Genomic DNA, 65,201 nt, shown 5'->3' with positions numbered 1-65,201 from the left:
TGAGCGGGCGGTCTCTGTTGTAATGACTCAACTATCCTGTCGTAGCTCAAGAGAGGCCATCGACAGTATGTAAACAATTGAGTGTGTCTCTGTGCCAGTAAAGCTGTATTTATAAGCACCGGCGGTGGGCCGGGTTTGGCCGGTAGGCCATAGCTTACCTACCTTTGACCTAACCCAACATTTTCATTGAACTAGGAAGGGTTTGCCCAGGATCACGTGGGAAGTTAGGAGCAAAACCAGAACTCACTGTCGGGCCTGCCAACCTCCTATCTTTACGCCTTCGCTTTGACCTCTTGCCTGGCTGCTGTGGGCTCAGTTCAACTCTCGTTTCCTCCACTAATTGAGCTGGGAATTTTTCCCAGATGCCTCTGGGCAGGTACCAACCAGAAACGGCAGTGGGAAAGTGCTTATGGGCACCTGTGTCTGTGGTAACTGGATGATTGCCTTTCCTTCTGAGAGTCAGAGACTCTGCCACACTCCTCCCACGCAGGCTTCCCTGAGGAGACTCAGAGAGGTGAAGTGTAAAGGGAAAAATGTAGGATTGGGAATGAGATAGACCTGGATCCTGATTCTGCCCCACCATGAGCCCTGTGTGAGGGCTGGCAGGTCCCCTTGCCACAGAGCCTAAAAGTTTTCCTAGAAAATGGGAGGAACAACCCACCTCAAAGACAGATCGGCTCATAAAATACCTACTTTTGTGCTTGGCATGTTGTGAGCACTTAACAGGAATTCCTGGATGCAGTTGTGGCCTGGATTTGCTTACGGAGGAGTGGGCAGTTTCTTGGGTGGTTCCCGTGGATCCCCTGCTGCTGGTACTCGTGCTTTTGTATAAGCACGATATATAAGCTCTGCCCTTGAGTGTAGAAGACTTGAGGTTTGCTTTTAATGGACAGAATATGGAAAAGGGATAAAAAATGGCTCCTCAGACTATTAAATATACAATCATCCCATACCATCCAGAAATTCCCACTTCGTGGTATATACCTCAGTATATATCCAAAAGAATCACATGGAAACCTCTTTAGATGATAGCAATGTTCCCTCTCTTGATGATGGCGGTGGTTACATGGGTGTCTACACTTGTCAAGACTGGATAAATGGCTCAGGGTGTGGGGTCACGAGGGGAGAGTGATGGAATGTTACTTCCAAGATTAGGTTATAGAAATCTATGACCCAGAAATTTTACTCCGAGATGTATCACCTGAAGAACTGAAAAGAGGCGTTCAAACAAATGTTTATAACAATGCCATCTGCAATGACCTAAAAGTAGAAATAACCCAAATATCCCAACAATGAACAAAAGGATAAACAACATGTCAGATATGCATATCATGGAATATTACTCAGCCATGGGAAGGAATGGAGCTCCGGCCCACAAGAAATGTGGAGGGAGCTCAAAATCACTATGCCGAGTGAAAGAAGCCAGACACCGAAGCTCATATGGTGTGTGATTTCAGGTATGTGAACTGTGCACAACATGTAACATCCAGAGACACAGAAAGCAGATTTTTGGTTGCCAGGGGCTGGTGGTGGGGGATGAGGGGTGACTGCTATGGGCACGGCATTGCTTTTGGGGTGATGGGAATGTCTTGGAACCAAGTAGAAGTGATAGTTATTCAACACTGTGGACACACTAAATGCCATTGAATTGTCCACTTCAAAACAGTTTGTTCTGTGTTACGGAAATTTCACCCTAATTAAACAAAACAAAAAACCAAAACAAAACCTCTATGATTTCTGTTTTGCAAAAAGGAACGACACTTCTTGCTGGCTTTGTATAAGGAAGTTGCCAGGTTGGAGAGGTCCCCATGGCAGGGAACTGAGGGCAGCTTCCTGCCAACAGCCGGTGGAAAACTGAGGCTCGCAGTGCAACACGCCACAAGAAACAAAACTCTGCCAACAATCACGTGAACTCAGGAAACAGATCTTTCCCGGGGGGAGACCCTGCCCCTCTTAGATGATCCTCACGACGGCCCAGTGTAGAGATGATGCTTGAATTTCAAGAGTCACCCGCTCAAGTCATCTGCTCCAGGTCATGCTTTTAATGGGTTTACCCAAGCCTAAGTTCCTGCTCATACCCTCAGCTTTGTGACTTCTTGTGGCTACGTCTGTAAGAGGCGTGAACAGCCAAAGTACAGTTGTTTGCGTGATAAATTGTATTTTGATTTCCCCTTCCCTTTCTTTGGTGGGGAATGCGGAGGGACATCACTTAATGGTTAAAAGAAGACCCTGCAGATTTCTCCCTATGGGGGAAGACTACAATATACCCCGCATTGTTGAGCTGGAATTGGAGGTTCTGGGCACATTCGTGGTTGATGATATATGTAACTGAATACAGATACGTGTGTATCATATTTGTACATATATTTCAAAGCTCTGACCTCTGGGACCCAGAGGCTCTGCTTCCTCCCCATCTTTCCTGCTTCAGCAACCTTCCTCCCAATGGAAAGCAGGGTCTTCAAGAAATAGTTAGTTGCACACCCATGGTCACGCAGCATTTTTCATAATAACGAAAAAGTGGAAACAACCCAAGTGTCTATCGATGAATGGATAAGCAAAAATGTACCATAGCTATACAATGGAATAATATTTACCCTTACGAAGGAAGGAAATCCTGACCCAGGCTCCACCATGGATGAACCTGGAAGACATTATGTTGAGTGGAGATAAGCCAGTCACAAAAAGACAATGCTAAATGATCCCACTTACATGAGGCACCAAGAGTAGTCAAATCCATAGAGACAGAAAATGGAATGGCAGGGGCTGGGGGAGGGTGTGGGGAGTCAGTGTTCAATGGGGTCAAGAGTTACAGTGTGGGAAGATGAGAAAGTTCTGGAGATGGTTGGTGGTGGTCGAACACTGTTGTACAACAGTGCAACTTAATGCATAAAAAATGGTGAAGACGGAAGATTTTGTGTTGTGTCTTTTACCATAATTATAGCAATAATGATGATGATGATGGTGATGATGTTAAAAGAACATTTCTTTCAATCCAAGACAGAGAAAGCTACTGCAGCTACAATTAGGCTGGAATGGAGAGCCTTCTCTTCAGAGTTCTTACACCTACAGGGGCGACAGGGTCAGCCTGCCCCGCCAATCATCCCCCAAGTCAGACGGTGGCCTACCCACCCCCTTCCCAGAATAGGCTGGGAGGCTATTTCGGTACAATCTGTTCTTTCATAAAATGAGATCCCGGAACATCCTTTGGTGCTCCCGGGCGGAGAGCCGGCTTCTCACCCACACCCACCAGGTGCTAGATGAGTCCGAGCAGAGGTGCTCCGGAGAACTACAGTGCTGGCCTTTGGAATCGGCCTCCAGACCCTCCCGCTGGTCATGCTGAGAAGAAACTGAGATTCAGAGAAGGGGAGTTACTCCCCCAAAGCCACGACCCTCGCAGGCAAAACGCCAGGATGTGAACAGGTCCGAGAAGCTTCGCAGCATAGTCTGCATTTCCTCTTCTTGTTAGATGAAGTTGGAATTCTCAGCATCCATTTCTGGAAGTTTTGACAAAGACACGCAGTTGTGGATTTCCCCACCACAATCAAGACACAGAACGGTTTCGTCCCCCACCCCCTTCCCCTGGCTCCTTTGGAGCCTACTCCCACTCTCCAGCCCTGGCAACCGCGGATCTGTTTTCTGTCCCTATAATTTTGCTATTCCTAAAATATCCTCTAATGAGAGCACATGGGATGCGCCTAAGTCTGGCGGCATTCGCTGCGGAGACGCATGCGCGATGCGGTGCGTATCCGCAGCGCGTGCTTTTTCATCGCTGAGTACTATTCTGTAGTGTGGTGGGACCGTTGCGCGAGTTTCATCCGCACACCAGCCGCTGGACATCTGGGATACCTCCATTTTTTGGTGATTCCCCAAAACAGCTGCTTTGAACATATTTGCATGAACAGGAGTCTGTGTTTCACTTAGGGATGGGATTGCTGCGTTACACAGGAAACGGTGTTTGGTTTGGTGAGAGACGGCCCGGCTGTTTTCTTGCAGCCCTCTGTGAACCCTGCGGTTGCTCTGAGTCCTTACCAGCACCCGGCATCCTGAACTATTACTTTAAACATTCAAGGCAGTATCCTTTTAACTTGCTATGGTGGCCAAAGCGACAGACTGAGTGGCTTTTTGGCAGAAATTCAGCGTCTTACAGCTCTGGCAGCTAGGAGTCCAAGACGAAGGCGTTGGGGGCAGGAGTGTTTTCTTCTGAGACTTCATTGCTCTTAAATGGCCATCTTCTTCCTGGGTCTTCATAGGGTCTTTGCGCTGCTCATGTCTGTGTCCTAATCTCTCTGTCTCTCTCTCTCTCTTTTTTAGATTTTATCTATTTGAGAGAGAGAGAGGGATTGACAGAGATAGTGACAGAGAGCACAAGCTGGGAGGAGAGGGAGAAGCAGGTTTCCCACTCTGTAGGGAGCCCTACCCCGGGGCTCCATCCCAGGATGCGGGGATCATGACATGAGTGGTAGGCACACACCCAACTGACTAAGCCACCCATGTGCCCCTCTAATCTCTTCTTATAAGGACCCCAGTCACACTGCAGTGGGGCCCACCCAAAGAGCTCATTTTGACTTAATCGCCTTTTTAAAGACCCTATCTCCATATATGGTTACCTTCTGAGGTGTTGGTGATTGGGTCTTCAACCTATGGATTTGGTGGGTGGGGGACACAATTCAGCCCCTAACAGATATGCAGGGGCATTTTGTTATAGTTTTCATGTGTTTATTGCATGGGATTACTTGCTGTCCATATATTCTCCATGGTGAACTGTTCAAATCTTTTTTCTTAAGTTTTTTTTTTTTTTTAAATTTGAGTAGGGAGAAAGAGAGCATGAGCAGGGGGAGGGGCAAAGGGAGAGGGGAAAAAAAGCAGGCTCCCCACTGAGCAGAGAGCTCCCACTAAGGACTCGATCTCAGGACCCTAGGATCAGTTCAGAACTGAGCAGAAGGCAGATGCTTAACCGACGGAGCCACCCAGGCACCCCTGACTGTTCAAATATTCTGCCCAATTTTTTATGGAATTCTTTTCTTTTTTAAGTGAACATTTTTTTACATCTTTATTGAGATATAATTGACATACAATAAACTTCACATTTTTTTTAAAAGTAGGCTTCAAACCCAACGTGGGGCTTGAACTTACAACCCTGAGATTACCAGTTGTGCGTTCTACCGATTGAGCCAGGCAGGTGCTCCTAAACAGCGCACATTTAAATCATAGGATTCGGGGCACCTGGATGGCTCAGTGGGTTAAGCCTGCCTTCGGCTCAGATCATAATTTCAGGGTCCTGGGATCGAGCCCTGCATTGGGCTTTCTGGTCAGCAGGGAGCCTGCTTCCCCCTCTCTCTCTGCCTGCTTCTCTGCCTACTTGTGATCTCTCTCCTTCTGTCAAAAAAAAAAAAAAAATCCTTTAAACCACAGGATTTGGTAGGTTGTGATGTGCATATAGACCCATGAAATCACCACTACAGTCAGGATAGTTAAGATTTCCACCACTCAGTTTCTTTCTTTCTTTCTTTTTTTTTTTTAAGATTTTGTTTATTTTTTGATAGAGATCACTGATATGGAGCTTGATCCCAGGACCCTGGGATCATGACCTGAGCTGAAGGCAGAGGCTTTAACCCACTGAGCCACTCAGGCGCCCCCACCACTCAGTTTTTATGTGCTTCTTCGCCATCCCTCCCTCCCCCTCTCCCCTCCTCATCCCTCTCTCCCCAAGCATCCACTGATCAGCCTGTTACTATAAATTAATTTGCCTTTTCCAGAATTTTATATACATGGGCTTGTAGAGTATGTATTCTTCTTTATATGGTTTCCCCCACCCATTGTAATGCATTGGAAGCTCGCTCATGTTGTCCCATGCTGGTTCCTTTTGCTAATGGAATTGCTGAGCACGATTCCACTGGGATGGAGCAGTTATCCATCCCCTCACCTTTTGATGGACATTTGTTGTTTCCAGTTTGGGGCTATTACAAAGCGCCTATTCAGATCGGTGTACATGTCTTTGCACGGACACATATTTTCATTGCTCTCAGGCAGGCACCCGAATAGCTGGGTTATATGGTAAATGAACATTTAGTTTTTAAAAAGATTTTATTTATTTATTTGTCAGAGACAAAGAGCAGAAGCAGGGAGAGCTGCAGGCAGAGGGAGAAGCAGGCTCCCTGCTGAGCAGGGAGCCCAATATGGAACTTGATCCCGGGATCCTGGGGTTATGACCCAAGTCAAAGGCAGATGCTTAACCGACTGAGCCACCCAGGCACCCCGGAAAATTAAATTTTTAAGAAAGTGCCACTGTCTTCTGGAGAAGCTGCACCATTTTATATTCCTGCCCACAGAATGAAGAGAGTTCCCATTGCTCCACATCCTTGCCAGCACTCAGTATGGTCAGTCTTTTTTTTTTAAATTTTTATTTATTCATTTGACAGATAGAGATCACAAGTAGGCAGAGGGGCAGGCAGCGAGAGAGGAGGAAGCAGGCTCCCCGCTGAGCAGAGAGCCCGATGCGGGGCTCGATCCCAGGACCCTGGGACCATGACCTAAGCCGAAGGCAGAGGCTTTAACCCACTGAGCCACCCAGGCGCCCCTGGTCAGTCTTTTTAATTTAACCATCCTAGACAGTGTAATGGGTACCTTCCCACCCGTTTCCCTGATGGCTAAGGATGCTGGGCATCTTTTCATGTGCTTTTTAAAATGTCATCTATATATTCTCCATGGCCAAGTGTCCTTTCAAATCCTTTACGCATTTTTAATTGGGCTGTTTTATTATTGAGTTTTGGGACTTCTTTATATATTCTGGATACAATCCCTTTATCAGATGTGTGATTGCCAAGTGGTTCTCTTAACAGGGTCCTGTACGGACTCTTAGCTGCAAACCCCAATCACCCTGTTAATTCTCCCATCTGTCCATAAAGGACAGTGATAATCATTACCCGCATTCCCCAAGAAGCAAACAGGCTTGGAGAAGGGAGGCCCCATGATCTGTCGGTGGCACAGTAAATATGTGAACTCCAGACTCCAAACTCTACCCACAGGCTCCATCTCCTCTTGGCCATTGGGGGCTGCCATGAGCCTCGTCTCCCTGGAAACTCTGAGCGTCTCTAAGGACACAGAACCCTGCCGTGTCCTGAGGCCGAAAGAGCAGGAATAAATCAGCCAGGCCAATGTGCTTCGTCCACAACAGATTTATTTGCTGTACCTTCATGCCGAGCCTTGATAAACATGCAAGAGGAGATGCATTGGGAGTCTCAGGACCCAACCGGCTCCCAGGTGTCACCAGATCAAGGCACTTTCCCAACAGCTCGGCAATACCCGGGACCCCACGCACTGATCTTGCTGCCGTCGTAGGCTGCTGCTCTGATCCCCCCCTGGTGCAGAGGACAGCTCTAAACTGGCCCCATCCGTGCCCAAACCCCACCTGAGACTAGCCACACCTAATCTACCCGGCCCTCCTGGCTGTCCTGGTGATGCAGGCTGAGATGAAGGCGGCCCGTGGGGTCGGGGCAAGGGGCCTCAGCTACTGTTCCCCTCACTCACCCTGGAGCACGTTCTGGGACCGCCCAGCAGCAGCACAAGGCTCGGCACAGAGCAAGCCGAGTCCTCTGAATGACTGAGCAGTGGAGGACGCCAGCATGGGGAGGCCCGAAGCTTCTAGGGCCCGACAGCAAGTGTCCAGGGGCACTTGATGGAGCTGGATCTTGGCACCCCGGCCCAGCTTGCTGCATTTCTTTGGTTTCGGGACTGCCTGAAGCCAAAGATCACAGCATGCCTTCCCCACGCCCCAAGCTCTTAAGACTGGCCCAAATGTGTCTACTGAAGGCCCCCCCTCTGTGCCAGGTAACTTGCGGGGGTTCTCCGATCCACGAACACAAATAATCTAAAATGCAAAGCCGTTCTCAAGCATGAGGAACACCCCTTAAGGCCTCCCCTCCCGCCTGCACAGTGCTTTAGAGAGTTGGTAAGGCTGGTTCATGTCCAGGTGCACACCAGCACTTCCACACGGAGGGGCTGGGGGGGAGGGTCTCCACTACACAGATGGGGAATGCGAGGCTCGGAGGAGGCAGCTTGTCCAGTGCCGTCCGGGAGGAGCGGGCACGAGGAGACAGAAGTCGCAGCAGCTGCCTCATAGCAGACACTTAGGAATTGCCCATCAATTTCACGAGTCTCAACCTGACTTGAAGTTCTTCCGGAGTCCAGATGTAGTTTTAAAGAGGGAATAGTGGAACCAAGAATATAACTGTTAGGGTTTCTGGCTGGGGCCACTGCCAGGATGCTGTGGGTCTCCCGCCAAATAAAGCTATGTCGCTATGGTGGCCTGGCAGAAAGAGAGAGGGACCCCTCTACCCTCTCCTCACCCCCATATCTCATTTAACACCCCCCCCACATGGCCCCAGTTTGCAGACTGGGAAGTTGAGGCCTGGAGAGGGGAGAGCAGAGCCCACAATGCTCCTGCACCGGCTCTGAGGGTCCTGGGTCCAGGTCTTCTCCCTGGCACCCCTCAAGGCCTCTGGGCCATCCACTAATCTGCCTTCTTGGTCTTCTTCTTCCTGGAGCCCTCACTCAGCTCCTCCTTGGACCTAGCAGGTAGGGCTGAGTGTGGCGAGCCGGGTCCGCCTCCGCCATGGGACCCACCATGGGACCCACCATGGTTGTCGTGGTGATGGTTGCCCCCCCAGGCGGTCCCAAACAGCACAGGGCAGATGTAGCCCTCCAGAACATCAAAAGGGGAGCTGTGGGAGTGAGTGGCCGTCAGGAACACCTGAGGTAGGGTAACAGAGGGACAGGGAGACAGCAAAAGAGATAGAGACCGAGGCAGAAAGCAAGATGTGGGGGGTAAGAGGAGGAAAGAGGGGAGAAAAAGTCAGCCAGGTCAAGGTCAGAGGTAGTCAAGATCCATCCCTCTGGCTTTACGCACCCCCAGGAGGATGACTAACTATTGTAGGATTCCTGGATATAGGACTTCTGGTGCTGAAACCCCAGACAGCAATGGGGACAGTTGATCTCTCCCCTCAATGTCAGGGGCCCCCCAACACCTGGGCCTAGAGAGAAACAGTGCTTGGGGTAGGGGGGACTCATTCCCTTCTCCCTTTCAGTGACCAATGGGTCCCCTCCCAGGCAGCCAGCAGCAGAGCTCCCCAGATCTATGGGATAGGACAGTGTGGTTCCCGAAGACCCCTCCTGGGTGAGCTGACCCCAGCTCAAGGCCTCAAGATGAAACCAGCACCATTCCTCGTCCAGCCTGAGTCCCTGGGGTCCTGAGTGTGCCTTCCTGGGTCTTGACCCTCAGCTCTCCATCACCAAGCACAAGGCCCCGATTCTCCAAACAGACTCCATGAGCTTCTGCCCCTCTTTTTGGCCTTTGCCCAGGCTGGGCCCTGTGCCCAGAAGGCCTTAATTGTCCTTACCCTTCCCCACGTGCTGGACCCTCCTCTTATCAGACCTTCTTCCGATGCACAGACCTATAGGGACCCCCTTCCCCAGCTCTCTGCCTTAGGGCTGTCCATTCTGGGACACAAGAGCACAAGTCTGAGCTCCCAGCCTGCAAGGTGTGGGCTGGCATGAGGTAGGGCAGGACGGCTTACCTTACAGGATACCATGAACATGGTGAAGATGAAGATGAGGCTGGCTTTGGACACCGGGAGCCAGCGGGTCTGCTGGAGGGTGAAGAGTATGGCTCCGTAGAGGCTGGCTTTCGTGGGGCTGGAGGGGGCAGCCTCTGTTACTATGAGGCACCACGCAGCCCAGGCCTTTTTCCCTCTGGCCCAGCCCCCCTTCTCCACCTGCCCACTACCGGCCCCAGTTTTCATCCCAGCTTCTCCTGAGTGGGAGGTGGGAAGCTGCCTGCATGGCATAGATAAGGGGGGGGGGGAGTCTCCCTGCACAGTAAAGGGTTAACTTGGCCCAAAGAGAGGTGTGGCTTTCCCCTCTGGCTCCTGGGAGGTCTCCTTTCAGCCCTGGAAATGTCCCGCCTGAAAGGAGTGTTTCTGTTCACTTGGGGACTTTGGGTCATACCAGTTAGGAACGATGTGATTTAAGGTGGGGTCTTGGGCCACGTGGTATCAGATCGACCTCTGGAGGGGCTGAAGACAGGTCAGGCGTGCAGGCAGTCAGCTATGTCTGTGTAACCAAACCCCAGTAAAACGTCCCCCAGAAGGTAGGATTACAACACATGGTTTCTCTTAACTTTCCTTTCCTTTCCTATGGGATAGGTTTGCAATATTTTAACTTGTTGCAGAAGAGAGACCTGTGACTTCTGCTCCCGATGTCCGTGGTTCACTGCTGTCCTTAATGATGATAATTCTGCCTGATATTTCCAAAGCGCTCACCAGATACCAGGGCCAGGGAGTTTATGAGCGTGAATCCATGGAGCCCTCACCCTCCGCTCATGAGGCCGAAACAGAATGCAGGATGGGAAAGCACTTGCCCACTCAGTAGCAGGCAACATAACATTCTGGGTCCCCATTTCCTTGTTGGTGAACTGAGGGTGGGAATAGGCCTCCAGTAGGGATGAAATGAGATAAGTGTGAAATGGGAATTTTCTTTGGCATATGGGTGAGCCTTTTAAAAAAGTGTCATATTTTAATGGCTATCACTTTCTTTATTATAGATTGGGAGAAAATTTAACGAGCCCAAACCAATGAGGTCTTTTAGAAATGTATAGGCTAAATGTAGCACGGGACCCTAGGTTGGGTCCGGGATACTGCCCTGTGGTCCTGCCCATCTAGTTCCAGCTACACTCCCCACCCGCACTCTGTGCCCTGCATTCTCCACCAATGCTCCGTACTCCTCCCTACCCGCGCTCTGTACCGTGACCCTGCAGAACTGGGCAGAATCATTGTACTTTTCTCACTTGACAGTTGGCAGAGGTGCTGGCCTCTGTCCGGAGGCTTGCCCTTTGCCAGTAAACTCCTACTCACTCTTCAAAACCCAAATCAAGTATCTCATCACCCTGCAGCTCTGCCTGCTCCTCCCCCCAAGGCAGAGTTACAGTTCCCTTTCAGCTCCAAGGATGCTCCACGACCTCTGGAAGCTTCTGGAAGACAGAATTAGTGGCTGGGGCTTCTAAGTTACTAGGAACATCCAACCCAGGGTCAGGCCCAGGAGGCACCTGTACATACAGGAGGGATGGTAGGGGGGTGGAATGGATACTCACAAGGACATGTGCAGGATCTCATTGGTCTCTGGCTTCCAGACCCCTCGGAGCAGCTGCTCAACGTTAGACATGAGGGCAACGCCAGAGCCTAGGAGACAGGGTGCTTCTGAATGAGCCGGCCACCTCCAGCTCCCCACTCTTCTCAGCTGAGTTCCCAAGGAAGCAGCTTCACTGCTCCTAGAGTCTTCTCCAGAGAGATAATGAGCCTGGGTGTATGATAACCAGCTGCAGTAGGGAAACTGAGGCTCAGGAGGGTCACACGACATATTTGGAGCAAAAGCAGCATGAAGGAATTGAGCTCATATCTCATCTGCAAGGCATATCTTGGACAAATCTGGGTTGTCTGCCCTGATATCCCTAGCCCAGGACCCTGAACTGTGCATAAGGCTTCTAGAAGGCTCCCCATCTCAGTCTTCCTCCTCCTCAGGGTTCTAAATTTTCAGTGTTTCTTAAGCCATGTGCCCTCTGGGAGGCAAGCTGTACTCCTGGGGCATTTATTCTATAGCACAGGCTTCCTGGAGAGCAAATAAGGAGACCCACGTGGGACATAATGGTTGAAATTCTAGAAAAATCTTCCCATTTACCCCAAATGTATTGGCTAAAGAGAGCTGAACACCCACTCCAGAAATGGCTGTGCCGAGGTACCTGGTATGTACCACTGGACATATCTGGAGTGATTTTGCCCCCAAGGAGGCATTTGGAAATATCTGGAAACATTTTTGGTTGTTGCAACTGGGACAGGGCTGCTACTGGTGGGTTAAGGTCGGGAATGCTGCTCAACATCCTACAGTGCACAAGACAGTCTCCACCACAGAGCATGATCCAGCCCCACGTGTCAATGGAGCTGAGTACACTATGGCTCAGTTGAGTGTGCTTGTAGGCCCCGGCATGTTGGCAGTACCCACTTTGGTATCAGGGAGCAGGGATAAGGAGGCCCGTGGTGTTAGCAAAAAGAAAGTTGAGCCTTCTTTCCTTGTCTTCTTGTTACTCCTGGGTCCACCTCTACAACTATTATTGCTGGACTATCTATTTCTCCTTTAGCTTCTCTCAGTTTTTGCTTTATATATTTTGGTGCTATTTTTAGGTGCATATATGTTTATTATTGTTGTATCTTCCTAGTGGATTGAACTATCATTATAAAGGGTCCTTCTTTAATTTTTAGTAACATTTTCTGCTTTATTTATTTATTTATTTATTTTTAAAAAGATTTTATTTATTTATTTGCCAGAGAGAGAGAGAACAGGCAGGCAGAGTGGCAGCAGAGGCAGAGGGAGAAGCAGGCTCCCTGCCGAGCAAGGAGCCCGATGTGGGACTCGATCCCAGGATGCTGGGATCATGACCTGAGCCGAAGGCAGCGGCTTAACCAACTGAGCCACCCAGGCGTCCCACATTTTCTGCTTTAAAGTCTATCTTGGCCTGCCTCTTAGCATAGCCAAAGGAGAAGGGAAAAGGAGGACTTCAAAGTCGTTAAGAATGTGGATGTTGAATTCTGAGGATCTGGAGTCAAACGTAGCTACACCCCCTTAGCCGTGTGACCATGAGCAAGTCATTTCATTTCCCTTCTCAGTAAATAGGGGATGATGTTAGATTTTTTCCTAAAGCAGAGTCTTAAGAATCAAATGAGATAAGACATTTCTGGTTGTCACACAGGTGGGCACTACTGACATCTGGTGGGAGAAGGCCAGGGATGCTGTTCAACATGTTACCCCACACAGGACAGCACCCACCACAAAGGATGACCAGGCACCAAACATCAGTAGTGTCACAGCTGAGGACCCCTGCTTGAGAGACAGCCATCATTGTCTTGTGGGCATGTTTATCTTTGACAGTTAAATTCTGGAAGAATCTTCCCATTTACTCGAAAGTTGTCAGCTAATGAGGCTGGACTCCCACAACAGTCCTCGTAGCCTGGAGCGATGTCTGTGCCAACCTGGGTGCCAGACATGTACCACTGAGCAGGGGTTCTCAGCGGAGGTGATTTCCCAATGTCATCATGGTCCTGTTTACCTTTGACCCAGCCAGTGGCAATCATGACAAACCACCCGTGGTGGTAGTGGTGGTGGGCGTGATGGATCCCCACAGCGATCTTGCGGACTCTCACTACCTCCTTCATGGCCACGAATATAAGTTTCACAGGCAGGAAGCAGACACACTTGTAAAAGAGGTCCAGGGGGCAGAAGAAAATCAAGTACCTTTGGGGAGAGAATGCAGAGTGTCAGGGGGAGACAGACCATTGGGGGTCCCTGGGGGGATGAGGTTGTGTCCAGATCCCCCTCCCTGGCTTGCTGGGCTTGGGATAGAGCTGTGGACAGCAGTGCACTCAGGTCTGCTGTGAATGTTGTGCAGATGGGTCCCATTTCCTCCAACCCCATTTACTCCAACCCCACCTCCCACCTTCCAGGTGGCTGGGTCACCCCTGCCCCCAACTCTGCTCTCCCATACCCCACCAGCTGGACAGTGCTTACCAGACAGCTGTGGCCAGCAGGATGCTGGAATTGTTGCTGAAGTAGTCGATTAGGGGCTCCCCAAGGAGCAGATCAGCCAGGATGTAACTCCCGAAGCAATGTAGCATTGCACACAGCCAGGATGCCATGGGATGGCGCCGGGACAGCTCGACTGCTCCTGAGGGGCACAGGGGTGTTCCCCACTGTCAGCAGAGTGCCAAGGGCATGCTTTGTCCCCATACCCTCTGGTCAGCCCATCCTAATTCAGCTGCCTTGCAGCTTGCCCATTTCAGAGGAAGAACCCAGGCTCAGACAGGCTGGACAGGTGCCTGAGGTCACATGGAGAAAAGGCAGAGCTGGGCCAGGGCTCCTTCTTCCGTGCTCAGAGACGTGGCAATGACGGTAACGCCAGGTCCCACTTAGCAAGCCCCTCTAGGTCTCAGACACTGGGTTTACATTTATATGAAGGACTTGCTAAATCCTCATTGATAACCACAGCCAAGCGGTCACTCTCATCCCTACAAGAGAGGGCGGCGTGGAGAGGGAGCGATGTACAGATGGGAACGCTTCCATGCGGCTGCTCCTGCCTTGGGGTGACGCCAAGATCCCTACAAGCTCATGCCTGTCCTCTTGGTCTCTCTTTCTTTTTACCTTTTTTTTTTATTGTGGTAAAATATACATAAAATGTGCTACTTTAACCATTTCTAAGTGAACAGCTTGGCGGCATGAAGCACATTCACACTGTCATGTAACCATCACCACCATCCATCTCCAGGACTTTTTCATTGTCTCCAGCTGAAACTCTGTCCCCATTAAACACTAACTCTCTGTTGCCTCCTTCAGCCCCTGGCTCCCACCATCTACTTCCTGTCTCTGTGAATTCCACTCCTCTAGGGACCTCATGTAAGTGGAATCACACATATTTGTCCCCTTGTGTCTGGCTTCTTTCACTCAGCATAATAACCTGATGTTGTAGCATGCATCAGAATTCCTTCTTCTCTGAGACTGAATAATCTTCCATTGTATGGATATACCATATTTTGTTTACCCACTCACCCATTGATGGACATTGGAGTTATTTCTACCTTTTGGCGATGACGAATAATGCTGCTAAGAACATAAGTGAACCAGTATCAATTTGAGTTCCTGCTTTCAACTCTTCTGGGGATACACCCAGAATGGAACTGATGGGTCAAATGGTAATTCTATGTTATAACTTGTTTGAGGAACTGCCATATTGTTTTCCATGGCAGCTGCACCAGGTTATATTCCTATCAGCTGTTCACACGGGTTCCAACTTCTCCACCTCCTCCCCAACACTTGTTGTCTTCTGTTACAAGTTAGTGGCATAGAAGGAGCAAAGACACAAAAGCAAAAATGGCCAAGCACAAATGCCACCTCCTCTAGGAAGGCTTCCTTGCTCTGCTGGGTCAGTCACTCCTGCCTCTGGGCTCCCATGACCCTGTGGACTTTATCCTATTATGGGTCTTGGTATTTTATTAAATTTTTAACACTAAGAGAAAGTAGATTAGAGGTTGCTTAGGGCTGGAGGGAATGGGGGATATGGAAGGGTGACAGCTAAAGGCTACAGATTTCTTTTGGACGTGCTGGTTGTACAATTCTGCAAATACACTGAAAACCAATGAATGGGATGCTGTAAATGGGTGGTATGTGAATTATGGCTTAATGAAGCTGTTATAAAATAAAATGGATGACAGAAAAAAATATAACTTATTTCCATTTCTGTAACTGAGGATACACACTCATAAATGATAGTCAACTGAGTCTTTCTATAAACCCAAGGCAACAAAATAAAAAAAAAGAATGATCTTGCTTAGCAAACAGAAACAGGAATCCCAGGGCACCTGGGTGGCTCAGTGGGTTGAGTCTCTGCCTTCAGCTCAGGTCATGATCTCAGGGTCCTGAGATTGAGCCCTGCATCGGGCTCTCTGCTCAGCAGGGAGCCTGCTCCCCACCCCCCCGCCTGCTGCCCTGCCTACTTGTGATCTCTCTCTCTCTCTCTCTGTCAAATAAGTAAATAAATAAAATCTTAAAAAAAAAAAAAAAAGAAACAGGAATCCCATTTGTCAAGAAAAGGGCTCAGTGCACTGACCTTCCATTTGTTTGTATATCAGCATTGCTGGGGGACTTTACAAACCAGATACCTGAACCCCACCCCTAAGCATCTCAGTCAGCCAGTCTGGAGTCTGCTTAAGACTCTGTCTCGGGGCGCCTGGGAGGCTCAGTGGGTTAAAGCCTCTGCCTTCGGCTCAGGTCATGATCCCAGAGTCCTGAGATTGAGCCCCACATCAGGCTCTCTGCTCAGCAGGGAGCCTGTTTCCCTTCCCCTCTCTCTGCCTGCCTCTCTGTCTACTTGTGATCTCTGTCTGTCAAATAAATAAATAAAATAAAAAAAAAAGACTCTCTGTCCCTCTCCCTCTGTCCCTCCCTCACTCCTGCTCTCTCTCTCAAATAAATCTTTAAAAAGAAAAGAGAAGGTTACATACTATATGATATAATTTCTATGACTTTCTCCAAGTAAAAAAAACATAGCGATACGTGACAAAGAGTAGATCAGTGGTTACCAGGCGTTAGGGCATGGAGGAGGATATAACTATAAAGGAACATCGCGAGGGAGTTCCTTTGGGGTGCCAGAACCATTCTGTACCCCAACTGTGGTGGTGAATATTAGAATCTATACACAAGGTGCCCCTCCTTTTTTTTTTTTTAAGCTGTGTTTATGTATTTGAGAGAGAAAGAGCGTGCACGCGAGAGAGCACAAGTGGAGGAAGGGGCAGAGGGAGAGAGAGAATCTCAAGCAGATTCCCTGCTGAGTGTGGAGCCCAATGCAGGGCTCAACCTGAGCCAAAATCAAAAGTTGGGTGCTGAACTGACTGAGCCACCCAGGCACCCTGTTTTTTGTCACTTTGGGGGCACCTTGGTGGCTCAGTTGATTGGGTGTCTGCCTTTGGCTCAGATCTTGACCCCGGGGTCCTGCGATCTGGTGCCACATTGGGCTCCCTGCTCAGCAGGAATTCTGCTTCTCCCATTGCCCCTCCCCCTGCTCGTGTGCCCTCTCTCTCAAAAAAAAAAAAAAACTTAAACGAAAAATCACGTTGTTTCTAGAAATTGAATGCCTTTAGTCTCTAAACTGAGTCTGAATGCTTGGTCTCTCCATGACCTGCACCACGGACAAAGACACTGACATGAATACGGATCCATACTGTTGATACACTCAATGGACTGGTTTGGTCTTAATCCTTTGGTGAGTACGGGGACCTCCTCAGTTTTACCTGCTGCTGTACCCCCAGTGCACGGTGCTAGGCCTGCCAAATAGCAGCCACCCAATAAACAGCTGGGAGTGAATGAACTCCTGCCCTCATGGAGCTCCCCTTCTTGTAAATGTGGAGGGAACACCCCCAGGCATTGAGGCTGTGTTGGGCACTCTAGGTCGCACTATAAGAAAACCTCCCCGCTTCATTGATTCAGGGAGTTACTATTTTGTCCCAGGAAACTATACCCCTTCGCTCCATCCTTGAGAGCTGTTAGCCGCACATGATATATGGATCATTATCCCCACTTGCAGCGAGTTATATGGGGGACCAGGGTCCTCCTGCCCAGCAGTCATGCTCACCGGAACCTCAGCATGCGACCTTACTTGGAACAGGGGTCATTGTAGGATCTTTCACTCTAAGAACCATGAAGTTGGCTCTGTGCGCCACTCAGAGTCTGCTTGAGATTCTCTTCCTCTCCCTCTGCCCCTTCCCCAACTTGCACTCATTCTCTCTCTTTTTCAAATAAATAAATAAATAAATAAATAAATAAAGTCTTTAAGAAAACCATCTGAAGCAAATCTATGTTCACATCTGTTAAATCTGTTTGGAGGTGAGAGAGGTGTCCGTGATATTTATTCTGTGTGTCTGAAATACTTAATCATCAAAACTAGTAAAAACAAGAGTCCCCCCGGAAAACCAATAGGCAAGAGGGACATGGGATGTTCATCACACGGGGTTCCACAGCCTCCTATCAGATCCTGACCATCTGCTCCCTCTCTGATGGCCATGATCAGAGGTCCAGGAGCAGGAGGTGGGCAGTGGGGAACCGTGCTATATCCTACCAGAGAACCTAGCAAAAGGTTCTGGAAGGCTCTTAAAAAATCATGTTCACGGGGCGCCTGGGTGGCTCAGTGGGGTAAAGCCTCTGCCTTCAGCTCAGGTCATGATCTCGGGGTCCTGGGATCAAGCCCCACGTGGGGCTCTCTGCTCAGTAGGGAGCCTTCTACCCCCCACCCACCGCCCCTGCCCGCCTCTCTGCCTACTTGTGATCTCTCTGTCAAATAAATATATAAAATCTTAAAAAAAAAAAATCGTGTTCATGGCAGCACTATTTACAATTTGCCAAAAGGTGGAAACAACCCAAGTGTCCACCAATAGATGAATGGTTAAACAAGATGTGGTAGATCCACACAATGGAATATCATTCCGCCTTAAAGGGGAATGAAGTCCTACAACATGAAAACAAATCTTGTACAAACATGCTAAGTGAAAGAAGTCAGACACAAAGGGTCCCACAGTGTGTAAGGTCATCTGTATGAAATGTCCAGAACAGGCAAATCCACAAAAACAGAAAGTAGACTGGTGACTTCGGGGGGCTGGGGAGGGGAGGATGGGGACTGACTGCTCGTCGGGCTGGCGTTTCCTTTTGGAGGAAGGAAAATGTTCTGAACTTACATACTTCATTTGGTGGAATCATATAACATAGTCTTTTACCTCTCGCTCTTTGACGGAGCACAATATTTTCAAGGGCCGTATTTAGTTTTCTCTGCTGTAAGGTATGCTAACATAGGAATAGAACCCAAGTTATCTATCCATTCTCTTGCACAAACTACATTTTATAATCAGGAAACATGCTTAATAAAAGTCTGAAAAAAAGTTGTAAACACACTCCCCTTTCTCTTTGCCACCCCCAACTAACCATGAGACCTTGGACAAACCATTTTTCCTCTGTGTCCCACTCCTTCTGCCAGGTGCGAACCCCAGTCCCTTCTTTGCCCAGCTCCTGACAAGGGCTGGAATTGAAATTTCCCTCCTCGATCTCACCCTGGAGTTACAAGCCCACAGCACATCTTCTCCCTGCCCTCGAGGGTGTCCTAAGTCTCAGCATTGACAAAGGTCGTACAGTATGAGGCAGAATGTTCTCTTCTCTTCCCTGGGGTGTCTATTTAAAATGCTGCCAGCTGAGAGTTAATCCTTTGGAGCAACTGGTGGGTCCTGCAAGGGCTTGGGTCAGGTGAGGCACCCATGTTTTGCAGAAATGGATACCTCTGCATCTAAAAATAACCGTTAGGGGTTGAATTCTTTCCAGGGTCATTCTGGTGCCCTCTGGGACCATCCCAGGGACTGAGGCCAGGGAGCAGGGGGTGGGGGCGGGGCGGCAGGTAGTGGGAGTAAAGCAGGCTCCCGTGTTTGCACCATGGGTGAGCCCTGGTGGAAAAGTCACAGACCCCGGTTTGGCCCTGCTGCTCACTCTCTCTGGTGTGGCCTTGGACAAATGACTGCTCCCTGCCAGCCTCAGCTTCCTCTGCTTTCCAAAGAAGAGGATGAGAGTACCCTCTTCCCAAGTCGTATTGGTGATTCAATGCATTGTGCGTAATTATCAAGATGATTCTTAGCATTATCAAACTTATTTATCTCAGCAACCCAGAAGACCAAGGTCAGTCTCCTCATTGCCACACTGGAGAAGACGGAGGCTGCTGGGGGATGGGCCTGCCCTGAAGATCCACAGCAAGGCAGTGCCGAGAACCTTCTATTTGGCTCTTTCCCTTTGCCATACTCCTTCCTGGTTTCTCTTGCTGGGTTCTGGGGGAGCATCAGGAACCACGAGAAAGTGGGTTGCAATCCCAGGTTTGCCACCAAAGCCCTCCCCTCTTGCTGGGTGAGCTTGGCTAGTCACTCCTCTCTCTGGGTTTCAATGGGTACGTTTGTGCATAATGGGGGTGCTGTGTAGAGGGACCAGTCAGCCTGATTTGTCTGGGACCGAGGGGTTCCCGGAACATGGGGCTTCTGGTGCTTGTCTTAACGGAACCTGGGTCAGGTGGTCACCCCAGTGCTATTACCCATTTCAAAGGGCGCCGGTGAGAACAAAAAGAAATTGCTTAGAGCTTAGCAATTATGCACGAGTTATTCCTGGAACTGAACTGAAATGGAAAGTACCTGTGGGTGGAAATTTTAGCTGATGGATTTATACAAATCAGCTCTGCCTGAGGAGGGAGGAGGAAGCCCTGATCACGTCCCTAGCTCTGGCCTGGGATGGGCATCCCGGCATTCCCTCTCTGGGGGGTTAGAGTCCTGTCTATGGAAGGCAGGGAAGCACTAGAAGGTTCCCCAGGGCACTTTCAGCAAAGCCATGGCTCTGCACTATTTAGTCTGAGGTCCAAACATGGGAGGTGTATTTACAGAGCTTCTCAGTGACTTGAAGGAGCTCAGCTGTCTGCCTTGGTTTCTTCCCCTGTGACAGATTTTTGGAAGGTTGGAGGAGAGGCAGCCCTTCACCCTCAAAAAGCTTAGAGTTCATGCCAGAGGTCTCAAAACAGGGCTCAAGGAGCTGTCTTGTTAGTCCCACAGTATTTTAGATGTTCAACCTGCAACCTAGATGTCTTTCGGTAGGTGAATAAGTAACTATGGTGCATACGTACCCTGGGAGATTACTCAGCAATGAAAAGAAATGAGCTTTCCAGCCACGAAAAGACATGGAAGAACCTTAAATGCATACTGCTGAGCGAAAGAGGCCAGACTGAAAAGGCTACACACTGTATGGTTCCAATTCTATGACATTCTGCAAAAGGCAAAACTATGGAGATGATGAAAAGATCGGGGGTTGTCCAGGGTTAGAGGGAGGGAGGGGGCAGGATGCTCATGGGGAGCCTGGGGGATTTTTAGGTTAGTGAAATTATCTGTAGGATAACCTAATAGTGGATACACGTTATACAATGGGCGAAATCCACAAAACGTACAACACCAAGTAACCCTAATGTAAATTCTAGACTTTGGTTGATAATATGTGATAGTGATATTATAATAATAATGATACGGGCTCCTGGATTATGACAAAGGTACTCCTCTGTGCAGAATGTTGATGGGGAGGAAGTCAGAGAGTACACGAAAATTGTACTTGCAGCTTAATTTTGCTGTGGATCTAAGACTGCTCTAGAAAATAGCCCATTAACTTCTTAAAAAGAAAAAAAATGTTAATTGTTTTATTTAAAACAATTTTTAAATTTTTTTAAAACAAATTAAAAAATGTCTGAACAGCCGAACATATACACATAGGGAACTGCATATCACACTTCCAGCTTCCCTTGAAACATCACTTCTGGTGGTTCTTGCTGCAATCAGGCGAAGATGTGCATGGCTGGGTCTCACCTGGGAACAGTCCCCATGTGGCTGGCAGACTGCTTCCCATGCATCACCTGCCTGGCCCTTGAAAGCACTGGGCGTTTGAGACTTGGTCTAGGTCACCGCTTCTCAACTGGGGGCAACTACATCTGGGGACATTTCTGGTTTTCACAACTAGATGCTACCAGCATCTAGTAGGCTGAGCCACAGGAATGCTGTGCTATATCTTGAAATGCCTGTGATGGCCCCCACCACAGAGAATGATCTGGCCCTCACTGTCACTTGTGCAGAGACCTGGGCAACACTGTTTACACAGAACTGGTTCTCATCTGGGGAACTTAAAAAAGACATACTGACACTGGTAATGTGCACAGCGATTCTAATTTAAGTGGAAGGGTGCTGCGGGAACAAGAGGGTTCTGAAAAGCTCCCCAGGTGAGTTTAATGTGGAGGTATATTTGAGAACCACTGGTCTGGAAGGTTCTTGGGATAGGTCAAGGCTTAAAAGGATCCAGGACTGTCATTCATTCGTTCAACCATGCAGCCGACATCCACTGCTTTTTCTTCTCTTCTTGGATAGAACTAGGGAACCCGGAGGTGAGCCAGATCTTCTCCTCCCAGCCGTATTAAGGAGCTCCAGGTTCTAATAAGGAGCTCCTGCCTCTTTTAGTCCATCCTTCCTTAAATGTTATGCAGATTCTGATTCAGCAGGTCTGGGGGTGGGGGGAGGGTGGGCTGGCATTCTGCATTTCTTAACTAGCTCCCAGGGGCCACAGATGCTGTTCATCTGAGGACCACACTCTAAGCTCTGTCCTCATTCAGGATTCTCACGAAAGCCTGACCCAGAAAATGCCTGCGTCTCAGGAAACACATCATCCCACAGCCTTACAAATAATTGTAACTACTTCTCCCAAGTGCCTTAGACCCTACTACGGACAAAGTTCTCAATACATCTTTACAATAGCCTGGCAGAAGAGTTTGGGATTATGTTCCTACAAGCCTGTTTCATAGATGAGTGAGCTGAACCTCACGGAGGTGCAGACACCAGCCTGGTGTTCAGTGGTAGAGGCTGACTCCTAATTCAGAGATTTTCCCTAAAAGCCAGCGTGGCTCTCAGCTCCACAGGTGTGCTACCTTTGCCACTGCCCAGGACCCTGTGTTCAGAAGGGTCCCACATTCACTTTAGCGCTGCTGTCACCATCTTGAAATTCTGACTTTCTGAGTGAGGCGCCCTGCAGATTCTGTGGCCGCTCCTGTAGTCAGCACACAGATTCTAAGAAACCTTTGTAGAGGCTCAGCAGGAACAACAAACAGGGTGGGGGGGGGGGGCTAACAGCTAAGCCCAACTCCTCCCTTTTCTAAAGGGAAGCAAGTACCTCAGAGCAATTGGAGTGAGTCTTGGGGTCCAGCAGACCTGGGTTTGAGTCCCAAGGCTGTATCTACCAGCCATGGGACCACAGGTTGGGTATGTAAATTAGCTTAGCCACTATTTCCTACTTCCTCAGTTGCAAACCGAGGGCATTTGAACTGGGCAGGGGTTTCTCAATCTTGAAGGCATGCAGGAATCACTGGGGAGGGGACCCTGAAACATAAGCATGCAGGGATAGCCCTATTCCAAATATTCTGATTCGGTTTATCTGGAGTGGAGGTGAGATGGGGTTTAAGAGCCCCCACGAGACCCTAATATAAGCAGGTTATGAACCACTGAAACTTCCCCATCTTCAGGAACCTTCAGGCTCCAGTACCTCTAGTTCAGATGACTTATTCACTCTGGCAGAAATTTCTAGACCCCCCCTCCCCCTGCATACTCCCCGCCAGCCTGAAGACCTCTTTCCTCCAGACATTTGTGTCCTACATCCCTCTGAAGTGCCAGCCCTCCACAGTTTAAGATTTCCCAAGGTGTGCTAGGTTCTGTACTTGTCCAGGGATTGGCATGAGCCACCAAAATCTGTCTTGGACAGGAAATGCAGTCCTGTGCCCGTGCTAAGACAACACAAAGCTTATTTTGCTTTGCAAAGTAACTGATCTGCAGAATAGCTTTTAAAGAATAGGCCCTGGCTTGTGGACAAAAATAAAACAGAACAAAAACACTTGGCAAGCAGAATATGATCCTATTTGCATAAAATCGTGCTCTACCATCTCTAACTACAGGGTTATAAACCCATGGAATAGAGGTCTGGAAGGGCCGGCAATACCTCAACTGTAATGATCTTTTTTCCTTTCTGTTTCTCAGCTTGATTTTTAAAAACAAAGAAGCACTTATTTTTATAATCTGGAAAAAAAAAAAAAAAAGCTATTTCAGTCCTGGGAGAAGAATATAGAGGAATTTACATCTAAGTGCGAGAAACAGTCACAAAGTTTCCGGATGATCAATCCCTTTTCTAAAGCTAAATTCCTGTCCCTGTCGTTGGCTGGTGTGCTATAACAGTTAAAACGCTAGGAGATGAACAAGAAACATTCAGTGAGCCTTATCTAAAAATAGACCACACTCTAAGGAGTCTATTTACCATCATCTTAAAAAAAAAAAAAAGCTTTTAAAAAACCCCAAGAAGCAGAGTCTTTCTTCCCTTCTGCAATTCTCCGCGGGGGGGGGGGGGGGGGGGGGGGGGGGGGGCGGGGGCTGGCTGGGTTAGCTAACCCCAAATCACCCTGCCCTAGGGCAGATCCTTCTCAGTAAGTGGAAAGGATCCGCGCCACCGCTGGAAGAATTCCCGCCGGGCGCGGGAGACCCAGCTTCGCTCTGTCGGAGGAGGAGGGGAGATTGCCCGAGGGCCGAGGGCCGCCGAGCAGCGGGGGCACCGGTGTCACTTTCTCTGAACCGGATTACTACCCCCAGCACTGCCGGTCCTTATATAGACACTGAGCCGCTCCGGCTCCGCGCGCCAAGGGCAAGGAGGGAGGTCACGACTGCGGGCGGCCAGGACATCTGGACTGACCGGCAGCACCGACCCCAGCTTGAGCTTTCACCACGACCTATGCCGCTTGCCCAAATTCATGCGACCCTGCCGGAACCCCTGACCTTCTCTTCCAGCACCCTCCCGAGCACCTGTTCCCCCTCTTCTATACAATTGCATTCCTCTCCTGCCATCCAGCCCTCATCCACTCCCACTCCCCCAGCCCCACCATCCCGGGGGCTTCTCTCCTTGCCCTCCCTCGTCTTCCCCCCGCCGCCCCCCGCCCACTCCTTGTGGAAGAACAGCACGATCCCAGCACCTGCTGCTCCCCCGAAGCAGTCCCGGGTACTGTGACCCGCCATGATCTAGGGCTTCCCCCTCCTCGCGACCCGCAGGTTTACCCCCACCCCCCGCTCCGCGATGCCAGCCCCCGCGGACTGCTGGCTCTGGCTCACCTGGCTCATACTTGAGGTAGAGAATGGAGACGATGAAGTAGCTGAGGTCGAAGACTGGGAAGAGCGGCACCCGCGAGAAGCTGAGCGCTAGCTCACCGAGGCTCAGCGCCGAGAGCAGCTCCATGGCGCCCACCGGGTCCCACCCCAGCCCCCGGCCCAGTACGTCCCGCAGCCCGCAGCCGGGTGACTGCGCCCCCGCCGCAGGAACCGCCTCCGCCCGCCAGGCACCGCCCCCAACCCGGCCCCCGCGGGAGAGGAGGGACGACCGCTGGCCCCGGGGCGGGTTGTGGGACCGTCCTGTCCCATAAAGCCCAGTAGGGTGTCCCATACTCCGTCCCTCGGGCCATCACGACCCCCTTCAGCCCAGCGAGGTAGGGTGTAGGGGTGTCCCTGTGGTGTGAGTTGGACAGGGTAGCTCTCCATGGGGGGGGGGGGGGTCCTTCCCGCACGGAACTCACCCAAGAGGGACGGGTCGGTCAGGCCCCTGTCCTGGTGGGACTCAATTAGGACCCATGTCCTCTGGAGCCTTGGATCGGGACCTGCATCCTCCGTGGGTCTCGACAAGTGGTGAACCCCATCTTCCCGTGCCCTAGAGTGTCAAGACCCCCGTCCTCTATGGAGCTTTCATGACCCTAGTCCTCTGTGGGGCTCTGTAAGTCATGACCTCCATTCCCCACCAGGAACCCTGTTCTCCAAAGGGACAGGTCGGTCGGACCTCCGCACCCTCGTTAACTCCTGCCTAGGGGGGAATCCCTGCCTTCCATTGGGCTCAGGAGGAACCTCCTCCCCGCGGGAAACCATGCCCGGGAGTCCACTACATCAGCACCCATTCCCCTGCGCAGCTCAGTGGTTCGGAGGCCGGGTTTCTCCAGAGCCGCCTGGGAGACCCCAGCCCAGAAGGAGAAGCTACGGCGCTAATTCTGCAGCGCGCAGGGGTCTCACGGGGGCGCCGCACGCCTCCAGTGTGTAACCCAATCTCGCTTGGGTTGGTGCCAGTTTTGGGTGATGCCACACTCTCGCCCCGCCCTTTCTTCGCTACCCTCTGGGCCTCCCTAGCGAGAAGGGGCACTAGTTTTTTCCTAAAGGGGCCTGGCCTGTAGGGGGCGGGAGCCTGCCTGCCTTGGCCTTCGGTTGGACCAGCCCTCGCCAGCGAGGCTTCGAGATTGGTCGGCTCGTGCTCTTCTCTCCTCCCCCTCCAGGACTTCCGCTTCCGGTTCTGACGGACGCTTCGGCCGTAACGATGATCGGGGACATCCTGCTGTTTGGGTAATTAGTGGGGGGCAGAAGCTGGGATGAGAGGGGTGAGAGGGACGAGGGGCAGCCCAGGTAACCTAATTCTCCTTCGCAGGACGCTGCTGATGAACGCAGGGGCAGTGCTCAACTTCAAGCTGTGAGTAGGCCGCTTTGGATCGCGGCTCCACCCAGGGGACCCGTAGCCCCGCCCCCGCGAGCGTGAGCGCGCCCTACGCCGTAGGCCACGCCCCTAAGGCCCAGCTTTCCCTCTGGCCACGCCTCCAGCCTGGTCCATCCTCCTTTGACCCTTTGCTGCATTGTGGCTTGAAATAGAGACTGCCTCGTTTCCCAGGGATCTCTCTTCTCGCATCCCGGAGAGCCTCCGGCCCGTCCCCTCGGCCCCCCCCCCCCCTTTTTTAGCCCTATTCTGTACCCACGGACCAACTCTACACCTTGGTGGCTGCAGGCCTGTGATTGGCAGGTAGATGATGGCCCAGAAAGGGGCCTTCAACCACCTGAGGTCACACAGCAGCTCAGCTGGAGGGCTAGAGCTGAAACTGTCCGAGGCCCTCTGAGCTGGGGTTCAGAGCCAGGGGATCGAGTGGTCTTTATGTCCCACGGAAAGTGGACACTGTCTGTTCCTCTTTGTAGGAAAAAGAAGGACACGCAGGGCTTTGGGGAGGAGTCGAGGGAGCCCAGCACAGGTAAGGCCTCCTTTCTGGACTCGGAAATTGGTCCAGTTCAGAGAGGACAATTTTTCCTCAGCCTAGCCCTACCTTAGTTTTCTTTCCAGTAGGGCGTGTGTGGGTTGGGGGTTGTTGAGAGAGAGAGAGAGAGAGAAGTGGGCCTGAAGATGTGCTATTCCTTCTGCTCACTTTTGTCATCCGCTTTCTCCTGTCAAACCTCCTTGTGTAGGTCACCACCCATATAACTTCCTACAGTCATGATTTTCCTTTATGTATGCTATTATCTGGCTAATACTTGCCCCGCACACTTGCTCTTGCTTGTTTGGGCCCATTTCTGTGTCCTTGTGGGCCCGTCCTCTGGCATGAGTGAATGAATGAACAACTAGCCGTCGCTTTCAAAGTGCTGCAGACCTATTTTAATTAGATGCCAACGTTAGCTTTCAAATAAATCAGATGTCACATAAAAATTCAGGTGTCTGATTTATCAAGAAAAATTTGAACATTCTATAGCTCAGGGTTTAGGCAACCTCTTGGCACCTGTTGGATGAAATGAAGAAAAACAGGACCCCGTTTAGGCAGGGGCCTGTGGCCTCTGCCTCATCCCAGCCCCTACCTCCTCATCTTTATATCATCTCACTGTCCTGGGAGCGCTGGAATTTATTCATGTAACTATTTGAAACCTGGTGGGATCCGCACATGACTTCTATGTCTATGCATCATTCATCACGCATTTATTGAGCACCTGCCACATGGTGGCCACTGTCCCGAATGCTGCACACACAGCAGAGAACAAGACAGATGAAATTCCTGCCTTGTGGGTTGTATTGCTCTGGGGTGGACAGGCAGTTCCTAAACAAGGAACAAATGGTGATGGAGGAGATGAGAGGTGAGGACAGGGTTGGGATTGCTGCTCCAACTGCCACGTGTGGAGGGAAGGACCTGTGAGCATGTGACATTGCAGCCAAAGTGGTGGGTGCCGTGTTGGAGCATTGCGTGGGAATGATAGGAACCCTAAGGAGCAGTGAATTTGATGCCGATCAGACCACTCCCTTTTATTGGGGGCCCAGCCAGTGGTTGCTGCTTTGTTGGGTGCTTCCTGTAGGTGTGGGGCTCCGCCTCCATCCTGAAAGGTAAAGGCATTTTCCCCATTTTACAGATATGGAAAATGAAGTTCAGGGCTGTGGCTTGACTTGCTTGTGGCCATGTAGGAAATCAGTGCCAACATCCTGATTGAACTGAGTTTTTCTGACCCTGGAGGCTGTTCCCTCTCAGTCACTAGATCATTCATCCATTCATTCTTTCCTCCATATGCTCATTCAGCAGCTGTTTATATCACTTACTCACTCTGTAGAAGGTACTATACCAACTCTTGGGGCTGTGTTCTAGAGATCTAAATCGGAGGTATGGGGGGTGGGTGGGAGAATAGAAGAAGGGCTTGGTGGCAGTGGGGGTGTCAGTGACAAGGACAGTTACAACAGTGGCTTCCTTCTGATCAGGGGCTCTCTGCACGTCTCCTTCCAGCCCGTATTCTGTTCTTACTGCTGCCACTACAGAGAATGCTGCTCTCCCTGTGCTTGGCTCACCCCAGTACTATAGTGGGTGCATTTGTTGAGAACCATCTGCGTGCCAGGCACTGGTGTGAGGTCTTCCTAGTTGCTTGTCACCCCCATTTACACAGGAGGAAACTGGGGCATATGTAGGCTGGGGACTGAGCAAAGTCATTCTGTGTGGAAGGGCAGTAAACTCCTGCCTGTGTTTAAGGTCGGAGCTTATGCACTTGCTCACAGCTTTCTGACCTCCAATCCCCCACATGGACTAGGCTGGCATCCCCCCATTGTATGCTCCCATGGCACTGGCCATGGTGAGTAACAGTTGTGTTACTCACTAAGTAACAGCTTAGTATTTGTCCTGTTTTGAACTTCTTAGGTCAGGGATACTTGCCCTGTTCCTCCTCCTATCCTCTGCACTTGGCTGTTGCCTGGGACAAGTGGCCTTCACTTAACATCTCTTGATGGCAGGAGAGCCTGTTTTTGTGATGCTGGGCCCAGAGAAGGGCCTCCTCAAGCAGTGCCTCTCAGACATCCTGGGGCTGGACCTGTGTTTGACATTTGCACTCTGGGTTGGGCTGCACATGGCTCTCCCATTGGGTTGGGTAATATCAAACTCATCTAAACTGTGTTCAGCAAGACTCTGTGTGCCCATTGCATGCTTGGTTGGTGCAGCGGTGCCGGTATCTGTAAATTCCTGAGCTCCCGCCTGGTATTCTGTACTTATGGGACAGCCCTGGTCTAGAGAGGACGCTTTGGGTAGCTCCCTTGTAGATTACCCCACGTGGACCCATTCATTTCATTCTGGAGGATTAGAGAGGTGAGTGACTTAAAACTCTGGAGGAAGGTTCTGGAACCCATGCCTCTGGAGTCTCAACATACCAAGTTGCTTCCTCTTGGAAGGGTTCTGTTCTTTGGCATCTGGGGACTAGGGTAAGTAACCATCAAAGCAGAACCTCCTTTTTACTTGCCTGAATTAGTATGCTTTTTCAGGTGCCAGCACTGAAAACGCAACCCAAAGTGGTTGGAGCAAATGGAAACCTCAAAGGATTAGACTGTTTTCAGGCATATCTGGCCTCAGGGCTCTGTGTGTGACCCTCTCCAGCTCTCTTTTTCCTTCTGGGTTGGTTTTACTCTCAGGCTGACTTGTGTTGGCAAAAGATGATTCTAGAGCAGGGCTGGGCCCAGTGTTCTATAAAGGATCAGATCGTAAACATTTTCGGCATTTTGGGTCGTATATTGTCTGGTGCAGCATGTCAGCTGTGTTCCTTGAAAGCAGCCGTGGGAAATACAGGCATATCTTGTTTTATTGTGCTTCTCTATTGTGCTCTGCAGATACTGCATTTTTACAGACTCAAGGTTTCTGGTAACCCTGTGTGAGCAGGCCTGTCAGCCGCATTTTTCCAACAGTGTTTGCCCACTTGGTGTCTCTTTGTCACATTTTGGTAATTCTCACAGCTTTTCAGTTTTTCATTATTGTTGTATTTGTGGTGATCTGTGATCAGTGAACAGGACTTGCTGAAAGCTCAGATAGTGGTCAGCATTTGTTAGCCATAGTTTTGTAATTCACGTGTTGACATTGTTTTTTAGACGTAATGCTATTGCATACTTAATAGGCTCCAGTATAATGTAAACATAACTTTCATAAGCACAGGGAAACCAAAACATTCATTTGACTTGCTTTATTGCGGTGTTCTAGAACCGAACCCACAATATCTCCAAGGTATTCCTGTATATAAATGAGTGAGCATGGGTGTATTTTGATTAAACTTTATTTGTAGACCCTGAAATGTGAATTTCATGTAATTTCTGAGTCTCACAAGGTATTCTGAGTATTCTTTTTAACCATTAAAGCGTTTTAAAAACATTTTTAGCTTATGGGCCATACAGAAACGGGTGGTAGGGGCTAGCTTTGGCCCATGGGCCATAGTTTGCCACCCCCTTCCTTAAAGGACAGGGCTTACATCTTACTAGCCCAGCAAGGCTGACAGAAAGCAAGTGCCTCTTTCCCAGTAGTTGGGACAAAAGTCCCAGGACTGAGTCTCATTGGGCAGACTTGGGTCACGTGCTCCTCCCTGAGCCAGTCAGAGGCTGAGTGCTTTTAGGGGTTGGTCAGTGGCAGCTACTGCTCGAGTACCAAGGGTTGGGGAGCAGAGGTGACCCACAGGAAAAGCCGTGCTGCCCCTGGAATGTGGGGCGGTGGGGTCAGGGTGGTTGGAAACTGTGGAAGCACCCTGAGGCCGTGACAACAGAAATGTCAGCAGTGCTTGTAAAAACGCGTTCTGACTTTCCAGGTGACAACATCCGGGAGTTCCTGCTGAGCCTCAGATACTTCCGGATCTTCATCGCCCTGTGGAATGTCTTCATGATGTTCTGCATGATCGTGTAAGTCCAGCCTGCCTGTCCCCTTCATTGTCCTGTTCTCGGTGGTGTTCTCTAGAATGACCCACCGGAAGCTCATCTTCTCTCTTCTCACTCTATGCTTTCATGTCACGCTTCCCGCTTTCCGAATAAGAACTCTGCCAGGCTAGAAAGGGAAGCAGGGTCTACAAAGGTTAGACTGTGTCACTGTGGTCTAGGCTGGAGCTTTGATTGGAACACAGTGTTCTCCAAGTTCTCTCACAGTTCTCCACCTGTTCCTGGTGCCTCCGCAGAGGCGGCCAAGAGATGCCTTCCCTCGAGCCCATGGCCCTGGTCACCTCTTGCCAGCTGTGCTGTCTTTAGCCTATCCTTGGTATCTGCCAAGGTGGAAAATGTGACTTAATGGCCAGCGTGCTGCTGGGTCCTGCTCCTGCCCTGCGGATAGCCCTCAGAAGTGTCTTCAGACTCTTTTCTGTTTTTATGCCCATTTTTCATTTCCTCATTAGGCTTAAAAAAAAAAATCTCATTTCCTCATTAGGCTTGGTTTTCCTTCCAGTGTCAGGGCCTTAATGATTCTCATGAATTGTGAGACTCAAGAGTAAACAGGCTCAGGGAAAACGCTGTAGGAGAACCTGGTGTGTTATCATCTGGGCTAACCGTGCTGGGCTGGTCCTGTTCTTCCCCTAAAGAGGAAGAGAATGAAAAGTCTGCTCTCCTGAGTAATCGTGGTGCTGAATTTGGGGTTGCTGGGTGGTCCTTGTGCAAGCCCAGTGGCTGTGTGAGGGGATGATTCCTGGACTTAGGAGTTTCACTGTGCCACTGGGAAGTGTTTTAGAGCCCAGAATGAGGACTGTGATGTGTGTCAAGAGAACCCCTTTTGGAGAGCTCGGAACAGGCCTGTGCAGGTACTAAGAGGGCTGGTGGAGTGATCAGGGAGTGCAGAGGAGGATATGGGCATAGCTAGGATTCACAGGAAGTAGAACAGTGTTGGTCTTTCCAGGCTCTGACCTGTCTTTTCTTCCTTCATTTACTGATTTATAACTATCCAGTGTGGGCTGTGCCTTGAGTTGATAGCTGAGACCGAGACAGCCATCATCGTTGCCATCAGCAAATGTACAGGATAGCAGGTGGGACAGGGACAGAAAAATAAGTAGGGAAAAATCACTGATGAGGCATATGGGAGGATCTCAGTTTAGGTGATGGTCAGGAAGAGGCTCACAGAGAAGTGCTATGTAAATCAAAACCTAAAGAACAGGAGGAAGCCTTGCCATTTGTACAGCTGAAGAGAGGCATGGTAGCATGTGCAGAGGTCCTGGGGCAGGGAAAAACTCCTGTGTTTTCATCCTTCTTTTCTGTCCATCAGCTTCATTCATCCTCTCACCCGCCTAGCTTCCTTCATGGCTCACCTGTTGGCCTATTACTGAGAGGGTCACGTTAGGCTCTGTGACCTCCTAGCTCAGCTCAAGGCTATCTTTGTAGCCTGGTGTTCTGATTTTGCTTCCTGGGAGCAGAGCCTGCTTGACTTAGCTAGGTGTGACCTAGGTCCAGTTAGATGGGGGTTATCCCGATTCCAGCATAATCCCTGAGGTCGAGTCAGCAAGGTACAGCCTGTGGGCCATATTTAACTGTTTCCTGTTTTCATGCATGAAATTTGGCACACCCATTTCTGTGACTGCATTTGTACTACGGCAGAGGGGTTGAAGTGCTGAGACGAAACTGCTGGGTGTGCAAAGCTCAGACTACCTACTGTGTGGCTTTTTTGCCAACACCTGACCTGGGCCATCCTTTTCAGTAGGTGCCGCAAGTGGGGGAAGATCTCATCAGAAAAGGCTCTGTCAGGAAGGCCGTGACTGGCTTTCCCAGGATATTAAAAAAAATCTGGAAATCACCTAAATGTCCAAGAACAGGGGAAAAGTCGGGTAACTCAAACGGACGCCCACACGAGCAGCTGTCGCAATCCATCACTGACGACGTGCTGCAGGTTCTGTCTGCACAGGGGAATGTTTCGAAAGCAAAAAAGGCTGGAGGTCGCTCACATGTGCCCTCCGGCCCCAGCTGTGATGTGCATGCAGTAAACACTGAATAAATGCCCGAAGTCTGTGGAGAAAACACTTCCAGAGGGCCCCTGGGTGGCTCAGTGGGTTAAGCCTTTGCCTTCGGCTCAGGTTATGATCCCAGGGTCCTGGGGTCGATCCCCACATCGGGCTTTCCACTCGGCAGGGAGCCTGCTTCCCCCACTCTCTCTGCCTGGCTCTCTGCCTACTTGTGATCTCTGTCAAATGAATAAATAAAATCTTAAAAAAACAAAAACAACAACAACAAAAAACCCCCCAAAAAACAAAAAAAAGACTTCCAGCCAGGGAGTTGGAAGGATCTGCTCCAGGCTGTCCACAGAGGTGACCCTGTTTGGATCGCTGAGGGAGATTCATGGGGCCCAAGGGTATGGTTTGCAGTTCCCCTACACCCACTTTTATGTTGCTTGACTGAGCTACTTGGGAAATTTTTAAAAAGCCGCAAAAAACTTGAAACATGGAGAGAAACATGTCCGAGTGTTTAGGAACTGAGTATAGATACCTGCAAGTTAACAATGGAATATATCAAAAATAAGGTAGCTGGATAAATGGATAGGTACACTGTAAGGCAAAGTTATTTATTATTATTTATTTATTTGAGAGAGTGTGTGCAGGGGGAGGAGCAGAGGCAGAAACTGAGCAGTGAGTCTGATGCAGGACTCTATCCCAGGTTCATGACCTGAGCTGAAGGCAGACGCCTAACAGATTGAGCCACCCAGGCATCCCAAGCACAGTTTTTTGTTGTTGTTTTTTAATTTGAGAGAGAGAGAGAAAGAGCATGCCCACGGGGAGGAGCAGACAGAAAGGGAGAGAAAATCCCAAGCAGATTCCCTGCTGAGCCTGGAACTTGATGTGGGGCTCAATCCCACCACCCTGATATCATGACCTGAGCCAAAATCAAGAGTCGGAGGTCCAACTGACTGAGCCATCCGGGCGCCCATGTAAAGCAAAGTGTTAATTACAGAATGGAGGTGTATATGCGGGGGTTCACGGAACTGCTCTTGTAACTCTTTTATATGTAAAAATCTTTGTAATAAAATACTGGGTGGGAAGACACGGAGAAGATGAGGGTGTCAAATCACAGAGCAGGATTAATAAGTAAAAGTAGAAGTCAGTCTTCACAGTTAAGTATTTTGTAGTATATTCCCAGGGTTGTGAAACCATCCACAATGCAATTCTAGAACATTTTCATCACCCCAAAAGAAAACCTTATATCCATTAAGCAATGACTGCCTCTTCTTCCCACCAGCCGTTGGGAGCCACTTACCTACTTTCTGTCATTATGGATTTGCTAGTTCTGGGTATTTCCCGTAAAGGGAATTGTAATGATATATGGCCCTGTTTGTGTCTGGCTTCTCTCGTGCAGCGTGATGTCTTAAAGGTTCCAGCGTGTTGTAGCGTGTATCAGCACTGCATTCCTTTCTGTGCCTGAAAAATAGGCCATTGTGTGTCTGTGCCACAGCCTTTTTATCTGCTCATCAGTTGATGGATATCTGGAATGTTTCCACTTTTTGACTGTTGATGAACACTGTTGACACAGACGCTGGTGTTCAAGTTTTTGTGTAGACAGACTTAAGTTTTCGGTCCTCTCTGGTACATACCCAGGAGTGAAATTGCTGGGTTGTATGGTTACTATATTTATCTGTTTGAGGTTCTGCCAGACTATTTTTTAAAAGTAGCTGCCGTAATTTGCATTCCCACCAGTATTGTGTGATGGTTCCAATTTCCCCCACATCCTTGCCAACACTTGTTATTGTCAGTCTTTTTCATTAGAGCCATCCTAGGGGATGTGCAGGTTGGGTAGCATTTCCCCAGTGGTTAATGACATTGAGTCTCTCTCTTCATGTACTTATTGGTCATTTGTATGTCTTCTTTAGAAAAATGTCTGTTTAGGTCCTTTGTCTTTTTTTTTTTTTAACTGGATTATAACTGTGTTATAAGAGTTCTTTTTATATTCTAGAAACCAATCCCTTATCAGATACATGATTTGCAAATATTTTCTCCTATTCTCTGGGTTGTCTTTTTACTTTCTTGGTGGTGTCCTTTAAAGCACAAAAAACCTTAATTTTGATAAAGTCTATTCTGTCTATTTCTCCCTTTTGTCACCTGCGCTTTTTTGTATGGTAGCTAAAAATCATTGCCCAACCCATGGTCTTGAAGATTTGGGCCTAAGTTTTCTTTTAAGAGTTCTGTAGTTTTAATTTTAATAGTTAGGTCTGTAATCAACTTTGAGGTTATTTTTGCATATGGTGTGAGATAGGGAACCAACTTCATTCTTTTGCATGTGGTGGTCCTGCACAATCTGTTGTTCTTTTTTCAAAAAGCCTTTTTATCTTGGAAAGAGTTTTTTTTTTTTTTTAAAGATTTTATTTATTTGACAGACAGAGATCACAAGTAGGCAGAGAGGCAGGCAGAGAGAGAGAGAGGTGGAAGCAGGCTCCCTGCTGAGGAGAGAGCCTGATGTAGGGCTCGATCCCAGGACCCTGGGATCATGACCTGAGCTGAAGGCAGAGGCTTTAACCCACTGAGCCACCCAGGCGCCCCAAAATGGTACATTTTAAAAAGAATAAAAGCTATTTAAGAAAGTACTTCATCAGAATCTGTAACATTTTATTTTAGCCCATTCTTTATTACTACAAGTCGATGATGACTTTCACAATTTGAAAAAAAATATTATTTTTCTGAGTGAACAGATGATTACAGTTAACTCTGGTCATTGACGAAAATCTGAATGGGAAAGGCCTGGAAACTATATAAATGCCCATGAAATTGAGAATGGGTCTGTTAAGTTATGACAGAGGTCTCCAGGGGAAGACCACAGAGCTATTAAAAAGATATATATATATGGGAACTCTGTTATCTTTGCAGCATTTCTAAAATCTAAACTCTTTCGGGGTGCCTGGGTGGCTCAGTGGGTTAAGCCTCTGCCTTCGACTCAGGTCATGATCCCAGGGTCCTGGGATCGAGCCCCGCATCGGGCTCTCTGCTCAGCAGGGAGCCTGCTTCCCCCTCTCTCTCTGCTTGCCTCTCTGCCTACTTGTGATCTCTTTCTCTCTCTCTGTCAAATAAGTAAATAAAATCTTTAAAATAAAATAAAATAAAATGTACCATTTTGGGGGCACCCGTGTGGCTCAGTCAGTTAAGCATCTGACTCTTGCTATCAGCTCAGGTCTTGATCTCAAGGTCATGAGTTCAAGCCCTGCTTTATAAATAAGATAAAATATACCGTTCAGTAGTGTTAAGTATATTCGTGTTGTGTAACAGAAGAGTTATTTATAGAGTCATAAGTAATATAAAATAATCGTAATAACAGTAACAAAGTATTTTCTGAAAATGTTTTCTGAGTTATAGCTTTACATCCTTCCCATCCTCACGGACATCTCTGCCCTCTGACTTTTCCAGGCTCTTTGGCTCCTGAGCCCCAGACACACACCTTCCTGGGAACCAGGAACCACCTTCCCAGATGCCGAGTCTCCCTTCCTCCGTTCCTGACAACTTCAAGAATGGTTTTGACCGGAAAACCAGCGACCTTCCCAGAAAGCCCAAGTTCGTGGTGGGTGGAAAAAAATGTTCGCCAAGCTGCACACGGCTTCCCAGCCACATCCTTGTTTTCTTTTCAAAGATATTTTCACTTTGGTTTCTGCGTTGAAATGCTGTCTACTTAAGGAGTTTTAGGAGGGTTTATGGAAGGGGATGTAATAACATTGCATTCCCCACAGATAAAAGAGCGTTGTGTAGATTGCTTTTTTAGATCGAATTTCTCATCTAGCAAGCTTTTACTAGAAACTCATTTCTGGATGTTTCTTAGTTTATTTTTTAATAACCCTCCTTTTTGGTTCAAATTATACAGATTTTTCAAAATAATTTTTTATCCAGGGATCTGAAACAGAAGGGTTGGCTTTTAAGATTGATGCAGCCTCTTTACTGGACTGTGTTTAGGAATAACAAGCAAGTTCATTGTTGCTGGGCTTGTGTCCAAATTCCTTTCCTGTCTCGATGGGCTCTGCTCGGCCACTCAGTGCCTCTGAGGTCATGCCCAGGACTTTAAGGGTGAAGCCTTACTGATTACCGTGGAAGAGAGGTACGGAACAGTTGGCAGGGGCAGATGTGGATGTTACGAGAAATTTTGCCCTGCCTTGTAGCCCTCTGTTAAAGTAACCCTTGGGGCCATTAAATGTATAGTTTTTAAGAATGAATGACTTACATGATGATAATCAGGTCCAGGTCTGAAATCTTGAAATTTTGGGTCTTCTTTTCAAGTGAGTGATTTCAAGGTTGAAAAGCAGTGAGCCTCATTTGAGGAAATACAGCTTTTTGCATAGAATCTCCTTTGGAAGGCAGGTCCTTTTTCGCCAGAATGAAATGCCGGTTGTCAACACCCAGATCCTGTTGGTGTCTGATCTGTTGGTTGTGGGTTTTGAATTCCTGATTTGGAGGTAAACCTGGTGGGAGGAGAAACTAAATATGCAGACTTTTCAGAACTAAGTAGCACTGGAAATAAAGCTCATTTCCAAAAAGGATCTTTTGTTTATACATTTTTTTAACCAAGAACTTCCACCTGGCGTTGTTTCGAATTATACTGTGGGAAACACCGAGGAGTCATTTTGGAGGCTGTCAGAAAGTCAGAAGAAGAGAGGCCATGTTCGATTTCCCATTTTGGATTTTCCTTAATACTTATGTCAGGCCAGAATGGGGCAAATGGGCTTTGGACCTGGCTGCTTTGGGGAGTGTTGAAAGAGGGAAAAACAGTGGGATTTTGCGAGATCAGGGCCAAATCTACTTTTATGGCTGCTCAGCTGACGTCATTCTCCTCCACTGCTTCTGTAATTTATTCCCTTGTCAAACCCAGGCGTGTGGTTTCTCAGTAGCCAGGAACGTAGCTGCTGAATCGAGCTTCGCGCAGGCCTGTGTCCTTGTCAGCAAGAACAGATGTGCCGAGGTCTTGGCTGGTCACTCCTCAGGTCGTGTCAGTGGTGCGAGGAAACCTCACTGCCTTATTCAGACTGGTGCTGAGGTTTCAGTGAGGCGAGACATTCGTACGTTACAGGGATGAATCATTCTCTGAGAAGAGAATGCTGTCATTGAGAATTTGTTTCAATAGTTGTATTTTTTCCCAGAGAACTGTTATCTCATTGTTAAGTCCTCTGCAAGCAGTGTGGCTTTGGAGGCTGCTGTCCATTTTAAAAGTTGCATCTCACGGACGTGCACCTTTAGGAAGCTTTTTGAGAACTCTCGTTAACATCAAAGGTTTTCAACGTTTGAGTTTCGGGTACCAAGGGTTCCCCAGCATTTAAGTGCTCATGTTCTGGGCCAGTTAGTTGTGGGTTCAAGTCCCATCTCTGCTCCTTGCCAGTGGGACCTTGGCTGCCTGCTTCCCCATTCTCTGCCTCAGTTTCCAATCTCCAAAGTGGGTCTGGAAGTCCCACCTGCCTGGGGTTGTTGTGAGGTTCAGCACGCTCAGATGTGGGCTGAGTGGTTGACCAAGTGTGCCTGGCACCCAGGAAGCGCTCAAAACCTGGGTGTCCTCCCTGCCTGCCTCTTCTGTACTCCACCTGTGTTCATGAGCAGAGTCTGCACACATGCTGTGAAAGAGAGATGGCATCATTTAAAAACTATAGAAATAGTTTTCCAACATGGAAAACCTTTTCTCGCCTTCCTCTTTCCTTTCCAGCATTTTCCTTATCTGTATGGGTAAATGGGCATACCTTAAATATACTACGGGTTTGGGTCCAGACCACCCCTATCAAGCGAATATTGCAATAAGGCAAGTTAAATGTGTGTTTTGGCTTCCCGGTGCATATAAAAGTTATGTTTACACTGCCTCGTGGAGGTGGACCATAGCCTCACGTCTGAAAAACTGGCGTGTGTGCCTTGATTAAAAAATACTTTATTGCTGACAAATGCTTAGTGGTCATCTGACTGATCAGACCTGAGTCAGAATCACTGATCACAGATCACTAAAGCAAATACAGTAATAATGAAGAAGTCTGAAATATGGTGAGAATTACCAAAATGTGACTGAGGGACACAAGGCGATCAGACGGTGTTGGGAAAATGGTGGCAGGAGACTGGTTGCTGTGAACCTTGGGTTTGTCAAAAACTCGAGGTCTGCCTGGATGTGACATAGTTTGATCGTGGTTAAGACAGCTTAGTTTCTACTGTGTTCATTTTGGCATCGTTTCCTTCATATCTTCTGGCCTGTCAGACAGGCTTCATGATTCTGGGTTTATTCGCGGTGTCCGTAGAGCTCTCTTTAACCGTGGCCCTTTTGCTGGTCCTTTCCTGTGTGCTTTAAACTTGTACTTTGCCCACAGTTATCAATGCCCCTGCATCCCCATTGTTTTGACCTTTGTTGGCACCCTTCATGGGTGCTTCTGCAGTTCCTAGGAAGGCAATGTTTGTATGTGCACCGTTGTAGCTTTAGTGGTTTTTTTTTTGTTTTCAAGTTTCTTACTATCCGTGCATGTTCATTATAGAAAAATTATACAGCTTTGCCCTAAGGGATAGAACCACATAGTCACCTTCCCTCAGAGAGCATCATTCAAGGTACAGACACATCCTTCTGGCTCTTTCTCTGTGCGTGTGCACTAGGTATGGTGCACGTGTTTTCATTACGTAAATTGTCTTTGTGCCTTCTAGCCTGCTTTTCTTATCTTAGAAAAAATTTCTGTATTTTTCCCTACAATTACCGTTCTTAATAACATTATAATGATGTGCCATGATTAACTCCTCTCCAGGTGATGGAGACTTGCGTTGTCTCCAGTGTTTGTCTATTATAAATAACACTGTGATGAACATCACAGTATGTCATCCCTAATGAATTTTTGTAGTCACATATGTTTTTAAGATTTTATTTATTTGAGAGGGAGACCATGTGCGCACAGATGTGGCAAGGGGCAGAGGGAGAGTGAGAAGCAAACTCCCCACTGAGCATGGAGCCCTGACGCAGGGCTTGGTCCCAGGGCCCAAGATTACAATGTGAGCCTAAGTCAGATGCTTAACCAGCTGTGCCACTCAGGCTCCCCTTGGGGTCACTTTTATTTATTTTTTTTAATTAATTAAAAAAATTTTTTATAAACATAATACGTATTTTTATCCCCAGGGGTACAGGTCTGTGACTCGCCAGGTTTATACATTTCACAGCACTCACCATAGTACATTCACTCCCCAATGTCCATTGGGGGTCACTTTTAAAAAGAGATTCATCTTGACAGCTTTGGGCTAAGGATCCCAAAGAAAAATGCATCTGGATGACTTGCACCTGTGTTCATTTGTTCATGCGCATGTGTGTTCATGTGTACAAGAACTGGGCTCTAGATCCCCATCAGCTTTGACCGGGAGTGGTATTAGGCTATTTCGGTTTGCTTAACCTTTTAGTAAGGATGAGAATTCCAGGCTCCACCCAGGTAACTGTTTTGTTCTGTAAGTGACCGCAGTTGACATCATGCCAGCTGGCTTTCCCTTGGTCCTGATGGTTAGGGACCTCAACCGCCGTCTAAGTACTAAATGCCCACATGCCCTGGAGCATGTTACATGGAGTCGCTGCCAAGGTGAGAAGCTGCACGTTGAGAATGAACACAAGGCCACAGTTTGCAGTACCTGCCCTTTGGGATTCATGTTAGAAATCCCCTTTTGCTTCCTCCCCCTTGGCATCTTGAGAAGTGGAACATGTCCCCCCTTTGGTGGGTTTCTCATTACACTTCAGTTCCAGCTATTCTAGAGCAGAAGTCGGAAACTATGGTTCCCAGGCAGAGCCTGGCCCGCCACCTGTTTTTGTAAATAAAGTTTTATTGGCATCCAGCCATGCCCCTTCAAATACGTATTGTCTAAGCCTGCTTTAGTTGCATTCCTGCTACAGTGGCAGTGTTGTGACAGAGAACATCTGGCCCACCAACCTGAAAATACTGTCTTTCTGGCCCATATATGTGATGCATTTGCTGACCGCTGAGCTAGGGGGTGATAGAGAATCTCAAGGGGCCCTCTCCCCTCAAAGGCACTCAAGTGAAGTCATTGGCACACCTTGTCTAGATTTTAATAAACACATTCGAATTTGCTGAAAATCAAGCCAGCTATTTTCAAGTGTGAGCTTAATAGACCAAAACGTAATTTTATTTCTCTTGATAGTTAGGGGAGAGATCTCTTCTGGGCTCCCTGTGAGTCTCCTGAGTGGGAGTTCCTCTGCGCCGACAGCACAGTGTGATAATGAGATCGGCTCTCCTCTGAAGTGGTTGGATTTGAAAAGCCAGCGTGGCTGTCATTAGTGAGGCATTTTCTTTTCATTTCAACTGTTTCATTATCTCCTTCTTAACCACATTTGTGTTTATGAAATATTTGACAAACCTCCCGATGTTTTCCCATGTTGATGAAAGATGTACGCCGTTTGTGTATAAAGCAAAAGGCCTGGTCTTCTTAAAAGGAAGATGTAAATTCTACTTGGGTATTTGTTTTCATCATTCCCTTGATTTCCATTATGGCAGGGAGAAAAGTACTTGATCTGCTTTGAGCCCCTTTCTGAGAGTTGCTGGAGATGAGAGTTTGGTAATAGTGAGCATTCCTGCATGGGAAATTGGGTGGAGGAGTCTAGAGCAAGTTAGAAATGCAAAGTCCATGTTTTTCAATAAGAAAACAGCAAGAACTAGTTTAGAGTATGGCTCTGTGGTTTTCTTTTGACTGGTGGATGATTTTGGATCAGACCAGGGGTCAATAGATTGCTGCCCACATCTGACTTGCCACCTGTCTTCATGGTCCACAAGATAGAATGGTTTTCCCATTTTTAAATGGTTGAAAAAGGATTAAGAAGAAAATGAGAGGAAATTCCAATTTCTTTGTCCATAAATAAAGTTTTATTGGAAAGCTTCCACGCCTTTTATTTACATATCATCAGTGGCTCCAAAGGGAGCTACAAGGACAAAATTGAGTCCTTGTGACAGAGACCATCTGGCCTGCAAAACTAAACATTATTTGCTCTCTGACTCTAGAGGAGTATGTGCTGACCCCTAGATTGGACAGCATTTTTTTTTTTTTTTTTTTTTTTTTTAAGAAATCTCATGGGTGGGTCCTGTTCATCTGTGGTTAGTTCACATTGTTGAGACCATTAGTGATAAATGTGGGCCACAAGGGTATTGGTCTGCTGGGGGAGTTGTAGAAGTTATTTTAAAGGGAATAAAGCGGTGATGCATTTTATTCGAGTTTATTGTGGAAATCAGAGAAAATCATGGAAAAAATGGTTGTGGTAGAAACTAGCAAGATGGAAGTCTGAGCCAGATTACAAACACCTCTCTCCCTTATGGAGAGTGATCTGGAGCAGCAGTTGGCATCGCTGCCCCTCCATGTTCTCATCTGTGAAAAGGGGACAGTGAGGAAGAGAGCCTTGACATGTACCTACCGCCTGCGTAACGCACGGCGGGCACTTAGTAAGTGGTAGTATTTTCGCTGCTGTCATTACTCCTATTAAAAAAAACCTCCTGGATGGGGATTTGTGAACCTTGAATGAGATAGCGTCTTAGGCTGCTCAGGCCGCCATAACAAAGTGCCCCAGACTGGGCTGCCTAAACAACAGAATGCTTATTTTCTTATGGTTCTGGGGGCTTGGTGGACCTCAAGATCAAGGCGCCGGGAACGCTGGTTCCTAGTGAGGCCTTTCTGCGTGGCTTACCAATGGCTGCTTCTTGCTGTGTGCTCATGTGGCCTTCGTCTATGATTGCGCGCGCATGGGCTGCCTTCTTGTGCGCTCACGTGGCCTTCTTCTGCTTGCGCTTATGCGTGCGCATGCGCATCTCTCTTCGCATGAGGACACCGCCGTATTGGGTCGGGGCCCACCGTTATGACCTCAGTTAAACGTAAGTTACCGCTCTACAGAACTTATCAGCACGTATGTTCACTTTGGGAGTTAAAGCTTTAACATAAGAATTTCTAGGGGACACCATTCAGCCCATAATATATGGTCAAAGATCTGCCCCGTAGCAGAGATTCCGGAGGTGTGAGTTCATGTCCTTGGCTAATAGTATGCTTCAAGGCATTAAAAACTTCAGAGAGCTCCCTGTGGTCTAGCAAAGGTGATCTTGACACCTGGTACAGAGGGATTTTTGCCTCCCGATGTTCCGTAGTGCAATATTTGCCTGGAAGTGGGGTGACGGCTTTGACCATAGCATCTCTGACCATGGTGTCCCCATGAATCCCCGAGGAGTCCTGGCAAAGTGGGGATTTGACAGGACAGGGTGGGGCACAGCTGGCAATTACGCTTTTCTGTCAGCTCCCAGGAGATGTCCATGCAGCCCCTGGTCCCAGACCACACTTTGAGTAACAACGCTGTCTGTTCAGTAGCCACTAGCCACAGGTGGCTATTTCAGTTTCCCTGTCAGGGAGATACCCTGACCAATCCTCCTAAAATTAAAACTCCAGCCCCCAAGTCACAAGTCCATTTCAAGTGCCTTTCATGGCAGAAACCTCGAATTGGGCAGCACTGCCTCTTAAAGAGAGAGAGTGGTAAGTTTTCCTTGTCCAGAGCCTGCATGAGTTAGTTGCCCTTGGCTTCTGTGGCAAATGGCCACAAGCTTCCTGGCTTAAAATAACACAAATTGATGATCTTACAGTTCTGGAGGTCAGAGGTCCAACATGGGTCTCATTGGGCTAAAATCCAAGGTGTTGGCAGAGCTGGTTTCTTCTGGAGGCTCTAGAGGAGAATCTATTTCCTTGCTTTTTGCTGTTTCTAGAAGCTGTCCACATTCTTGATTTGTGACCCCTCCCTCTACCTTCCAGGCCAGCAGTGGCTGTGCAGATTTTTGTCATGATGCCATCTGATTTCTGCTTCTGCTTCCTTCTTCCGCATTTAAGGACCCTTGTGATCACATTGGGCCCCCCTGCTAGGAGCATCCAGAATCATCTCCCTGTCTTAAGGTCAGCTGACTAGCACCCTTACTTCCATCTGCAACCTTAATTCTCTCTTGCCATGTATCATCATTTATTTACAGGTCCCGGGACATCTTTGGGGGTGGGCTGATGTTATCTGGCCCAACACAGGGATGGACAGTAAACACTTTTGGCTTTGCGGACCACACAGCCTTTTACTTAGCCATGCAATTCTGATGTTGAAGGGTGAAGACAGCCAGAGACCGCACATACCTGACAAGGTCTTGCTTGCTGTGTGACTCTTTTTCCATCTTTTTTTTTTTTTTAAGATTTTATTATTTATTTGTGAGAGAGCGAGAAAGAGAGCAGGTGAGCACAAGCAGGGGGAGCAGCAGAGGGAGAGGGAGAAGCAGACTTCCTGCTGAGCAGGGAACCCGATGCGGGGCTCGATCCTGGGACCCTGGGATCATGAGCTGAGCCGAAGGCCGACGCTTAACCGACTGAGCCCAAGTGCCCCATCTTTAACTTTCTTATGGAAAATTGTAAACACACAAAAAGGGTTGTGTGTTGTGCTGTGATTTCCCATGTACCCATCAGGCAGTGGTTTTTAAATCTTATTTTATACTTTACTATACTTGACTGATGGTCTGCACCAAACATCTTATTACTCTTGTAATCAGGAAGGACAAAAAACACACAAAGATGGGAGCATCGGAGTATGTAGGAAGTATGAGGAAAACCACCACCACCATGTCTTGAGGTTAAAAAGGAAAAAAGCCACAAATAGAACTTCCGGAACATTTGTGCTTTTCCGGACTCCTCTTCCATGAGCCTGGGAATTTGGCAAAGCTTGGGATGTTCTCAGGGCAAGCAGTAGCTCCAGTTAAATGGGCTGCCTTTTGGATTACTCTTCCCAAATAGGACATTTGCTTGCTCATGTCTCCTGTACTCTCTTTGTGACACTTTATTAAGAGAAGAAAATCTTGTCCAAGCAGTTTGGTGCAGTCATCCAGTTCTGAGATTCATGTTAAGACAAATGATCTGTGTAGTTGCCAGGACAACATGGGAGGGAGTTCCGGCCAGGGTAGGGGTGGCAGGGGTGCAGTTGGGAGACACATGGATCCCCCCTGAGCAGGGAGCCCAATGCGGGACTCAATCTTGGGACCCTGAGATCATGACCTGAGCCGAAAGCAGATGCCTAACCGACTGAGCCACCCAGGTGCCCCTGGGGTTCTTTCTCCAACTGCCCTTTATATCTGACTACATGAGCAGAAGTCAGAGTCATCATGCCAGGGCTTTACACGCATAACCTTTATGCTTTGGCACAACAAGGGGTGACCACAGTATTGCCATTATCCCGTGTTTCCCGATGAGGAAATTGAAGCCAATCCAGGGAGGTGACTTTGCCCACAGTTGCTGGGGTTATCAGCTAAGCTGGCACGAGGAGGTCCCTGACCCTCCTCTTCTCTGATGCTGCCGCCCTCCCACCCGAACACCTTTATTTGGGCTCTGCTACCTCTTTTTGGGCGTGGATTAGATAAGCACATGGCTCGTGCCCAGCCCACCTGGGAGACCCGTCCAGAAGCTGGGGCACCAGAGCCAGTTCCAAATTGAGAACTTCTCTTGCTTTCCAGCAGCACGTGCTGTATATGCCACAACGCCCTGAGGCATCTGGGCTATTCGCTCACCCTTCAAAGAGTAATAATTCTGCAGCAATACAGCTTGACATTCACACAGAGCTGGGCCAGTGGAGACTGAACGGCTTCGGATGAGCTTTGCCAACCAAATGGGTCTGATGCAAAGTTAAAGAAATTCTTTGGACTTTCCAAGCCGTGGGGTTTGGAAACGGTGGGGAGGGGGTCGCGGGCCTGCGTGCTGAGTCCCCACCTTGTCCCTTACTTGCCAGCGATGTTGGGGACAGGTCATCGCTCCTATTTGTGTGTCCGTTTTTCTGTCTGTGACCCCGATGGCTCCAGACCCAGTATTGCCAGGGCTTGACACTTCTCTCTGTGTAGCCTGTAGGAAATACTTTCTGGATCATCTCACCTCTCATCACGTTGCTTTCTCCGCTGCAGCACAACACAGCCTTTGTTTCTGGGACATTTCCATTGGCGAGTTAGGGACCTTTTACTGTGGCCCCTGTCTGCTTCTGTTGGCGCCTGGTGGCTTTTTGATATCAGTCCTTTGGCCCTGGTCTGCTCCATGGGGGCATGGCTTGTAACCTGACTTGGTTCACGTATTTTCTCTGCCGGTCTGGGAACTCTGAGCTCTGGGCGGGGGTTGTCATCCTGTCCAAAATCCAGTCACATGACTTGTTCCTCCTCTGAGGAACAAGGACGAGGTCACCTGGTTGGCTAGTGAGGTGAGCAATGTGACAGGAGGGGAGGAAACTAACTGCTAGGGTTGGGAATGAATAAGGCTGGCCAGGAACATGGGCAGTGTGTATGAGTGTGACAAGTGGTGTGTGACAACGGGGCTTCCCAAGGCCAAGGGCTTAAGTGAGATGAAGTTGGGGGGCCCCTGAGTTTTTAGAGCAGGGGGTAAGAAGATCCAAACCCATGTTAGCAAGAGCTATCTAGAGCAGAAAAAGCTATAAGAGATTGATACTTTATCCTGCAGTTCTTTACTGAGGAAGAAAGGATTATCTTACCTTATTGCTGTAGACTCTTAAATAAAATGTTTATCAAAGTCATTCACTAGAAAATTAAAAACAGTTTCTGATTTTCTTTCCTTGCTTCATAAGGGTTACTGAGAGAACATAAAGCTGCGTTAAGCAAAATGATACCCTCTAATCTAACAGTGATTTAGATCACTTGATTGAATGATGAGATTATTGGAACATTTCAAAAAACTACTTGAGCAAGTTTTTAGAGGTCTTTTTAAAAAAAGAAGAGGCAAGAAGAATAATTTTATGACCACAAACCAAAAACAGACAAAATTGCTTTTATAGTTTCCTAACCATATTACCTGATCTGTGTTCTGAAGAATTAAGTGTAAATGAAAGAGATCAATAGGTGTGTTCCCATAGCTACTAGAAAAAAAAAGCATGGGCTGCAGTAGGAAAGGTGGAATCAAAAGAGAGACAGAGTGATCCTTTTTTTTTCTTCATGTGTATGTGTGTGTGTTAAGATGAAATGTGCTGTGTTGTCTTTATGTGTGATAATTCGTTACCCAGTACTTACCTGAAGGTCAGCGTGATAAAGGAGATCATTAAAGCTTATAAGAAAATAAGCTGTCTGGACATGTGTGCCGCAGATTGGAGGAGAGAACTGTCAGCAGGCGAGATGAGTGGGACAGGGCACGGGTTCAGGGGAGGACAGAAACACAGGGGACACGTGGCCAAAGACAAATGCCTGGCAGAAGGGGCCCAGGAGTTAAGGAGCCATGAGGGTTGGAGAGCATTGTCCAGAATCAGAAAGATACAGCCTGGAATCCCAGCCGTACCACTGTGGGTGAAGGGGCCGTGTGTGTCTCTCACTGTCGGAGACTGAGACATTAGCGACTGTGTCTCCGTTAGCTAGCACTGAGTAACAAATGCCCCTAGTACTAACTGGCTTAAAACCTGTATTATTGAGTCACAGTTCTGTGGGCAGGTAATTGGATGGGGCACAGTGGGGCTGGCTCTGAGCCCCAAGGGCTTCTCAGCTCACATGCCTGACACCTCCCCCAGGGCGTCCCAGCCTCCTGGGGTTAGACATAGGGGGCTCCATGTCCTCTGTCATCGGTTACTGTGTTCTCCTTCACAGAGGCCTGTGGTTACTACCTCTTGCTAAATGGCCCTCTAGCGTAGTCACTGGATTCTGCCATGGCTGCTTCCTGCTCCCAGGTCTGGAAAGAACTGCTGCTTCCTCTTTTTCATTTCTTCTCATTCCTTCTTCTTCTTCTTCTTTTTTTTTTCTTTTAAAGATTTTATTTATTTATTTGAGAGAGAGAGAGCATGAGAGATGGGGAGCATTAGAGGGGAGAGGTCAGAGGGAGAAGCAGACTCCCCACTTAGCAGGGACCCTGATGTGGGACTCGATCCTGGGACTTCAGGATCATGACCTGAGCCGAAGGCAGTTGCTTAACCAACTGAGCCACCCAGGCGCCTTCTTCTCATTCCTTCTTATGGCCGAGTGATATTCCAGCCTGTGGGTGTACATTTCATTCATCTGTTCACCAGTTGATGGACATCCGGTGTGTGTACTTTGCACCCATTAATAGTCCTGCTGTGGACATTTACCTGTACACGTCTCTGAGTGTAGTTTTCAGTTTTCTTGGCAAGATTGATAGGAGTGGGTTTGGTGAGTTGGGTGGTAACTGCTAGGCCTTCCTGAAGCTTTAGCCTGGACCAGGCAGAGCGTGGTTCCACTGCATTCTCTAAAGCAAATTGCAGCCCCCCCCGTTTCCCCCCACGGAGTTAAGAGGAGAGGCTGACACAAGAACCTGACTGCCCAGAGGGGTTCGTCTGGGTCCTTAGGTAAAGCCCTCAGCGTGCAACCTGACACTTCATAGGTACACAGTAAATGTTACTCTTTTTGTCACTAAGAATAATACAAAACTGGGGCAGTAGGCACAGCACTGGCTGTTAGGACTTAGATGGACAGCTATCAGCAGGCCTGATAGTAAACCCCTGCTCAGGATTTTGGAGATTATGGGCACGCTTCAAATTAGCAGTATCTGAGTCCGAAGGTGACAGCTAGAGGCCTTACTAGAGGTCAGAATAACCCCAGCACTGAATGAGATGAGGGGAGGCACCGCGTGTTCATTCTAGAAAATGTGGAACTTTAGGGATGAGTATTAGAGGTAAAATCACCTGTTATCCTGCCTGTTAGCGATAACTGCTGTAAATATTTTGGCTGCTTTCCTTCCTGTATTTTTTCAGGTGCATTGAGTAGATGTACTTGTATAAAACCAAAATTATGATCATAATGTATATGGTTTATATACTGCATTTTAACATTTAATATGAAATATGGGAGCATTCCATGTTGTTCAATACTGATTTCAATAGTTAAGATTATCTATCGTCTGTCTGTCTCTATCTAGGTCCTTTATTTTTGTACTTTTGAAGCATAATGTTCAGCTTTATGAATTTCTACATGTTGCATACAGCCATAAGACAAGACCACTACCCAGGTGGAATTATAAAATCCTGTGGTCCCTTCCCGTCCTTAACCTTCCCATTTGCAGGAATCAACCCCTAATTTATTTACATACTCTCCTTTTACTGAACACTTGGGTTACTTCCGATCGTTTGCCCTTATAAATGATGCTGCCGTCATCTTCCCCGTATGTACACGTTTGTCTACAGTGATTGCTTTCTTTGGATAAATTTCTAGAAGGTGGGAAATACTGGGGCAAAGGGTATGAACATATGGAAATGCTGTCAAACATCTTTCTTGATACTCCTGGCTCCAGAATGGCTTTGTCCCCACTTTGGGGCACCTACCTGCTTGGACAATACAGTTAGAGCAGTGTCTTCCTGGGTCCCCAACCTGTTTCCAGTGCTTGGAAACTTCAAAACTAGATCCTCAGGAGCAGGCTTTGTGCCTCTTTCTTTCTTTCTTTTTTTTTTTTTAAAGATTTTATGTATTTATTTGTCAGAAAGAGAGAGAGAAAGCACAAGCAGGCAGAGGCAGAGAGAGAAGCAGGCTCTCTGCTGAGCAAGGAGCCCCACATGGGATTCAATCCCAGGATCCTGGGATCATGACCCAAGCCGAAGGCAGCGGCTTAACCAACTGAGCCACCCAGGCGTCCCGACTTTGTGCCTCTTAATGTGCCTTTGTATCCCCTTACTTGAAGACATAGTAAAATTATTTTGAGTTCTCTTGTCTTTGGAGCCCCTTCATAAAAGCAGTGACGTTTCAGGGGCTATTTAAAACCAATTTAATTTTTTTTTCGCATTTAAAATCAATCAGCCTTGCTGCAAAGAAAGCCAAGCGGAACTCTGAAACCTGTCTCTGGGTGCTTCTGAGCTCATCAGTAGGGTTGAATGAGTTAATTCATGAGAGTGTTTTTTTTTAAAATTCCCATCAGATGTTAAATTCAGAGCGAACAAATCGGTCAAAGTGAGGTGGTGGTTTCCTCACGTTCATTTTTCCTATTAGTCATCGAAGCCCTCACATACTTTATTGGGGTAAGTCCAGTTACTTTCTCGCCTTTGAATTGCCCAACTCCCAGGGGTGTGGGTGTCTTAAGGGGTCACAGCTGCTTTTCACTTTATGAATGATGGAGTCCGCCTGGGGGGTCCCTGCTGTTGCTTCTTGCCACCATTTGGCGTCGCTGTTGAAGATTGGTCCTAAGCAGTTGTGGGAGCTGGCCTGCCCACAGTTTCCTCTCTGATGCCCTTGCCTATCCCGCTCTAGCAACTGCAGTTCATGGAGGGAGAATGAGCCCACACCCTCACTGCCAAGCCTGGCTGAGGATGCTCTGCACCCAGGCTCCTAAAGCTACCTTCCTGCCACTTACCATGGCAAGAGCCAAGTCATGGACTCAGTGCCTCTTACTTTTTGAGGGCCATCTCACTAGCAAGTAAGGCAGCATTGTCAGGGGCATCACAGGCACAAAATATCTTGTCCTTTCAGAACAGGGTGGGGTGGATGTTCTCTGGACCTAACTAATTTAAAGGGTACGTTCCTGGGGAAGAACCATTAAACAAGAGGATTTACCTTGAGCCCCCCACCTTTGTATAACTGATAGGAGCCATTTCAAGTATGTCCTCCTTGAAACAGAAGTTCTTGCTACGTGAACTTCAGTATCTATCCTGGACCTAATAGAAGCTAACGTTTTCAAGACTCAAGACTCTCATTGAATGGCCATCTGATTTAATTTTTACCACTCTATCTATGTTAAATGTGAAATAAAACTATACGTATATATATCTCTATAGTTCTGTGTCTATGTGCATCCTAAAGTGTATACAGTACATTTAATATTCATTTGTTAAATATTTATGGAGCCCCACTTTGTGCCACATCTATGGAGCTGAACTGCATACCTATGTCTGGGTGTGTGTGTATACAGCTGGCCATGCAGAACTCAGTCATCTTAATGTTGCTTCTTAGTTTAAAAAGAGCAGGTAAGTTGAGTGCTTTCCAAACCTTTCTCAAATGACCTGACCCATGCAAAACAAATTGCTTCTATGTGATCCTTGATTAAAAAAATAAGATCTTGAACATCTGAGTTAGAAATTGAAAGAAAGGCGGGACCAGACTATGCTTGGGGAGAGCTTGTTTATTTTGCTTATCTAAAATGAGATAAAGAGTATCTCCAAATGGGCTGGTTTCCAACCTGGACCACATACACACAGCACCTCATTCTAGGAGAAAGAGTAAATTTAAGTATTTTGCCCGTGTTTATTTTCTGCTACAAGTGTGATGTAAAACTTTTCACATGTCCAGAAGGAAGCAGCCACAACCACGTGCAGAAACAGCCGTTTCTGCAAATAAAAATGCTTCCCAGAAGCATGACAAATGTAAGACTAACAGGTGTAGCACAGATCCAAGGCGCGCGTTTGGTTCTCATCAGCTAGCTGCCTCCCTCCTGTTTTAAATCTGGGTCTTCCTATAACAACAAAAAAGGTTATTTCTCCGGAGGCTGCAGCTAATAATCCACTCAGCCTTCCTTTCTCACCCCTTCTCATAACAGTGTTACTAACAGGGCTTCCAGAGTGAGCAGAGAGCAGTAGAAGGCGGCAGTAAGGTGGGGGTGGGGAATGAGACTCCTTAGGCTTGACCTTTAACAATTACGGGTTTGACCTAGAACTCTGTCTGAACTTGGGCCTCAGTTTCCTCCTTTGTGAAAGGTTTTGTTCAGAGAAGGAGGGTTTCATTTTTCCAGCACCTCCATGCCAAGCAGGGTGGGTCTTTTAAACCAGTGGTTCTCAACAGGGGACATTGGCAATGACTGGACATTTTTGGTTCATCTGACTGGTGGGGAGAGTGCTACTGGCGTTTAGTGGGTAGAGACCCAGAATGCTGAATATCCCAAAATGCGCAAGACTGCCCCTGCAACAGTGATCCGGCTCCAAATGTCATTGGTGCCAAAGATGAGAAACCTTGGCATTGACACAGGTTTGCAACCCTGGGGTCGGTGGGCTCACAGGGCTGGCTTTGGGGCTTTCCTATCTGGCGTGACGGCTCCCCCGAGAGGCGCTTTGCAGTCATGTTTTCGTGATCCCAGCACGCGTAGCGCTGCAGACCCCCGACTGCACCCACTCCCTCTGGAAGGGTGGGGCGGTCTTCAGCGCTCCTGAAGTGACCCTTCCGCACACATTATCACGGGGTGGTCTTGTTTCCCTCGCCCCCAGGAACAGCGATCAAGGGGCTGAGAACCCCCGGCTCAGAAAACTTAGCAGCTTCTCCCGCCCGCGACTCCCGTCACCTCCGTCTGTACGGGGAAGGCTTTCCTCCTCAATGAGGAATCCTTCCGTCGCTCCTCCCCCAACTCCCCCAGCAGAGGCGGCCTCCTGGAGCGCCCAGGTTCAAGGACTCCGCGCGCACCGCGCGTTTCCGTCGGAAACCTCAGTTCCCCATGGCCCAGCCGAGGGCGGGGACTCCCAGCGGCGGCCGTTGCCCCGCCCAACCGCCTCCCAACGGCTCCCTCCGCCGGGTGGTGGGCGGGGCGTGATGGCGGACTAGCGCGCCTGCGCGCGCATGCGTGGGGCTACAGGGCGGGGCTCGCGCGCGGCCCCGCCTAGGCCCGGCGTCTCCGCCCGCCCCATCTCCCAACCTCCTCAGCGTGGCGCCGACGCTGCGTGCGGCGCGGGTTACCCAGAGTGCTCCGCGCGGGGGCAGCTCACTGGAGTTTGGTTCTCGAGGCGGCGGCAGCAGCGGCGGCGGCTCCGGTGGCTCCTCCTCCTCCTCTGGTGGCGGTGGCGCCCCGGGCCCGAGCCCCGGCTCCCCTCTCCGCCACCCCGCGCGCCCCCTCCTCCCCCGGCGCCGCGGGGAACATGAGGCTCCGCTCCCGGAGGCCGGCGAGTGAGTGACCCCCGTCCCCCGCCTCAGCCCGCCCGCCCGCTGGCCCGGCCGCTCCCCCCCGCCTCGCCCAGGCAATGACAGCGGCTCCGGCGTCTCCGCAGCAGATCAGGGACCGGCTGCTGCAGGCCATCGACCCCCAGAGCAACGTAAGTACCCGCTGCGCGGGCCGGGACGGAGGCCGCGTGGGCCCGGGACCCTCCCCCTCCCCAGTGTCCCTCGCCCGCCGGGCTTCAGGGTACCCGCCTGACGCCCACCTACCACCGAGGGCCGCTGCCATCTCGGTCTCTCGCCCCACGGGCCCGAGCCGGGGGCAGGTCGGGCAGTCTGGCGGCGCTCGGTACGTGAGGCCGAGGCTTCCGTGCGGCCTGGGCGGAGGGAGCAGACGGGAGCTGAGGCCAGAGCTTTCCCTTCTCTCTCGCTCCAGCTCTACGACCCTTGTTGCTTCTGACGGAGCTCACCCGCTTTGCCCTTCCCCGGGGACTCGCGACCCCCTGGAAGTCCTCCTGGCGTGGGGGAGGGGAGGGAGAAAGGCTGTGGAGCAACTGGTGTCCGGGGTATGACTCGGGAGCCTGTGCCGCCTGTGTCTTGGCCTTCTGGGTGATCAGGGAAGTCCTCCTTCCCTCTTCTCCCGGCTGGAAGCACCTTCCCGGCTTCAGAGGGAACCCCCCCAGGTTACTTTGCCCTTAGCCAGGTGCCCAGGGCGCGTGGAGAGTCCCCCTCCTTGGTTCTGCGAGTGGACATGCCTTTGCTGGATCCCTCTTGGGATTGCTGCTGACCATAGGTGATCTTGGGGAGGGTGGGATCCTTCCTGTTACGTTTCTGGCCCTAAATGCCCATTGCGTCTCTAATCAAGCCAGAGCCTCGCTTTTTGGTGTGAATTACAGGTGATTATTTTGTCTCCAGTTTCTTCAAGAGCTCTCCTTTGGATATCCCTTCCCCTGCTTGAGGGTCCCAGCTTGGTGGTTTGTCACCTAGACCGTCAGGGTTAACCCCAGGGTGTTGCTTTCTCAGATGGCCTTCCACCGAGGCTACTGTTTGCAGAGGGAGCTCCTCTGCCCCCCCTTCGTATGTGTAGGGGCAGACTCACAGTGTTCTCATATTTTCTCCAAGGGATTGTTGGCAGTAGGGGTCATTTTCCCCTGTGGCAGGAGCAGGTTGAGCAATAGGAAGATGTGGTGGCATCCAGGTATGAAGTGAGCCCCTGCATTTGCTGGGAGACCAGGAAGTGGCCATTGAGATCACTTTTTAGTATGTTGGGGATCGAAGAAAAACTGTCTTGGGCCAGGTAACTCAGGTTTCTCTCACTGTAGGGTTTTTGTTTTCCCTTATGTGAGTTTGACTTGTAGCACTAAGCTTTAAACTTGGTGTTTTTGGAGTAATTCACATTGGCTTGTACAATTTTGGTAGAAATTGAGGAGTTATGGTCTTTGTAACACTGATTTTTATATCATAAGTAATCCTCTTATCCCTAGTCTTGAGGCCCCATTAAGATTAACTTGATGGTAATTGTTTTTAACAAATGTTGTATACATTTTTGTTATGACTTTGGGGGTGGAGTAGGCACAAGCTATATAAAACCTTCCAGAATTTTTTGCAGTAACTGGTGCTGCTGTGGTTCCCAAGATTGAAATGTTAGAGGATAAAGCAAGTGACATGAGAAATGGAACCTGGTGACTTTTGCATCTTTTGTCCAGAGTATAATTTCTTGAATTCTATGTGCTTGTTTGCCTTTGGGAGACTCTGAGAGGTTGCTGAGATATTAGCACTGATCCTTAATGCCACCTAGGAGAGCTTTGGGATCAGGAGGCACTTTGACAGGCAGTAACGATGTTGTAGATTAGGTGGAGCAGTGACCTCAGGGGTTCCAGTGTTGTGTAAGGCTGTAATCTAAAGGGTTCCTGGTGGGGGAGGAGGGAGAAGAGGAAGGGGGGTTAGCCAGAAGAGGGAGAAGGAAACAAATCTCAGGTTTTTGTATTTTAGTGTATGCAGATATTTTGCATTCATAGAAGCCCATGGTGGTTTCCATGGGATGGGGTTCACATTTCTTATGGTTTGTTTCGAGGGACTCCATCACTAATGGGTGTGCATGGAGTTCTGATATAAGTGTGGTGGATGGAATTGGGAAACTGTCTCTGAGATGAAGGATGAAGAAAGTGCCTCCTTTAAATGCTGCCATTGCCAGTGACCATCCGTGAGCATTGTTAGAACCTTTTGACAGGAGCGTGGCTTGGAGCAAACCACATACAGAAACTGGAGCCATGGCAGAATAGGTTACTGGCAGAGATGGTGCAGCCATAATTCTGCAGGTTCTTTGGATTGGCCTGAACTCACGTGAGAGCAAGGTAGCTCCAAGAAGGCATTGCTGGTGCACAGCTGTTTTTCTCTACTTTGCCCAATTATGAACTCCACTTTGGGATAGTTAGTTGACACATATTTAAGATGCTCATGGAAAAAAAAAATGGGGACAGTGTTGAAGAGCCAACACTAAAATTAAACCTCTTCTGAGAGAAGCGACAGAGAATTGTGTCATGTAATGCTTACCTTTATGGGCATGCAATTATGGTTAAAAAACTTAGCTTTTGCTTGAAAAATCAATGTCCGGCAACTGACCGATTAATATCCACAAGTATCTGAGAAGTTAGTGAAGTAACAAATTGACCATCTCCTTGACAGAGGAGTTCTTGAGAGGAAAGTTGTCTCTGTGTTCACATTTCTAGTCTCTAGGGTATTTGAAATTCAACAGGCTCTGAGTTAATAATTTCTTTCAACTTAGTAATAAAGTAAATCCTCTACGCTCTCTTTCAAAAAGCAGCTAATAGTTTTTTTAGAACAATCTAAGCCTTACCCTCCTTGTGGCGTGTGTATGCCAAGGTGTTAGAAATCCCTGAAGCGCAGTGTGCGCCTTTGTCCCAGCTTAATCTTGGTGGATGGAGTCGAGGGCCATGTCTTCCTTCTGCCCAGAAATTGGAGTCCGTCTGCCCAAGCACAGTCTCCTCAACAGGTGATTAGATTTTCGTCTGTATTGGATACTCTATTTCATGGAAGTTTGGGGTTTGTCTTCCTGACCAGAATGTGGGCTTCAGGAACATGGTTTGTTTGTTCTTACTCTAGAGCAGAAGCGTTAGGCGCTTTAGAGTGCTAAGTGCTGGTTAAACTGACGGAACCCTAGAATCCTCCTTTGGCCTATGAAGCCCGTGTGACTTTAATAGGCGCTGAAGTTCAGTCTTGGAGTATTCTAATTCAGAACTCTCTAGAACTGTGAAGAACACAGATGTTAGTCTGGCATCTGAGAATAGGTCTGACAGACGGTGGTGTGGGTACTGCATCCTCATAACGAGTTGAATAATGGCACAAGGCAGGCCTTGCTCAGAGCAGGTGAGCATCTCTGTAATCAGACCAGGGAGAGGCCAGAGAAGGCACTGAGGGGGAAGAAGGGACTTGAACTTGCGGAAGATGTCTGTGTAAAGAAAGGCCTCCCAGTGGTCGGTCTCTCCAGAAGCAAACTTCAAAAACTACTTTCTTTCTCACAGTTACGCAGACATCAGGTGCCAGTGGGAGATGGTCATAGACCAAGAGGCCTCTACAGAGGGACACACAAGGAATGATAATTTTCCTACCTGTGGGCATTTGAAGATTTCAGATGTTACCTAGCTTCTTTGGGCTGCAGGGTCCTTGTCTACAAAGTGGGACTGGGAACTGTTATATGCACCCATAAAACTCCTTCCAGAATGTGAACCAGGGTGCGTGTTCTAACATGAATTGTTTTAAAAGTTTTTTCTTTTAATGCAGGGTGCATTCTTTGAACTTCTTAAAATAGCAAAATTCTAACAGAACTCGGCACAGAGATACATACTGTATATTATTTTGCAGCACTTCCGCAGGGTCTCCTGCTTCCCTGCAGCTTCCCTGTAAGGGAGGTGGAGGGAGCAGCCGGTCTCCCCTTCCTGCAGGTGCGGAAGCCAACTGCATGATGACAGTCAGTGCTGTTTAGTGGGTGACTCCTGTAACCAGGAGAGGACAAGCTGCTTTTGTTTCTGCTGACTTCATTTGAGGTGACTGCCCTAAAGTTGGGGACTTACCCAGAGTTTAACTGACAGTGTTTCTAATTCTTAATGTCACCACACTGCTCACAAAGGTGAAGAGATGGTTTCTGAAGAGGCCTGAGAGGGCAGTGTTCGTGAGCTGGCAAGAAAAGATGTGGGGAGCCTTTTCTGTCCCATGTAAGTTTATATGAGATTACAAATTGGTTTAGATTTACCTGTGATAGATCTAACAGAGTGATGATATTAGCCTGTCCTGGAAACATCTTAAGGTTTCTGGCAGGGACAGAATCCTGGGCCAGAGCATACTGTGGTGTGGCAACTGCCAGCTGATAATGGAACTTTTCATAAGTCTTGCATGCCAGTTTTGTTTTTTGCTTCAAGGTTATAGCACTTATGTTAACTTGAAATGCTGTTGATCCTGCTGAAAGGAGGGTTGCTAAAAATTGTAAAAGGGAAGGCTGTAGGTACTGATTCTCCCCAACACGGTAGGGGGTATAAAAGCTAAATGTGTGGGTGCTCTCTGATCATTCTGGTTGCCCAGGTGCAATGACATTTCTGTCTTTGCTCTTTATATGTGGCCAGGATGACTGAAGAGAGCAGTGTGGCATTTTATGACTTTGGGACAGGCAAGTAACAAGTGTGACTTGTGAAGCAGGTGTAAGTCCTTGTTCTGACTCACTCTGTCCCTCAGAAGAAGTTGGATTTTACAGTCTGTCTCCGCAGAGGTCTCCTGGTGGTCCTCAGAAGTGACTTTAGTTGTCATCAGAGTATGTTGTCCTGGCTGGAGACGGAGGCCTGGAGGACTGTCCCAAGATCAGCTTGTGGGAAGGGGCCTTTGTCTTGATACAGATGTGAAAAGGCTCCATGGTCACCTGGGCTCCTGAGCTCAGGATGTCGCTGTGTATGGCAGGACGTGCACCTCAAGGGTGCTAGCCTTGGGGTTAGGTGAAGGAGAGGTGCCTCAGTTTTGGTGTCTGTATAAGCATCTTCTCAGACAGAGCTCCAGTTTAGCCAGAACCAGAACTTGGTCCAATTCCTAGGGATGGGCAGTTCTATAGGCAGGTCTCTGCCCAACCCCCACTCTGAATCCCCTTCTTGAAGCTGTGGCTTTGTCTCTGTTTGTAGAAGTTGTGCCTTCCCCCACCCCCCGCCCTGTGCTGTCTTGAGTCTGTTTGGTCCCTTTGGGACCTCTCAGCTGGTTGTTGGAATGGGTGACTGACTTTGTGGCTTGGTGAGTGACTGCATAGGCCGTGCATTTTCAGCCTGGCCACTTGGAGCCCCCATCTGAAGCTCCTCCTGTTCACTGTCAGGGCACACATGTAGAACTGAGCAAACATCGACGCGGTAAGTCCGTGAACTGGAGGGAATTTCCTGCGGGAGGAAGACATACCAGTATTCTGCATGTGATGCTTAAAAGTGGTCTCTAAATTCTAGGTCTGGGGAGGCCGTACACTAACATCTTAGTCACCAACTGGTACACACTGTTTATAGAGAAATATGGTGAAACTGAAAAAGGTGGCTCAACAGTTGAACAAACATTTCTAGCAATTGCTTATGCTGTTGGGTGTGGGGGGGTTGGACCTGGAGATGCCCAGCCCCTGCCCCGGAGGGACCTGGAAGAGGAAGAGAATGTGCACATGGGCAGTCTGAGGTGGGGTGGGGCATGGGGGGGTGCAGGGGTGGTCTTACAGGGCTACAGCTCTTCAGTACAAATGGGGCAGTTCTTTATGTGTCTTATTCAGAGGTAGTTCAGAGTTTTGAAGAGCATGAAATGACTTCTAGAACATGTCATAATTTGAGTTTTCAGAATGAAAACTTTTAGAGTCAGATATAGGAAGTCCATTCTTGGTTTGTCTCTGACCTTGAGGGAAACAGAATTTGGAGGGATGGCTGGCAAATCCTTCAACAATTTGCCTTCTCAGCAGTGGAATGGGAAGGGGGCAAGTGTCAGCCTCTATGAAGGGCCTGGGTCTGCTTTCAAGTATTTGAAGAGCTGTTGTACCTTGGGGTTTGGTTTGCTTCGTCTGGCTTTCTGAGGCAAACCTAGAAGGGGAAGGCAAGAGGTCCTGGGAGGCAGGCCCAGCTGCACTTGGGGGAGCCCTTGATTATTGTCAGAGCTGGCTTGTGACAGTCCAGAACCACTGTGCCAGGTGGCTGTGCAGACATGCCTGGGCCTTCCATCTGGACCCCCAGACTTCTACCCAAGAGTTCCTGGAGATTATGTTCTGTGATTGTGTGAAGAGCCCAATAAAAAAGAAGGGTCACATCAGGTGATGTGCTACTGCCAGGCAGGTGGGGCTGAAAGCCTTTGAACGCTCCTGGGACTGCAGTGAGGTTTCCCCTATCCATCCACCGGAGGCTGCAGAGTGGACAGCCGCAGCCTGCAGAGCATCTGCTGCATGCCAGGTACCGTACTTGCTTCCTGGTTTGCTTTCTGAGCTAGTCCTACAGGTAGATGCTCTGTCTTCATTTTAGGGGAGGGTAGAGATTAGTGACCTCTCCGGTGTTGCAGAGGACCCTATGGGCCTATACCTGGCTCAGAGGTGGTGGGTTTAATGACAGTCTCCTGCCTCCCACTTAAGCGGTGCCCAGCAGGGAATTTGGACTTCGCTGTGTCTTCTGAAGTTTAACCTCATAAATACAGTGTTTTTAAATGTTAAGTTTCGTGTTTCTATTTCCTTCGCAGTTCCCACAACCTTTCTCCTTTTGATATCTTCTAGCCTAGTGGCTCCTGACCTTTTTGCCTGTCAGGATCCATTCCTGTGATCAGAAATACGCAGTTTCCACATAATGGCAGATGTACTTCCAATAGCTGCTTTATGAGAAAATTCAAGGAAAGAAGCTACTCTTAATCTAGTGATGCTTTGAAATGAAGTTGTGTCTTATCATCAGAACAGCATCTACTTAAATCTGTAAGCTAACCTTTCTTGTTGTGCGTGACACCTGGGATGGACCCTCTGTGGCTCACATGTGTGGCCTTCTGTCATTCCTTTGGCTCTCCTTTTCCAGAAACCTTTCCCGCTTTCATCCCAGACAGTTCCCCTCAGGCACTCTACATAACTTAAAAACCCTACATTCCTGCTGATAACAGGTCTTGTTGATTATGTTTTCCTGGGATTGCAGGCTCCTTGGTAGTGGAGCCTGAGATAATCCCCATGTTTCTATGACTTCCATAGTGAGCTGGTGCTCAGAAGCTTGTTGATCTTCCTGTGAGAAGGGCCAGTCTTGGGAGCAAGACTTACCACCGAGCAGGTACTAGGGGCCAGTACTTTCCAGCACTTCTCACGAATTCAAAACATCCACTCTGTATAGCAGCACAGGGAGGGAGGTACTACTGGTGCATAGACTGAGGCCCAGTAGACACACAGCTAGAAGGGATCACACTGGAATTGGGAATCCTCCTCTCCCTACCCCCCACCAGGCCTCACCCACCTGCTGCCGCCTCCCCTGTCACCTGAGAGAGCATAGTTGGTACAAGGTAGGCATTCCACTCTCCTACCCAAGTATGGATCCTCATGCTGGATTTGTCTATGGTATGTTTTTATGTCAGGCTGGGAGAAAAGTTGTACCTGAAATGCTTTGTGCTGTCTCTTGAACTGGCTGAGGAAAAGGTATGAGGCGTTTTTTTTCCTTCCTGTCTCTTGGCTGGCATTTTTCACCCCTGACAGAAAAGATGACTCTTAATCTTAAATTCCTGCCTGTCTGTGGACCCTGGAGATACTGTTCAAATGCTACCTTGGGACTCTTTTAAAAAGTCTCATGACAAACCAGACCCTTTCTGGACACCCCCTTCCCTGGGTTTCATCGGGGCCAGGAAGCGGGTGATGCTTCTTCCAGGTCATAGCCTGTGATGGGTCAGCTCATGACTGCTGTGGAGATCCTGGTCACCCGTCCACGGTGAGCAGAGTGATTTCATAGGTGGCTGGCTGTGGCCGGCCTTGACTCTGTGGCGGTGGTGGTGGTAGAGGGTGGTTCTGTGGTCCTCTCATGGAAGACTCATGTGTATGTGACCATGGCTCATACCGAGAGCGCAGCAGGCGGCTTGGCAGCCCTCTTCCAGGCTCTAGTAGCCCCAGTGCCCTGCCCATACTTATACATAACGTTGGCTCCGTCCCCTACCCACACCTCTGGTCACACTTGGTTCTGGCCAAGCTGGCTGTAGCTCTTCTTGCACACATGGCGTCTGGGTTCTTCTTGTCCCCCCCCACGCCCTCTCCCGTTCCAGTAGCTCTCTTGACCCCTCTTGCCATGGGGACTGTGGCCATATTCTCTTTCTCCAGGTGATCCCCAGGGTATCTAACTGCCCTCCTCTTAAGGCCAGCCCTTTTGGAAACCACTTCAGGTAGACACTTTCCAACTTTATTTACCCCGTGCATCTTGCAGCTGTGCCAGGCAAGCGGTTAGCAAGCCGCTTTAGTACTGTCTGTGGAGGAGCAACACTGATGTGCAGGTTATAAAATAGGAACAGTTTACCCTCTTTCCTCCAGTTGTTTTACATTATTTCCTTCAAGTGTTCAGTTAGATAGATGCCAGCAGAGCACTTGTCTTCTACTTTTACTAATTCTTTTGGCCAAGCCACCCCCAGAGGGAGGGTCACGCTGTGCTCATGACAGGACCGTAAATGCAAAAGGGCTGGTTGGCTTGTGCCACTCAGAGTCTCAGAAGTGAGTCTGTTCTCAGGTGAGGACCTGGTTTCGCTCTGTCTCTTTTGTCATGTTGCCTTCACACAGTGGGGTGTCTTCTTCCCAGCTCCCCCAATTGGGGTTTCACCTTCTTTGACCATCATCCAGAAGAAGGAAGAGAAGGTGATGCTTTCCCAGAAGTTTCAGCAGACATTTCCTTGATGCTTTTTCTGGGCTTTGATGGAATTAGTGTTAATTGGTGCACCCCTAAGTCTGGGCATGGTGTTAGTTCATCCAGACCATCCCAGAATAGAGGGGAGGCCTCTAGGAAGCATCGGGGTCCTGTTGGTGGGAGGGGTTAAGGGGTGGGGAACAAGCTGACAATGTTTCCTGAATGCGTGCAGTTTAATCATCTCTCTTTTTTTTTTTTAAAGATTTTTTTTTTTAATTTATTTGACATACAGAGATCACAAGTAGGCAGAGAGGCAGGCAGAGAGAGAGGAGGAAGCAGGCTCCCTGCTGATCAGAGAGCTGGATGCGGGGCTCGATCCCAGGACCCTGGAATCATGACCCGAGCTTAAGGCAGAGGCTTGACCCACTCAGCCACCCAGGCGCCCCTAATCATCTCTTTGCTGTGATAATACCATCAAATAGTTGGCCGTGGTCCTGGCCTGGGAGACTTGGGTCCAGGCACAGAAATGTGTGTCACTGAAATGTAAGGTCTGGAGTAAGCGAAGGAGTGGTTTGGATATTCTGAGGTCACAGCATGAGGTTCTGAGTACCCACTCCTGGTTGAACCTTCAGACTCTGAGTTGCCCGTAGTCACACTTGGGTACTTTGCTGTTACCTTGTGTTAGCGCCCGTGCTGGGGTGCAGCTTCTGACCCTATGCTAGGCTGAGGAGCACTTTGGAAGTCTAGGAGAGCCTGTCACGGTGCTGCTTGTTCCCCTGTCCCCATCATCCCTCCTGGTGCTGCATCCAGTGCAGCCAGGGGGAGGTGGTACAGTCCCGGAGGCCCAGACTCACACAGGCCTCCTGTCCCCGTGAAGCGATTCCCTTTGACCAGGTGAGAGCTGAGTTCTCCGGACTTCTGTCCCCTTGGCTCAGAGGCATGGATGGACACTGGATGGTCTGTTGAAAGCTGATCATCCTGCCCATTTCCTCTTGCCCTTGGTTAACCTGGGTAACCGGAAACTGGTACCTGCACTTCCGGGCCTGGCTTTTCTTCCCCTTAGGTTAACTGAGAAGGGTGGGGTCAGATGATCTTTCACAGCCTTCTCCATTTTTCTTTCCCTTTGTCTGTTGGGGTAGGGGTGGCACTCAGCAAGCTCCTGAAGTTGGTGATGTCTGCACCTCCCTTGCTGGATGCTGGTAGCCTAGCAGCGATAGAAGTGGGCCACATGTTAGGTTTTAGGCATGCTCATAGGAGGAAGGGTTTGCGAATGGGTATTTCACTTTCACTTCTATTTTAGAGGAGCTTCTCAAGCATTTACAATTCAGTTTGAAGGTTGGTGACAAGGCAGTGCTGCCACTGAATGCAGGAACTTAACTTCTCCCCAAAGGGCAGAAATATCACCCTTCCAGGTGTTGTGTGAGCTTGTCCTGCCTTTGCTTGTAACTTCCCTCACCCCATCACTGAGTCAGAGTGGGGCATGTGTGTCTGTCTGTCTTATGGACAGACATCTTCTATGTGGTGGGAAATGCAGCAGGTCAAGTGTGACCTCTTGACAGGCCATTGAAGAAGAGGGGCTTCACTGTTTTGCTTCCAGTTTGAAAACTGCAGAATAACTCCGGTTTGGCATGGGGGTGAAGGAGCCCTTATAAGAAAATGGTAGTGTTGGGGCGCCTGGTGGGTGGCTCAGTGGGATAAAGCCTCTGCCTTCAGCTTGGGTCATGGTCCCGGGGTCCTGGTATTGAGCCCCACATTGGGCTCTCTGCTTGGGGTGGGGGAGACCTGCTTCCCTCCCACCCCCGCCTGCTTTTCTGCCTACTTGTGATCTCTGTCAAGTAAATAAATAAAATCTTAAAAAAGAGAAAAGAAAATGGTAGTGTCCACAGGAAGTCAGGGAGGAGCATGTAGAAGCAGGGCCTGTGCTTCGAACAAAACAGTAGGGGCCCCCAGCCTGCGTCATTCTCCCCTGTGGCAGGACAGAAATGGTAAGGACGCTGGGCTGGGGTGTGGGTGGCGCTACCTTAGGGTTTCTGGTGAACTGCCTGTCAGCTTCACTTAGAGGGGAGTGGGCATCTGCTTGTCACCCTGGTGATGACACTCCGGTTAGGATTGCAGTGAACATGGTGGGGGGTGGGCTTCCCCAAGTTGGGAAATAGGAAGTGGCATCATCTGCTTTGTGAGATGAGCTGACCCTGGGCACAAGAGTGTGCTTGTGTTTGTCGCTCCAGGCTGTCTTCCTGGGTCATCGTGCTGTCTTCAGTTCCCTGCTGTAGTGTTGGTGCTGAGTGCACCTCCGCAGGAGTGAATGAGGCCTGATGTCTGATGTCTGACACTGATTGGTGCCCGTCGTCCCCTATTCCCCTTGCACCTTGCTGTGTTAGCCATTCCGTTCTCTCCAAACTCTCTGCCCACACTGCCTCCTTATCCCCGAGTGTGTTGGCTTTGCCTAGCACTGCCAAGGCCCTGTCTGCCTCTAAGCCTTTTCCCAGATACACTTAGAGCCACGGCTTCCAGGGGCACCTGAACCCCCCCTCTGCAGCTGACAGTTGTCCTGGATGTGCAAGCAGCCCATTCTAGAAGGGAGGCGCCTTCTTTCCTCCTGCCCTTGGTATGCTGTGCTGTGGTGGTTGGCAGTGCCACCACTCTGCAGGCGACCTCAGAGCTGTCCTGGGGTCCCCCTCCTGTGGCAGCTCCTTTCCTGCAAAATGCGATCTCCAGGGAGGTCTAGCGCAGCTGGTCTGCCTCCTGCTCTCCTCTCCACACCAGCTGAAGAGTGAATGTCCCAAAACAGACATCGCATCCTCTCTCTTGGGGCTGTGTGGCTGACTGGATAAAGGCTGAGTTCTTTAGCTAGCATATGATGGAGAAGACAGTCTTTCTCTGGGTGGAAAACTGAGGCTTTGTCATTAGACATGACCGAGCTGGAATCTGCTATTCACCTTGCAGCCTTGGATGAGGTCAGGTTTTCAGCCTTCATTTTCTCAGGAGGATGTACATACGCTGCTTCAGAAGGCTCATGAGAATGGGATGTGGTCCCAATCCTGATGTGCCCCAGTTATTGACATACATGGCAACTCACAGTTCCCAGGCCTGGTAGTGGGCAGCTCCCATCCTCCCACCTCCAAGCTGCCAGTTCCTGTACTTACCCTCGGGTCAATGCCGATTGGATGATTTGTGACTGGGAACTAGCCAATCACGGGGCTGTATCTTCCTGGCCAGTGGTTGGTTTGAGGATGGGCCTGTGACCCATTCAGAGCCTGTGAATGTTTTAGCACTTTGCTGGGGTGAATTGGGGGGAGACATGAATGGGAGAGGATATGAGCAGGTTGCTGCTAGGGTCTCTGACTTGGGGACGACCTGCCCGGGAGTGACACCAGGCCAGAGAGTTGAGGGAAGATTAAGACACCATGGCCTGACCAGCCCAAGGTGAGCCCTTCCTGAATTTTTCAGTTGTGTGAGCCAGTGGCTTCTTTTCTGGGTGATGAGGTCCTTTTGAAAGCTGACTTTTCTGTTACTTGTAATCAAGTCTAGAGAGAATTCAGACAGAACCAGCCAAGCACATTATGCTCCGGTCTCTGGCTCAGGTGTCTTCGCTTCTCCTCTGCTCCAGCTGTGCTCAGGTGCTTATCAGTTAGCTCCTGACCTGCTAGTGTACCCACACCTGCATGGTCCACCCTTCCTCTTTTTCCCCTCCCTCTTCACTTCCTACCTGCCTCTCTGGGCTCTGGGCCCAGGGTGCCTCCCCCAGCAAGGCCAGTGCCCCCTATCTCAGGAACACTGTATTCTGGCTGTTCTGGTGCCGTGGTCTGATCTTTCCACACTTTTAACCTGTCTGACATGCCTGTATTACACCCCCCACCCCCACCCCGGCAACCTTGTTCTTCTGCTGGTGCATAGTGAGCCTCTTCATTCTGTTAAGGTCAGTGACCAGTTTATGAAACAGAGTGGGTTCATCTCTGGTTTCAAACTACAGATGAGCGCAAGCAGTGCCTATTTGGGGAGGGTTGAGTTGGGTCGAGGGTAAGAGTTTAGGTTTGGTGAGCCTCGACAAGACAGCTGCTCAGCTCGTGAGTATTGGGGTTGGGGTGGCTGGTTCCCTGGAATACTCTTCATTCCTGTTAGGACTACTTGGCCTTCTCTAGAACTCAGCTCTTCGGGGTCCTCCTGTGTACGTGGGTTCCCTGGGAACCATAGTGGCATAGTTAGCACTCAGGCACGGAGCCTGTGCTGTGTGTGTCCCATAGTTCTAGGGAGTCTGGGGATTCTGGAGGCAAGTGGCAGGACCCAGGGAAGGGGGAGGGCGCCCTAGGTGTTGCTGTACTGGTCCA

The 65,201-nt window shown here is 49.0% G+C and overlaps 3 protein-coding genes across 5 annotated transcripts in view; 2 read left to right on the top strand and 1 right to left on the bottom strand.

Annotated features, from left to right (window-relative positions):
- Nucleotides 1–7,164: 7,164 nt before the first annotated feature.
- LOC111144279 (transmembrane protein 38A) lies at nucleotides 7,165–25,326 on the bottom strand. Of its 2 annotated transcripts, XM_022498513.1 has the most exons (7): nucleotides 24,788–25,326; nucleotides 24,330–24,383; nucleotides 13,609–13,765; nucleotides 13,151–13,335; nucleotides 11,144–11,231; nucleotides 9,573–9,690; nucleotides 7,165–8,749 (listed from the first exon to the last, which is right to left on the bottom strand). In XM_022498513.1, the coding sequence occupies exons 3-7, from the start codon at nucleotides 13,734–13,736 to the stop codon at nucleotides 8,510–8,512; spliced, it is 759 nt and encodes a 252-aa protein (XP_022354221.1). In that variant the 5' UTR covers nucleotides 13,737–13,765; nucleotides 24,330–24,383; nucleotides 24,788–25,326; the 3' UTR covers nucleotides 7,165–8,509. The 2 variants fall into 2 exon arrangements, with proteins under 2 accessions (XP_022354221.1, XP_022354220.1); XM_022498512.1 differs by lacking the exon at nucleotides 24,788–25,326 and having other exon boundaries at nucleotides 24,330–24,519.
- A 206-nt stretch (nucleotides 25,327–25,532) lies between these two features.
- Nucleotides 25,533–36,748, top strand: LOC111144007 (small integral membrane protein 7). Of its 2 annotated transcripts, XM_022498065.1 has the most exons (5): nucleotides 25,533–25,595; nucleotides 25,678–25,719; nucleotides 26,214–26,266; nucleotides 30,090–30,180; nucleotides 35,631–36,748. In XM_022498065.1, the coding sequence occupies exons 1-5, from the start codon at nucleotides 25,570–25,572 to the stop codon at nucleotides 35,644–35,646; spliced, it is 228 nt and encodes a 75-aa protein (XP_022353773.1). In that variant the 5' UTR covers nucleotides 25,533–25,569; the 3' UTR covers nucleotides 35,647–36,748. The 2 variants fall into 2 exon arrangements, with proteins under 2 accessions (XP_022353773.1, XP_022353774.1); XM_022498066.1 differs by having other exon boundaries at nucleotides 25,576–25,719.
- A 15,321-nt stretch (nucleotides 36,749–52,069) lies between these two features.
- LOC111143986 (mediator complex subunit 26) overlaps nucleotides 52,070–65,201 on the top strand; it is a 52,155-nt gene continuing 39,023 nt past the window's right edge. The window contains exon 1 of the mRNA XM_022498043.1: nucleotides 52,070–52,182. Within this exon, the coding sequence (XP_022353751.1) occupies nucleotides 52,111–52,182 (72 nt within the window). The 5' untranslated portion in view covers nucleotides 52,070–52,110. The remainder of the gene's footprint in view (nucleotides 52,183–65,201) is intronic.

This window comes from Enhydra lutris, unplaced genomic scaffold (genome assembly GCF_002288905.1).
Source record: "Enhydra lutris kenyoni isolate GAN:26980312 unplaced genomic scaffold, ASM228890v2 scaffoldscaffold10, whole genome shotgun sequence".
In the NCBI taxonomy this organism is placed as follows: domain Eukaryota; kingdom Metazoa; phylum Chordata; class Mammalia; order Carnivora; family Mustelidae; genus Enhydra; species Enhydra lutris.
The sequence above is the reverse complement of the archived record's forward strand: the minus strand, read 5'-3'. Positions and strand labels throughout refer to the sequence as shown.

Coding starts and splice junctions, on each gene's coding strand:
- LOC111144007 (XM_022498066.1), top strand. CDS start 25,622: ATGAGAGGGGTGAGAGGGACGAGGGGCAGCCCAGGTAACCTAATTCTC. Junction 25,720..26,213: donor GCAGTGCTCAACTTCAAGCT/GTGAGTAGGCCG, acceptor TCCTCTTTGTAG/GAAAAAGAAGGACACGCAGG. Junction 26,267..30,089: donor GTCGAGGGAGCCCAGCACAG/GTAAGGCCTCCT, acceptor CTGACTTTCCAG/GTGACAACATCCGGGAGTTC.
- LOC111144279 (XM_022498512.1), bottom strand. CDS start 24,453: ATGGAGCTGCTCTCGGCGCTGAGCCTCGGTGAGCTAGCGCTCAGCTTC. Junction 13,766..24,329: donor CTACCTCAAGTATGAGCCAG/GTGAGCCAGAGC, acceptor TGTGCCCCTCAG/GAGCAGTCGAGCTGTCCCGG. Junction 8,750..9,572: donor TGTTCATGGTATCCTGTAAG/GTAAGCCGTCCT, acceptor ACCCTACCTCAG/GTGTTCCTGACGGCCACTCA.